Raw genomic sequence first — 52,175 nt, 5'->3', positions numbered from 1 at the left:
TATGTCTGCCAATCTGTCCACTATGTCTGCTAATCTGTCCACTATGTCTTCTAATCTGTCCACTATGTCTTCTAATCTGTCCACTATGTCTTCTAATCTCTCCACTATGTCTTCTAATCTGTCCACTATGTCTTCTAATCTGTCCACTATGTCTGCTAATCTGTCCACTATGTCTTCTAATCTGTCCACTATATCTTCTAATCTGTCCACTATATCTTCTAATCTGTCCACTATGTCTGCTAATCTGTCCACTATGTCTGCTAATCTGTCACTGTCTGCTAATCTGTCCACTATGTCTGCCAATCTGTCCACTATGTCTGCTAATCTGTCCACTATGTCTGCTAATCTGTCCACTATGTCTTCTAATCTGTCCACTATGTCTTCTAATCTGTCCACTATGTCTTCTAATCTGTCCACTATGTCTTCTAATCTGTCCACTATGTCTGCTAATCTGTCCACTATGTCTGTTAATCTGTCCACTATGTCTTCTAATCTGTCCACTATATCTTCTAATCTGTCCACTATGTCTGTTAATCTGTCCACTATGTCTTCTAATCTGTCCACTATGTCTTCTAATCTGTCCACTATGTCTTCTAATCTGTCCACTATGTCTTCTAATCTGTCCACTATGTCTGTTAATCTGTCCACTATGTCTGCCAATCTGTCCACTATGTCTGCTAATCTGTCCACTATGTCTTCTAATCTGTCCACTATATCTTCTAATCTGTCCACTATATCTTCTAATCTGTCCACTATGTCTGCTAATCTGTCCACTATGTCTGCCAATCTGTCCACTATGTCTGCTAATCTGTCCACTATGTCTTCTAATCTGTCCACTATGTCTTCTAATCTGTCCACTATGTCTTCTAATCTCTCCACTATGTCTTCTAATCTGTCCACTATGTCTTCTAATCTGTCCACTATGTCTTCTAATCTGTCCACTATGTCTTCTAATCTCTCCACTATGTCTTCTAATCTGTCCACTATGTCTTCTAATCTGTCCACTATATCTTCTAATCTGTCCACTATATCTTCTAATCTGTCCACTATGTCTGCTAATCTGTCCACTATGTCTGCTAATCTGTCCACTATGTCTGCCAATCTGTCCACTATGTCTGCCAATCTGTCCACTATGTCTGCTAATCTGTCCACTATGTCTGCTAATCTGTCCATTGCCTTGGTCTGTGAACGTCTTCTTGCATAATAATAAGTTTTTACCAAACCTCTTAGAAGCCTTCAGAGTGGAATGAGCAGTTGTTGAAGCAAACATGGTTGATGTCGCTGTAAACAGCCTCATTCATGTCTATCCGGCCTCTGTGGCTCTTGTCCAGTTGATGTTGAATCTTGTGCCGCTGTGTTTACCATTCCTGCTAAATAGAACCTCAGAACCCTGACGTCTGTTTGTTGATGTGTTTCCTGCAGCCTGTACGGCTTTAAGATCCACCCCATGGCCTACCAGCTGCAGCTGCAAGCCGCCTCCAGCTTCAAGAGCCCCGTCAAAGCTATCCGCTAGGAGCGTGGAAGCAGGTGGAACGAGGAGGAATGTGGTGAAAGGAAAGTCAGGAATGAAACGTATGGAGAGGGGTCACCTGAATTTTCCACAGCTCCCCAGATGCCCCCTCCCCATCATGAAGACTGTATTATTTTTGAGTTAGATTAGCCCATATGGGGGAAAAAGGGTAAAGATTTAGGTGTGAGCGAGACAGAAGAATAAAACACACACAGCCATGATTATGGTGAGAGACACACACACACACACACACACACTGAAAGAGCCACAAGCTTTAGGTGTACCATACCGAACTCATCCGTGCCAAAAAGAGAAGGTCAGAGGAAGCTGAGGAACCAGACGGGCCGTTTGGCACTACAGTTTATTTTCCTTGTTATATTCAGTTGATTGATGGACAGAAAGTTTAAAAAGTGCAATGTGTAAGCCAGCTTTCAGCCCTGGCTCTCTGCTGGTTCTGTATTTGATGAAAGGTGGTAAACCCTTCTTGGTAAGCTTCCTCTCCCCTTCGAGCTCAGGCTGACGCTCGGAAACACAGTTTGGATGCTGCTGGCGGGTGGTTTTTCTTCATCACTCATTTAAACTGAAAAAATTAGGATATTTCTGGGGCAGGCGTATGGGACTTTGAGTTAAATTTGCCTTAAGGTACAGAAAAAAATTGATTGTTTAGGAAAAAGAGACAAATCTGACTTTCTGAATCGTCAAGCAATTGTAATTTCTGACCCTGTGTAAATTCTCCTGCTGTCTGTGCATTTGTGTAAGCAGCCGTCTGTATTCGTATCAATAAAAACGCCTCCTTCCTCATGCCCCAGCAGCAGATTTATAGTCAGATTCCTTCCCTGCAGAAATAGTTTGACGTCTGAAGAGCGAATCGGACTCATGTACCCCTAACACCCTTTGTGTTTAATCCATCCAGAAAGTGAACATGTAAAGGTGAAATGGTTTCTAGGTCGTCCTGTTTCCATCTATGATGAAACAGTTTATATGTTTATAAGACATTAAGCAGGTTTTTTCCCCAACGTCTAACAATAACGGGTCTAAAGTGGATATTATTAATTGCATCCCAGTTTGAGACAGTAAAACTGGGTCCCTGACAGTTGATTCACTCATTTTCAAAGATAAGTTTGGAAAGAAGACTGTTTTTTTTCCTGGATCGATGATGGTTTGGTTGCTCGAGTTACCGAGAGCAAACCCACCATTAAACGTGTAATCAATGAAGAAAAAGGTTCATTTTGCAGTTTTTTTCTTTGGCTGGTAGCTCTTCTCACAGTGTCTTCATGTGAATGTGTAGTCCTTCATCTGGGTCTGGATCAGAACACAAAATGTTTTTGGGGAGTTTTATGAACCAAAAACATCAAAGATGACAAACTGATTGAAATAACCGGTAGGATACTCCACTTATGAGTTGTACAAACCTTAATATTCCCGATGTTGGAGTTGATCTGTCGTGTAAATTCCAGAGAAAGGTCCTTTTCACCCACTAATGAAGCGGATGTTCACTTGTTTAATGAACTTGTGGAAAAGGCAGACAATAAAATGCTCAGAAGGTTACAAAAACTGATGAAAATGTAGTGAAAGATGTTATAGATGCTAAATTTTGTGGAATTCCTGCTGGAATGCTGATATGAGTTCAAATGAACAACCTAAATGATTTGTGGGGTTTCAGGAGTTTTTGGGTCAGGCGCCATTACAGTTTATTTTAGGTGGTAGTATCTGGTCCCTTCTTATCATCATAACGCCCAAATCTCACTAATAATCCATTTGTATGTTCATCAAAGGGTTTATAGTACAAACCTTTCCTATTGATTATGGTTCGGATCCATGTTTGGACCAGTTAACGGTAGATTATAGCCCACAATCAAACCTAAAAGTGACCTGTTTTAAGCTGGTAATGTGTGGGTTTTGCTTCTTAGGTTGTACTTTCATAACAGAAACAATGTGGTGCCACATTAACAAACTACATGAAGGCATTCGGATCTCCTTGAGGATCTTGGGAGAAAAAATGTTTTTCCTTCAAAACTATTTAGTTTTTGTGTCATAAGTTGGTTTTTGTTACATTCACAGCCAGGCTTTCACTCACTAGTTGCCTACATAACAGTGGTAGATTACGTCTCATAAACAATGTAACAAAATGTCAAACTATTTCTGAGGAGTTGGACAGTCTGAACCCTTCCGCTCGCTCCTCTGCTGCACTGATCCGATTCTAGTTTCTCCTCTGCGTTTATTTATGTTCAGCTGCAGAGACGGACTCCATCACCTGACTGCGTTTAGTTGTTTTTGTTTTTTTTTTTTGGCTTTTATTCCAGTTTTGATAGACACTCAACAGGCCTCCCCCTTTTTTTTTGTGTGACTGCAACAGATTTTCCTTTGTGAGGCTTCATGAACAGGAGAAACTGTATTTATGTCTGGATTTTAACTGATGTTTGTGCTGTGTTTGTGCGACTGTGGAAGGTGAGCAGGATTCGGAAACTCAATAAACTTCTATTTTCTTTTCAAGCCTTTTGTCTTCTCTGATGAAATTCACCCTTTGTGCCAGCAGGTGTCAGTATAGCGATGGCTCAGATTCTTCCCGGCCTACCTGGGTTCCTGGACGCTTATTTAGTTATTTACAGTTTAGCGTTTTATTTTTTCCTAACTTTGTCCTTGTTGATTCAAACTGAAGAAAAGTTGGCCAGGTTCTGTATTCTGGATCAGATTTTATTTGGTTGCTTTTTAAATGCTATTTAAATTATATAGAGCATCCCTTCAGCATTTTTATTTGACTATTATTGCAATTGGATTATTATTTTTTTCTTTAAAATCCCTTTTGCCCTGCGATGGACTGGCGACCTGTCCAGGGTGTACCCCGCCTCTCGCCCATAGACTACTGGAGATAGGCACCAGCTTCCCCGCGACCCACTATGGAATAAGCGGTAGAAAATGACTGACTGACTCTTTAAAATCCCCTTATTTGTTGTATCCAACAATTTAAATACATTTTCATGTACTGTAAATCTGACATTTGGAATGAAAAAAATCAACTTGTGGTTTCTTTTTCTTAAAGTAACATCAATTTTAATTGCTAGAAGTGACATTTACGGGTTCCAGCTACATATGATTCCAGATTTTTTATTTAAATTGATGACTGGAGTTAATAATGGCATTCATAAAAAATACTTGTTTTTTTTTTTTTATACATAATATTTCTATGGAAGTCTTAAAAAAGCAGTTTTTGGGTCCAAGGGACACGGATGGAGCTATTTATGTAAAAATGACTTATTTGTGAGAAATGAGAAAGATTTGTCTGAATCAGTGTTGCTGCTGATTTTAGACACTCCCAGGCTTGGATAATACTTCCACAGAAAGCAGTTTGTGTAGAAAGGATGGAAGGAACAAACTGCCAAAACAGGGATTTAAAGGGTTAAAAATCCGTTCATATTTGTTGTGTGTGGTGAGGACTGAAGTTAATGGCACCCAAAAATAAAACTGGGAAGTATGTTTCTGCATAATACAGATTTGATCAAAAAAATATGGACACCCCATTAACTCATTCAGTTTTTAAAGAAATCTTCACATACTGATGTTTAATCTCATTTTTCGTTAATTATGGATTCTATGATGGTGTGTTGGTCAAGTCCTGCTGTAGCAAAGCATCCTCGGATGGTCATGAGGTTGTTTTCCAGGAATTTACTCTATGGAAATATTAAATTGTGTTTGGACCCTGACTAACAGGGGCCCCAAAGGATGGGTCAAGATTAATAAACATGTTAATGATGTCTTTGGTTTTACTTGTTTTTGGTGGTAAAAAGGTAAATGAGCCATGAAATCAGATTTTCAAAAAAGGAAAGAGAAAAACTACAAAGACTTGAATGAATTTGCCTGCAAGGGGGCTGCCACTGGGCTCTTTGGGTTTGGGTTTCTTTGTTCTTATCTGGTTAAAAAATCTGCTGTTTTCACTATTTTAGGATGATGATCTAAATATATTTTAATTTATTTTGATTTAAAAGTTATGCAAAGTTAAACATACATTTCTAAATGTTTTACAGGTAAAAAATGTATATTTAACATTGTTTTTTTTATTCTTTCCATGTTTCTTTTTGAAATTGTGCCTTAAGCACATTTTTAATGGCTGCTTTAAATCTTGTATGCAATCTTGCATATTGTATGCAGACTGTTTGGAATGTTTTCCACTGGTAGGCTGTTTTTGGTCCAGTGGACCGGCTGATATTAGGTTCTTTTGAGACCTTGTTAAACCTCTCACCAGGGCCCGTATTCACAGAGAGCTCCTAACCTAGCCTGAAACTTCCTCCCAAGGACTCCCAGCTCCAGAGTGATTCAATTCGCTGCTGAACCTTATTTACATGGTCATAATTATTTTGATTTGCATTAAGAGTATTAAAAAGTATATTGCAGTGGCATGATAAAGGACAGTAAAAAAAAAGTAAAGTTGGACTACAAACTAAAATGTATGAAGTTTAATATTTTAGGGCTGAAAGAGCCCAAGTCGAATATCTAATGTTTTAAGCCATTCATTGATGCACTTGGTCACTTGTAAACACACTTATTGTCCAGTTTTTTCCCAATGTTTATTTTTGAAACCATTTTACAGTCTAAATATTATTTATATTCTTTTGTACTATATTATTTGTAATTTTTATTTCACTTTTTATTCAAGGTTTTTCTTTATTCTTTACAATTTATTTTTCCTTGCTTGCTAGAGGTGCGACTTTAACCCGTCCGGCTGCTGAAAATATTTAATTTCCCCCTAGAGGGATGACAAAGTTAATCTTATCTATGTATTAATAGTTGTGTGATTGTTATAAAAGTTTATGTGCTCATTTATTCGACTGTTTAGGGGGGATCCTTGCACACCCCTGTGATGGTAGCATTTTATTAATTCACTGTTGTTCATCGTAGGAGAATATCTCTCCTTTCTTTCTCCCTTTCCTCCGTCTTCCCTGTGCCTAGACACATAAGCTGCTATAATCCTCCTTTAGGAGGCCTTAGGCAGATCTTTGTAACGTAAAAGGGTGTTCACTCACTTCAACAAGTAGGAGCACACCTGAATTAATGTCTGAGGCTTAAATAGGGCAAACCTTCAAAATGCTAAGAAACAATCTTCTAATCATGTGGACCTGATGAGATACACCTATATGTAAGTTTAGTAATTGCAGTATGAAGTATTTGGTTATGCTACTTGATTTTCTTTTTTTGTTTTGTATTGTCATCATTGCATTTTGTGTGTCCAAGGAACACAGGTGGAGCAATTTATGTACAAATGTCTTTACACCAAAAAATAAAATCAATCACAATCAATGCTGAAAATTTCTGTTGCACTCCTGGTCAGATAATGCCTTCAAAATTATTCACATATGGGATGAACAAGAACATGCTTACAAGGATGGATTTTATTTTGTTGTGAATCAAAGAACAAACAGGATAAAATAACAGAAAATGTCAGTGTGCATAACTGTTCACACCCCTCCCTCTTACATACCGTACCTTGTAGAACCACCTTTTGCAGCAATTACAGCTTCAAGTCACTTTGCATTCGTTTCTTTGAGCTTGCCACATCTTGCCACTTGGCTTTTTGCCCATTCCTCAGGACAAAACCGCTCCAGCTGTTTCATGCTGGATGGATTTTGCCTGTAAACAGCAATCTTTAAGTTACACCACTGTGTTTTACTGTGGGGATGGTGTTCTTAGGGTAATGGAATGTGTTGGGTTACCGCCAGACATAGTATTTGAAGCATGAAGCCCATCTCTATAGCGTGTATGGCTTATTGTGGTACCTATGGACATATACTCCAGTCTCTTCTGTGGAACTTTGCAGCTCCTCCAGGGTTACCTTTGGTCTCTGTGCTGCTTCTGTGATGAATGCTGTCCTTGCCTGGTCTGTTAGTTTTGGTGGGTGGCCTTTCAGACCCTGTCAAGCCCTTTCAGATTATGTGACGCTTATGTTGGACGGTGATGGACTTTATTTCAGTAATTATGTGACCTTTGAAGCTAATTGGTTGCACCAGAAAGTTTTAGGGGCTTGATAGCAAAGAGGGTGGACACTTATGCACATGCCAGCCTTTTTCTTAATTCTTTCAATTCAATTCAAAAATACTTTATTAATCCCAAAGGTAAATTAAATGTTGTTGTAGCTCATAATATGAAGGTTTCCTCAAAGAGCCGTTGTAGATGCTGATGGCTGTGGGCAGGAAGGATCTCCTGTAGCGCTCCGTCTTACAGCAGATCTGAAGAAGCCTCTGACTGAAGACACTCTGTTGTTGTAGGACAGTCTCATGAAGAGGATGCTCAGGGTTCTCCATAATGTTCTTCATTTTATGAAGAATCTGTCTTTCCACAATGATCTCCAGAGGTTCCAGAGGAGTCCCCAGAACAGAAGCAGCCATTTTTATCAGCTTGTTGAACTTTTTTAAGTCCCTGGTTCTGATGCTGCTTCCCCAGCAGATGATGGCAGAAGAGATCAGACTTTCCACAACAGACTTATAGAAGATATGCAGCATCTTGCTGCAAACACCAAAGGACCTAAGCTTCCTCAAGAAGTACAGTCTGCTCTGTCCCTTCTTGTTGATGGTTTCACAGATGCATCTCCACTCTAGTCTGTTGTCCAGGTGAACACCGAGGTATTTATACTCCTCCACCACCTCCACTTCTTCTCCCATGATAGAAATAGTTTTTGACTTATTCCTGTTTCTCTTAAAATCTACAATCATCTCCTTTGTTTTAGTCACGTTCAACATGAGATGATTGTTTCCACACCATGCCACAAAGTGGTCCACCACCTTCCTGTACTCAGCTTCTTGTCCATCTCTGATCCACCCCACAACTGCAGAATCATCCGAGTATTTCTGCAGATGACAGGAGTCTGTCTTGTACTGGAAGTCTGAGGTGTACAGAGTGAAAAGGAATGGTGAGAGTACAGTCCCCTGTGGTGCTCCTGTGCTGCTGACTACCTGGTTAGACTCACAACCCTTCAGTCTCACAAACTGTGGTCTGTTTGTCAGGTAGTCTTTGATCCAGGAGATTGTTGAGGCCTCCACCTGAGTCTTCTGGAGTTTCTGACAAAGCAAATCAGGTTGGATTGTATTAAATGTTCTGGAGAAATCAAAGAACATGATCCTCACAGTGCTGCTGGCTATGTCCAGATGACAGTGGGTTTGTTGAAGCAGGTGTATGATGGCATCTTCAACTCCAACTCCACAGTGATAAGCAAACTGAAGGGGGTCCTGATGGTTTACTGTTTGCTTACTCAGATGGGCCAACAGGAGTCTTTCTAGGACCTTCATGATGTGGGATGTCAGGGCAACAGCTCTATAGTCATTGAGGACTGATGGGTGAGTTTTCTTTGGTACCGGAACAAGACAGGAGGTCTTCCACAACACCAGAACCTTCTTCTGGGCCAGGCTAAGGTTGAAGAGGTGCTGCAGAATCCCACAGAGCTGCTCTGCACAGACCTTCAGGACTCTAGGGCTGACATGATCTGGACCTGCAGCCTTATTCTTGTTCAGTCTCTCCAGTTTTCTCTTCACCTGACTTCTTGAGGCACACAGGTGGAAGGGGGAAGCAAAGGAAGCATCAGCATCTTCTGATATGGTTGAAGGCAAACATGTAGAAGCAGAAGGGTCTAGGGCTGAGGTGGAAGATAAAAAATAAATATATATATATATATATATATATATATATATATATTTCTCATTTCACTTCACCAACTTAGACTATTTTGTGCAGATCCATCACATAAAATAAGATGAAAAACTTTTAAATTAGATGTTAGAATGTAACAAATGGCCACAGGGGTTGAATACTTTTGCAAGGCACTGTATTTCTGAATTCCTAACCCAATCCTGGAAAATATACTGTAGTGAAGAAAGGGTGTTTTCTTGTTTTGGGGTGTGCCTGCAGTGACATTTCACATGGCAAACAGCAGTAAGTGGGCAAGCTTCCACACCAATAACACAGTCATGTTGCTATAATTATATTTATCTTCTAGATGCCCCTTATTCACCCACCGATGACTTGAGACACTAGCTTATGGTATCTGTAAGTCTGACTGTATCAAAGCGGTCATTGTCAAAATGACTGGAACGTCTGGGTTTTCCTCATGTAGCTGCTAAATGTTTCCAGCTGGAGAAGAGGAGGAGTTTTCCTCATGACTCAGGGTAAACTCAAACCGCATTTTGGGACCTTCCCTTCTTCTCTGCCTCCTCTTTTATGAAATGTTTAAAAGCTCCAGTGAAGAGTCACCTACTTTTTCATATATAATGAGCCTAATGGACAGTACCAAGTATGTTTCTTAACATTTTGTGTCTAAAAATATGTTGTTGTTTTTTTTTTACTTTCATGTCTAGCAATGTTTGAATAAGATGTTACAGTTGTGAAATTGGCAGCTTTTGCTCTGCCCCACCCAGATGCAACAATTTTCAGATGCCACTGGTAAGAAAACATCTAAATTAAACCATGTGGAGGCTGCACCCCTGTAAATTAGAATACCACTAAAACAGGCATATAAAAGGATTTTAATACAGAAATGGCTTGCAAAATCATGGGGAAGATGGCTGTCCAGCACACAGTCCCTGAGGTCCCCCACTGGGAGGGTAAGACACAAAAATGACGTTGCTAAAGAAGCTCCCTGTTCACAGAGTCACATTCAAGAAATTAGACTATTATTGAAAAGTTATTTTATTTAGACAGAAAATGTTTTCAAAAGTGAAACACATTGTATAGAATAATTACACACAGACAGTTTTTCAAGCCTTAATTTCTTGTTATTATGATCATTTTTTACTTACAATTAATAAAACATGACCTTTAAGATTGGAATATTACATCAGACCAACAAACAACATAAATAAAAAGTAAGATTGATACCTGCCTAAAGGTTGGTATTTTCAAAAGGTATTTTTAATCCGACAAGCCTCATCAAAATACATATTCTATTTTATTCAATATCACTGTAAATAGTAAGTTGAGTGGAAGGAAGAAATTTTGTATAAAAGGGTTTCAAACCGGCATGGATCACCACAGGTTTATCCAGGGCATGGGCTTTAACTGTCACATTCCTCGTGTCAAGCCACTGTCAAGCAACCAGAGACATCAGAAGCGTCTTACCTGGACTAAGGAAAAAAGGACTGGACTGTTGCTCAGTGGTCCTCTTTTAACTTTTCAGATGGCACTAAAATTTATCCAAAAATGAATTTGGAAATCAAGACTCTGGAAGAAGAGTGGAGAGGCAGCTGGACCTCAAGCTGCTAGAGGTGTCATCTACTTGGATTGGTCCATTGTGTTTTATTAAGTCGCGGAGCAGCAAGCCTGTCTTATCATGAAACTTTAAAATACTTTATGCTTCCCTCTGCTGACAAGCATTGTTGATATGCTGATTTTATTTTCCAACAGCGCAGGAAACCGCCCACACTGCTAAGAGGACCATGGCATCATTGTAAATCATTGGCGGTATATTCTAGAATCTATGGGGTTATTTTTGTCTATTAAAGCAACTTTGGCTTCCTTGACACCTCAGCAGTGCCATGGCCTAATCAAGATGAAATTGGACCTAATTCCTGTTTAAAATTAAAATCCAAGACTTTCAGTTTACACACGTTTTTTTTTACAATTTTTCTTGGGTACTGCAAAGATTTTTGTTAGATTTAAAAAATGTTTCTAATTCTGCCTTCTGGTTGTTGAATGCGACCATGAGAATTACCCTCAAGAAGAGGAGTTGTCACAAGGGACTGATCAGCCAATCAGAAGGAGTCTTGTATTCACATTTTACAGCCAATAAAAAGGGGACTCTAAGAAACCTTTTTAAATGTCAGAGACTAAAAATGGCAACCATCTTTCATTATACACATATCTAAACGTGTAATCATTCCATTTAATTAAACAACTTCTCATTCAAGGTATTACCAAACAATATTCAAAACCATAACAAGTCATTAGATATTTCAAAGCCTTCTGAATTTCTAAATGATCAAAATAAGATTATCAATATTAATGAAACTTTTTAGTCCTATTTCTAAGGATCCTTAACAGTTGATCATAACACCCTGACTGACAAAGCTGAAAAGTGGGAAGGGTTGTTGGGTACTGTGCTAAACTGGTTCTGATCATATTTAGTGGACCAGGACTACTTTGTTTTTTTGTTTTAGTAATTATTACATGTGGGATTCCTTAATGCTCCATTCTTGAGCCACTTTTATTCAACATCTGCCCGATCCTCCCAAGCTCAGGTTATGGAGCACAACTTCATATTTCTGTGTTACCACCATAGTCCAGTACGGTTACTGAGTTATTGTATCCAAAATATCCATGAACGGTGAGTCAGAATTTCCTCTACCTTAATGTAGAAAACAAAAATATTTGTTTTTTGTATCCAAAAATGCAAGGTTAGAAATCAGACCTCAACTAGAGAGATAGAGACCTCAGAGCAAGCAAAAAACCCTGAAAACATAAACCTTTACTGCAGCTTACCCATAATGCTCAAACACTGCTTTATCAATTAATTACTATCATGTCTTAGCTTTTTATTTGCCTAAATTAGCATCTTAAGATTTATTTTAGTTGCGCCATTTTGGTTTTTAACATGTCTTATCTCTTCGTTTTGTTTCCCGGCACGACTAAGAAGTTGATTGACTACATCTGTGGTACTACGAGATATACTGAAGTGACCTGGAGAAAAACAAAGTAGGTTAGAGTTTAAATCAGAAGAAAAGACGCCCCACTACAATGCAATAAGCAACAAAGGTGATTTTCTTTTTTTTTTTTTACATTTATTTGGTAGAAAACAATCTGTGCAGGATATCGGTTTCACTAAGTATTTGACTCTTCAGATATTTTAGTTTTTTCTTTAGCTCTTTGTTTTCTCTGACACACTTTGGTTATTTCTGCAACTAATGAATAAGGATCAGTTTGTTTGCCACACGCCCTCTTTCTAAGTGTCAAAGTGTTGACACTTAGACTGTTTGCCCACACAGGATCTGTGTGGGCAAACAGAGCAGCATTTCCCTGAGCCCAGACTCTCTCCTCCCTCTCTGTGAGGCATTTCAGCATCTTAATGTTCCACACAGAGATAATCGTTAAACTGCTCACATAGTAACGACCAAACACACACAGTGATACATTTTAAACATTCATCTCTGGAAATTTTGATTATTATGACTTACAGCTAATAAAAACCCAAAACTCTGTTTCTCAGAAAATAAGAAAGTTAAATTTATATTTTAAAAAAGAAATGTTATGTTGTGGTCATGTTTTGGCCTATCCAAAGCATGTGTAGGACTGCTTACTTGACAGTTGACCATCAAACAGTGGCAGATCCCACCGGGGGGGTAAGCCACAGAAGATCAATGATGATTAAGCTAGCGGCGAACCGTCTAGTGCCTCGTGTTGACTGGCGATGGAACTTAACCCCAAGTTGCCTACAGATCCATGTGCAGGTGTGTGTGTGATTGGGTGGATTTGTAAAGCGTTTTCAGAGGTTGGTATGACTAGAAAGCTTTTAATAAACTATATGAACTCGGTTAATTTACCATAATACTTGAAAGTTTAATAGAAGGAAAAAGTGAGGTAGAAAGGCCTTAAAATGTTTGTGAGGCATTCAAGAGTTTGGGGGAGATTCACAAAGCTTGGACCACAGCTGGAGTCTTGGAGGTTGGAACCTTTCAACCTCAGAATGGTCCTAAAGGCAAAAAGACAGCAAAAAATTACTTAAGGACATCTGTATTTTAACCTTCAAGTCACTGCTGTGTGTTTAAAACATAAATGTTAAAGGAATAACTGTTTATTTGCACAATGATGCAGGCACACATAATACTGTGCAATCCCTGTTTTTTTGTCCCCTTATTGTTAATATTAGTTAGTAAGTTAGTATTGGCTTGTGTCGCCAATATCTTGCAACAAGAAATTGCTTCTTGAATGCGACGTTATTCCCAGATCCTAGAAAAGTGTTGTTACCACATAGAGAATCTTTTTCTTGAACACCATAGTTTGAATTTTCACATCATGTTGATTTTTCTGGGTAGATACACCTTCCTCCTCGATAAGGTGGTGCCATCGTGGCCTCCTACTCGTCCCACAGCACTCACAGGTGACCTGGTCCTCATAGTCCCACCCAGTTACTGTTGGAACAGATGTCCACCCCACCCTATCCAAACTGCAAATGATTCATGCATTCTCAAAATTGTACCTCTTATTCTTACTAAAAAATGTCTAATAACCTACACATGCAAATAATGAATATATAAACGAACGACAGAATAAATTCAAAAATTTTCCAAAGAAGAACATTAAGTCTGTTGGGCTTTTTGTGAGAATTTCTTAAATTCAATTAAACAATGAATCTATTATATGCCGCTTAGAAGCAGCTAAGAACCACAGAGACTGAGCAGAACCTGGACCTTCCCTACCTGTTCTCTGTAAGGTGCCCTCCGCCTCCACTCCCCCCAGCTACCTGTGTTAACCCCACAGCAGTCATCGTGAATGGGCCTGAAGTACGCCCCTGATTGGATAAGGGTGACGTCTGGGAGTAGTAGGAGGGTTATAAATGCAGCCATGTCGGAAAAAGTTTGCTGTTCCACAAACATTATAACGGTCTGAGGTTCCCACAAGTCAGGCTCTTCTCTCCGTGCAGTCAGTCGCCATCTTCTCGACTTTTCCTCAAAGATGAACAGAATTGCTCTGATCCTCGCTGTCGGACTCTGCTTTACAGTCGGTAAGGAGGGTTAATTAATTAATTCAATTAATAGAGCGCATATCTACTGTCATATTCTATTTAGAAACGAGAACTTTTCAACTTTTGAATTATTATTTTTACTAATACTTCAACGCCGTTATTTCTAACTAACATTTTCCCCAGTACAAGTTTGGAGATTTTAAAAGGAGCTATGTTTGTTCTAAGGTCGCATCATTAAATAATAGCCTTTAAGCAAATTATTGCATTATTTCATCTTGTTTTGTTTCTACCTAAAGGTCGGTTGAGATTTAATCTGACTGATTTTGTTCAAAATCATAACTTTGTTTTGGCTGTTTGGGACACTTTGCACCTTCAGGTTTGCAGGCTGTCGCATGTTAAAAGAACGCAGAGCTTCACGCTGCAGGTTCACTGGGTGTGTCTTCCTCTTTTTTGAGACAGAAAAGAGGGAACGATTAAAAAATAATATGACAATGTAGCCAGTAATTTAAATATGAAGCTATGTCTTTGCAAGCTTGTTTTTAATATAATACGTTAAAGATTCAATCTGGGTGTGGTCATTTCACACACAGATAACTGGATTTGGTTTTTAATTGTTTAAAACATGAATTTATTTAACTGTTGCAAATAAAAGTGGTTGTGAAGAATATTAAACACAGTCTGATGAAGATGGCATGGCTTTCATTAAGTCCCATAAGGGTTTATAAAAGAAAAAAGACAAGTCTTTTTTGGTGTGTTTGGAACCAAAGAAATGGTATATGTATAACCACTGACCAAAACCAGGAAGGATTCATGCTTCTTGTTATTTCCACCATATTCTCATCCTAAAGTCTTAATTTTGCAGCTAAAAAAATAGACTAATTGGACCAGGCAACACTTTTCTAACTCTTTGTAGTCTTAATTTCCTGTTCCAAGTTGACAGGAGGGTCACCAGGTGTGGGCTTTGCTGCTTTAACCCATCTGCTTCAATGTTCAACATGTCGCTCTCTAGCTGTTTTATCAATTTTGGACTATTCTTTGTAAACCCAAGAGATGGTTTTGGGTGACAATCAGGAGTACCTAATAAAGTACATGATTTTGCATTCAAATTAAGGCAAATTTCTATGATTCATGGGTGTAGCTGGTGATTTGGTAGCCTCATTGCCTGAGGAGTGAAACGGATGAGCATTCTAGCTGACTCTGAGTGTTGGTGAAATACTTTTCCAGTTCACAGGGTAATAAACAACAACAGGAAGGGGTGGGGGAAATTTTCATTGATTCTTCTTGCATCATAAAAATTAAGCTGGAGTCTTGAGTTGTAGTTTTGCATAACAAGGAAAATTATAAATGTGTGACATTAGCTTACCAAAAATTGGTCAAATGGACAATAAATAAATAGCCAGAAGATGAATTGCTATTAAACTGGGAGAAGGCAAAAATAAACTATTGGTTTGTTAAGTTTTGCTAAATAGGTAACATCATCTGCTCTAAGTCACGGAGAGCAGGGAAAAATAGGCATGTTTTTAAAGATTTTTCTGTGGTACTTTGTTTGCTATGCAGTCATGTTACTCTTGGTGAAACTGACTAAATGGGATCACAAATGTATTGGTTTTAATGACTGGAAAAGTCCATATTTAGATGGCAGGGTTGTTTGTCTACCTAAACATGTGACTGTTACACAAAAGCCAAGTTCAGCCTCTCTGTGACCTAGTGTTTTAGTTGCTTTTGGCAACATAAACAAAGTAGGTAGAAGATCCCCAGATAAAGCCAATATTGCATAGAGTGTGGGTTGTCTAGATATAGCCATCCAAAAAGACAAATGCCCCCTCATTCCACACACCAATGAGGAATGAGTGCAGACTGATGTATATGTGGTGTAAAATACTTGCTAACACCATATTCAAACCATAAACCTTACAGGAGATAAAAACATTTAGCATAAATTGGGTGAAAAGATGCCTATAGTTCAAGGAACTCTTTTATGTTTTGATTGGGCCTTTGCTTTTTTGTTAAGTTAGCCACTTTTGTTGACTTCAACTAGAAATCGTCAGGATCTTACCACTGTTATGTGGATCAAAAGCTAAAAAGTTTGTAAAAGATGGATCAAAATCATAAAAATGTGCTAATCTATCATTACTTTCCATTTTTGACACTGAGCGACATCCACTTGTAGGCATTAAAGAAAGTTTTCAGATAATGCAATGCAGTTATCATGACTAATACAAAAGAAATAAAAAATAAAGGAAATACTGTTGGTTAGCTAGCTAACTGGTTGAGATCTGCTAGCACAAATGGAAATTTTACTTTAAAAATGGGCTAAGGTAAACTGTTGAATTAAGGTACACAATTGAAATTATGTTGTAAAGTGTTAGGGAACGTTTTATAAAGGTATACAGTTTATGTGGATAAGATCACAAAATAAAGTATATACGTAAATTCATTTAGCATGCTAAAACTAGCAAGCTGTTGCAGAACCTTCCGGTAAATACAATAGAATAAAATGTTTATGGCTAATACACAGCAAAGGATAAATGGAAAAAAATAATGCTGACTAGCATGAATTGAATGAATTGGGTTTTGCAGCTTCTACCCATTCCCTCACATTAAACTATATATTGCTTGCCTTTACTTGGCTATTTAACAGTAAAAGCACTAGATTTACCAAAGCTGAAATAAGGTCTCCCAATGTTGATATTCAAATGAAAATAATATGCATATAAAATGGAAAATTTGGAAATTTCACAATATTTTGATTGTGAAATTAAATAAAACCATATTAGCCTAATTCACAGTTCTGTTTTACAAAACACATTAAATAAAGGTCAAGGGGATGAAAGCTAAAGTTTAACAGCTGACTGTTTGCCCCTTTACCTGGCAGGTAACAGCTAAATGCTGTTGAGATTGATGGTTAACTGGTTAAAGAGCTAAAGTAGCTAAAAAAAAGTAGAACATGGCTGAAGTCTTAGTAAACCAAAATGCTTGACAAAATTTTATGAGAACATGAGTGAAGGAATTCTCTGAAAGCTAAGGCAAGGCAAGGCAGGTTTATTTGTAAAGCACATTTCAGCAACAAGACAATTCAAAGTGCTTTACATGATGAAAAAAATACATTGCAGTGGCATGATCAAGGAAAGCATAGAGAAGTAAATAAAAATTGGACTACAGGCTGAGGTTTCAGTTAATAGGTGTGTCTCATCTGTGTAGTTATGATAACTTATCTTGTTGTTTGTAATACTCTGAGCTAGGGGGAGCATGTAGATATTGAATAGGAGGGGCCCCAGGATGGAACCTTGGGGAACCCCACATGTGAATTTTGTCAGCTTCGATGTAAAGTTATCTATTCTCACAAAGAAGTCCCAGTCTTTCAGTAAAACTCAAACCTACCAAGTGCTGTAACAGCAAGACCAACCCAGTTCTCCAGTTGCTTCAGTAATATATAGTAATGTTGAAACACAGCCTTTAAACATTTGTTAATCCAAAGTTCTATACAATACATTTATGTACAAAACTACACATATAACTAATTTGTAATTTTTTACTTCAGAGATGGTAATTCATGAAAAATCTGTTTAACTCTATATATTTCTTTGACTATTAAACAGACTGAGTAACCAGTTGACCAAACATGGTGTTTACTACCTGTGTTTTGCTGGCTTTACTTTAATGCCGTTATTGCAGGTCGGGTGAAGCAGGGCATTTGTTTTCTGAGGCCAGTTGTAGTTTTTTTCCACATTCTTTAAAAAGACTGAATCATGTCTCAACTTGCTATCTCTAGCCCGAGTAATTCTGCACCTTGTAAAAATTGTCTTTTCAATGGTTTCAAATTATACACACATCGAGGCACTTCAAACTGGGTCATTTGTCCTCTGTCTTGTGATTTGAGACCTGCTATTCCTTTGTCATTGGGATTTCTTCAACCATGTAGATTGGTACTCCTACATCAGACCGCACCCTAAGAAATGGTAATTATATCACTATCATTTCTGCCAGCTGATAACATGACCTCATTCCCACATTGCTTAGCCTAAATATATATTTTGACAGAAGATTGAATCGCAAATGCAGATAATGATATATGAGGTGACAGAAGTGATCAGGAGGGATCAGTGTGTTTAGAAGGTGGATGATTTCAGAGGTTGGTCTAGTTCGCTATAGAAACTAACATGGCCCAGGCTACTGAGAGCTTTCCCCAAGCAATAACTGCCAGAAAACATAAACACAAAGTTTCACCTCCACTTTTAAGCTGTTATGTAACTGCTTTTCCAGAGTAGGAAAAAGGAAACAAGGTGGCTGTTGATCTAGTAACTGATTTTTGGAAGCCTTGGCTGTACTTGTCAAAACAATAATTTAATTACTTGTTACTTGTTTTTAATATGAAATGATTTACACTGCTCAAAAAAATAAAGGGAACACTTAAACAACACAGTATAACTCCAAGTAAATCAAACTTCTGTGAAATCAAACTGTCCACTTAGGAAGCAACACTGATTGACAATCAATTTCACATCTTGTTGTGCAAATGGAAAAGACAACAGGGGGAAATCTTTGGTGATTAGCAAGACACTCAATAAAGGAGTGGTTCTGCAGGTGGGGACCACAGACCACTTCTCAGTACCGATGCTTTCTGGCTGATGTTTTGGTCACTTTTGAATGTTGGTGGTGCTTTCACACTCGTGGTAGCATGAGACGGACTCTACAACCCACACAAGTGGCTCAGGTAGTGCAGCTCATCCAGGATGGCACATCAATGGAAGCTGTGGCAAGAAGGTTTGCTGTGTCTGTCAGCGTAGTGTCCAGAACCTGGAGGCGCTACCAGGAGACAGGCCAGTACACCAGGAGACGTGGAGGAGGCCGTAGGAGGGCAACAACCCAGCAGCAGGACCGCTACCTCCACCTTTGTGCAAGGAGGAACAGGAGGAGCACTGCCAGAGCCCTGCAAAATGACCTCCAGCAGGCCACAAATGTGCATGTGTCTGCACAAACGGTTAGAAACCGACTCCATGAGGATGGTATGAGGGCCCGATGTCCACAAATGGGGATTGTGCTCACAGCCCAACATCGTGCAGGACGCTTGGCATTTGCCAGAGAACACCAGGATTGGCAAATTCACCACTGGCGCCCTGTGCTCTTCACAGATGAAAGCAGGTTCACACTGAACACATGTGACAGACGTGACAGAGTCTGGAGACACCGTGGAGAGAGATCTGCTGCCTGCAACATCCTTCAGCATGACCGGTTTGGCAGTGGGTCAGTAATGGTGTGGGGTGGCATTTCTTTGGAGGGCCGTGTGGCCGTCCATGTGCTCACCAGAGGTAGCCTGACTGTCATTAGGTACCGAGATGAGATCCTCAGACCCCTTGTGAGACCATATGCTGGTGTGGTTGGTCCTGGGTTCCTCCTAATGCAGGACAATGCTAGACCTCATGTGGCTGGAGTGTGTCAGCAGCTCCTGCAAGATGAAGACATTGAAGCTATGGACTGGCCTGCCCGTTCCCCAGACCTGAATCTGATTGAGCACATCTGGGACATCATGTCTCCATCCACCAACGTCACGTTGCACCACAGACTGTCCAGGAGTTGGCGGATGCTTTAGTCCAGGTCTGGGAGGAGATCCCTCAGGAGACCATCCACCGTCTCATCAGGAGCATGACCAGGTGTTGTAGGGGGGTCATACAGACACATGGAGGCCACACACAATACTGAGCCTCATTTTGACTTGTTTTAAGGACATTACATCAAAGTTGGATCAGCCTGTAGTGTTTTTTTCCTCTTTAAATTTGTGTGTGACTCCAAATCCAGGCCTCCATTGGTTAATACATTTGATTTCCATTGATGATTTTTGTGTGATTTTGTTGTCAGCACATTCAACTTTGTACAGAACAAAGTATTCAATGAGAATATTTCATTCATTCACATCTAGGATGTGTTATTTCAGTGTTCCCTTTATTTTTTGAGCAGTGTAGCTTGTTGCTGCTTTGTTGGTTGCAGTAAAATGTGTTTTTCTATCATAAAGCACCATACAGACCTATGTTAAAATTTCAGTGTTGTCTTAAATCATTAAAACCTTTTCAACTTCAAATATCCTGTACAAATTATCTCATAACAAACAAATCTAATAAATAGTTCACCAAATCTGTCAGATGTAATTCCTCTTCAGGTGAGCCCACAGATTTTCCAAGTTTCAAAAACTGACAGGTATTTGGAAATGCTGATATTTCTATCTACCTTGTCAAAAACCCCAGAGCATGATGCTGCCACTGCCATATTTTACCAAGGGCATGTTGTTGTTTTTGGGTGATGAGCAGGGCTCTTTCTGTGCTGGATATATGTCACATTAAATATTGAAATAGGTTGTCATCATTTATATTTCCTAAGCCTCAAAAGGCTTGCACTTTAAAGGGAGTGTGTACATGTTTGCACAGCAATCCCCAATTAACACTCCATTGACGCTTTTTCAAAGGATGCCTACATTTGAGTTCTATATGTACATCCTATTCAAATCAAATAAGGAAAAAAGTATTTTGATATATATACACTTATATATACATACCTTCTCCTTCACTGGTTTGTCTTAATCTTTATTGCTGCCTCGGGAACTCTTTCAAGACAGATGGGAAAAACATTTCTGGTGAAAAGTTTTTTTTACAATTTGTCCAGCTACATAATTCCAAATGTTTGAAAATGCAATGGACACATAACTATTTCCTCTTAATTGAAGCTTCGAAAACACAGTTTGTTCAGATACCTCATAAACATCTCACATCAGAAACTTGTTTGCATGGTGACTAGACCGCCAAGCTTCCCGTGCAATATATCTACACATGGACATATGACTCATGGGGTGACTCCCTGTCTTGGCAGGATTCTCTTGAATCCTTTGGCTCATTGTGGGAATACTTTTAGTTTATTTGTTTTTAATTTCATGGGAGGATCTGGTAACTTATTAATCCACTCTCAGATCCCTCTGGGTATCATTGGGATGTGCTCATGTCAAAGAAATGTTAATGCCCACAACCATACTTGTCTCAACTGGAAACAAAAAATTTTAAGCACATGAAAACACCAATGCCCTTCGGGATTAACTGACATCTTCTTATCCTTTTCAAAACTCTTTTTAAATTAATTTCAGTTCAGTTTTATTTATATAGCGCCAATTCACAGCACATGTTGTCTCAAGGCACTTCACAAAAGTCAGGTACACACAGGGGTTGGACAATGAAACTGAAACACCTGGTTTTAGACCACAATAATTTATTAGTATGGTGTAGGGCCTCCTTTTGCAGCCAATACAGCATCAATTCATCTTGGGAATGACATATACAAGTCCTGCACAGTGGTCAGAGGGATTTTAAGCCATTCTTCTTGCAGGATAGTGGCCAGGTCACTACGTGATACTGGTGGAGGAAAACGTTTCCTGACACGCTCCTCCAAAACACCCCAAAGTGGCTCAATAATATTTAGATCTGGTGACTGTGCAGGCCATGGGAGATGTTCAACTTCACTTTCATGTTCATCAGACCAATCTTTCACCAGTCTTGCTGTGTGTATTGGTGCATTGTCATCCTGATACACGGCACCGCCTTCAGGATACAATGTTTGAACCATTGGATGCACATGGTCCTCAAGAATGGTTCGGTAGTCCTTGGCAGTGACGCGCCCATCTAGCACAAGTATTGGGCCAAGGGAATGCCATGATATGGCAGCCCAAACCATCACTGATCCACCCCCATGCTTCACTCTGGGCATGCAACAGTCTGGGTGGTATGCTTCTTTGGAGCTTCTCCACACCGTAACTCTCCCAGATGTGGGGAAAACAGTAAAGGTGGACTCATCAGAGAACAATACATGTTTCACATTGTCCACAGCCCAAGATTTGCGCTCCTTGCACCATTGAAACCGACGTTTGGCATTGGCATGAGTGACCAAAGGTTTGGCTATGCAGCCTGGCCGTGTATATTGACCCTGTGGAGCTCCCGACGGACAGTTCTGGTGGAAACAGGAGAGTTGAGGAGCACATTTAATTCTGCCGTGATTTGGGCAGCCGTGGTTTTATGTGTTTTGGATACAATCCGGGTTAGCACCCGAATATCCCTTTCAGACAGCTTCCTCTTGCGTCCACAGTTAATCCTGTTGGATGTGGTTCGTCCTTCTTGGTGGTATGCTGACATTACCCTGGATACCGTGGCTCTTGATACATCACAAAGACTTGCTGTCTTGGTCACAGATGCGCCAGCAAGACGTGCATCAACAATTTGTCCTCGTTTGAACTCTGGTATGTCACCCTTAATGTTGTGTGCATTTCAATATTTTGAGCAAAACTGTGCTCTTACCCTGCTAATTGAACCTTCACACTCTGCTCTTACTGGTGCAATGTGCAATAAATGAAGACTGGCTACCAGGCTGGTCCAATTTAGCCATGAAACCTCCCACACTAAAATGACAGGTGTTTCGGTTTCATTGTCCAACCCCTTTACATTCCAATTAATCCTAACTATTGAACAGTGCAGTCAGAGTTAGTTATTTATTCAAATTGGATAAAACATTTTTCTATCTAAGGAAACCCAGCAGATTGCATCCAGTCAGTGACTTGCAGCATTCCCTCCTCCTGGATGAGCATGTAGAGACAGTGGACAGTCACTGGCATTGACTTTGCAGCAATCCCTCATACTGAGCATGCATGTAGCGACAGTGGAGAGGAAAAACTCCCTTGTAACAGAAAGAAACCTCCAGCAGAACCAGAACCAGGCTCAGTGTGAGCGGCCATCTGCCACGACCAACTGGGGGTTTGAGAGAACAGAGCAGAGACACAAAGAGAACAAAGAAGCACTGATCCAGGAGTACTTTCTATGGGAAGGAAAAGTAAATGTTAATGGATGTAGCTCCTTTAGTTGTTTCATCTAGAAAGAAAGAACAGATAAACTCTGAGCCAGTTTTCAAGGTTAGAGTCTGAAAGAGAGCACATAGAGTTAGTCACAGTAGAAGCTCAGTCAATCGCCATGTCTAGGATAGAGAAAGGATTAAACACTGAAAGACAGGGTCATGTGGATCATCTGTAGAAGGTGAGCATTAAGTTGTTACCAGCAGAAGCTCGGACGATTCCCCTCTCCAGAAAGGTGTCACAGGCAGACACAGAGCCAGGCCAGGTGTAGCTTCTAGGAAGAGAAAAGAGAGAACAAAGTTAAAAGCTGAAATAACAGCAAATAATACAAAATTGGAGAGTAGTGTGAGAATGTAGCGAAGAGGGTGAAAGTGGTCATTATGTCCTCCAGCAGCCTAAGCCTATAGCAGCATAACTACACAGATAGTTTCAGTTCAGATTATTTAGTTAAACGGCGCTTATTTACAACAATGTCGTCTCAAGGAACCTCATAAAGGGTCCCACTGATGGTCATTGTTATACTAAAAACCACAAGGATTGGGATACCTCTCTCTGTCAAACTGATTATAACCATTGGAAAAGAGAAGAGGTCATACAGGTAGCAGAAATGGAGGGTGTGTTTGCACCTCAACCATAACTGAGCCGGTTTAGGCTAAACCTGACTCCCCCTTACTCCAACCAACTCAGGATAACCTAAGCCACTCAAACTATAAGCTTTATCAAAAAGGAAAGTTTTAAGCCTAGCCTTAAAAGTAGACAGGGTGTCTGCCTCACGGACTAAAACTGGGAGCTGGTTCCACAGGAGAGGAGCCTGATAACTAAAGGATCTGCCTCCCATTCTACTTCTAGAGACTCTAGGAACCACCAGTAAACCTGCAGTCTGAGAACAAAGTGCTCTGTTAGGAACGTATGGACCAATCAGATATCTGATGTATGATGGAGCTAGATCATTAAGGGCTTTATATGTGAGGAGGAGAATTTTAAATTCTATTCTGGATTTAACAGGGAGCCAATGAAGGAAAGCTAAAATAGGAGAAATATGATCTATCTTTTTAATTTTCATCAGAACTGTTGCTGCAGCATTTTGAATCAGCTGAAGGCTTTTAATTGCATTTTGTGGACATCCTGATAGTAAAGAATTACAATAGTCCAGCCTTGAAGCAACAAATGCATGGACTAGTTTTTCAGCATCACTCCTATATGGATATTTCTAATTTTGGCAGTGTTCTGGAGATGAAAGACTCCGGTCCAAAGACAACTTCTGTCTTGTCTGAATTTAGAAGCAGAAAATTTAAAGTCATCCAAGTTTTTATATCTTCAAGACATGCTTGTAGTCTATCTAACTGGTTGGGTTCATCAGGATTTATGGATAAGTAAAGCTGAGTATCATCAGTGTAACAGTGAAAATGTATCCCATGCTGCCTGATAATTTGACCTATTGGAAGCACATATATAGTAAAGAAAATTGGCCCAAGTACTGAACCCTGTGGTACTCCACAATTAACCCTGGAGTTTAAAGATGATTTATAATTTACATGAACAAACTGGAATCTGTCAGACAGATAAGATTTAAACCAGCCTAGCGCTGTTCTCCTGATCCCTACAACATATTCCAGCCTTTCTAAGAGAATATTATGGTCGACTGTATCAAATGCAGCACTGAGATCTAACAGAACCAGAACAGACACAAGTCCATTATCTGAGGCCATAAGAATATAATTAGTGACTTTCAGCAGAGCTGTTTCAGTGCTATGATGAGCTCTGAACCCTGACAGAAACTCTTCAAACAGATCATAGCTGTGTAAATGCTCACACATTTGATTAGCAACTATTTTCTCAAGAATTTTAGATAAGAATGGAAGATTGGATTTAGGTCTGTAATTTTTCAAGTCATCTCGATCAAGCGAAGGTTTCTTAAGTAAAGGTTTAATTACAGCTAACTTAAAAGCCTGTGGTTCTGATCCATTTACTAAAGATAGATTAATCATATCTAAAATGGGGCTGGTAATCAGAGGAAACACTTCCTTAAATAATTTGGTTGGGATTGGGTCTAACATACAAGTTGAAGGTTTAGATGAAGCTAATATTTCTGATAACTCAGGAAGCTCCACAGGATCAAAACAGTCCAAACACAAATCAGGTTCTGCAGTTATTTCCAATGTTGTCTCACTTGCTGAGGATGAAGTAATCATCTTCAGGAGTATGTCAAAGATTTTATTTTTAATAGAATCAATTTTATTTAAGAAGAATCCCATAAAGTCATGACTGCTGAGAGCTAAGGGAATGGATGGCTCAACAGAGCTATGACTGTGTGTAAGTTTAGCAACTGTACTAAAGAGAAACCTAGGATTATTCTTGTTCTCTTCTATTAATGATGAGAAATAAGCTGTTCTAGCTTGGTGAAGTGTCTTTTTATACAACAGTAGGCTATTTTTCCAGATTAAGTAGGAATTCTCTAGGTGTGTAGAGTGCCATTTTCTCTCCAATTTTCTAACATTGTGCTTTAAAGTATGCAGCTCTGAATTAAACCAAGGAGCCTCCTATGAATAATTACCTTCTTTTTCAAGGGGGCTGCATTGTCTAATGCACCACGCAATGATGAAGTAACACTATGAACAAAAGAATACATTTGTGAAGGGGAAGAAACAGAATTATTGCCCTCCACTGTGCTTTTCAGTGATAATGAGGAAATTAAAAGTGGAACAGATTCTTTAAAAGTATTAAGAAATTGTCAGACAGGACAGGGTTATGAGAAAATATTATGTCTTTACACTCAATGCCATATATCAGCACAAGGTCCCGTGCTGATGTGTCCCAAGAAGACATGCTGTCTAAATGTAGATTAAATTATCATCAAGATGAAAGCTGCAATTTTACCTAATCACCTTTATTATCCTCTTAGTTACTTGTCTTAGTTTTATCAAGAGTGAAGAAGGTAATCTGTCTCTGCGTTAATTTATTTAATTTAAGTGTCTTCTACAGATCCTTCGCTAAAGGTTTAATTTAAGTTTCGATGCATGGAGTTCTGTAGAAAGAGCAGTAGGGGGCAGTATAAGACCGAAAAAACCCCAAGGGGCTCTTTTGCTTGCTTGCTGCCACACCTGGTATAAAAAAAGTCTCCTTGTTCAAAACACTTGATGGAGGCAGAAGGAGAGTTCTCTCTATGCACAGCCCCGGCTAAAAGAAAGTACACCCTCTGCCAATTTTAGGGCTTTATTATATACATTTTCAGATTTTTACCAGGTTCTAAGATTATTTTAATCCAAACTTAAGTTTACAAAGGTACACTCCATCATCATCTGTTAAACAAACATGAAGCCATAATAGAGAAGTATCTGTGAAAAAACTAACTACACCCATGCTGCCTCCATAGGATTTACAATGTAAAGTTGCCAGGTGCTGCTAATCAAATGTACCTGATCATCAGTAAGTGTGACCACCTTTATAAAAGCAGAAGTTTTCAGTCTGCTGGTAGAAAGCCTGTTGGTGATTGTTAACATAATGCCGACAGAGAAGCAACCCATGGATCTGGACGGTGTTATAACATAGTTTGTTGTTTTCTGAGAGAAAGATTATCTACCAGTGGAAAACTGTTGTTTAGCTTTTACAGAGAAACTCCTCTACTGGAAATGTGAGGGAAACCTGCTGAGCCAAGGCCAGAAACACCAGCCAGGTTACTTGTGGAGATGTATATATGGCTGTCGTACTCTCGATTTAGTGTTTAAGGAACTGCAAGCTAAAAAAAAGATACACTTAACAGAAACACTATATGTAAATTTAAATGGGGACAACATGAAGAATGACTTGTCATTGAGCAGCGTAAAAACAGTTAATGAGGATGGTTCAATTCTCTGCTGGTTCTATAATCATGTGTGGAATATTTACAGGCCCTTCTCAAAATATTAGCATTTTGTGATAAAGTTCATTATTTTCCATAATGTCATGATGAAAATTTAACATTCATATATTTTAGATTCATTGCACACTAACTGAAATATTTCAGGTCTTTTATTGTCTTAATACGGATGATTTTGGCATACAGCTCATGAAAACCCAAAATTCCTATCTCACAAAATTAGCATATTTCATCCGACCAATAAAAGAAAAGTGTTTTTAATACAAAAAACGTCAACCTTCAAATAATCATGTACAGTTATGCACTCAATACTTGGTCGGGAATCCTTTGGCAGAAATGACTGCTTCAATGCGGCGTGGCATGGAGGCAATCAGCCTGTGGCACTGCTGAGGTCTTATGGAGGCCCAGGATGCTTCGATAGCGGCCTTTAGCTCATCCAGAGTGTTGGGTCTTGAGTCTCTCAACGTTCTCTTCACAATATCCCACAGATTCTCTATGGGGTTCAGGTCAGGAGAGTTGGCAGGCCAATTGAGCACAGTGATACCATGGTCAGTAAACCATTTACCAGTGGTTTTGGCACTGTGAGCAGGTGTCAGGTCGTGCTGAAAAATGAAATCTTCAACTCCATAAAGCTTTTCAGTAGATGGAAGCATGAAGTGCTCCAAAATCTCCTGATAGCTAGCTGCATTGACCCTGCCCTTGATAAAACACAGTGGACCAACACCAGCAGCTGACACGGCACCCCAGACCATCACTGACTGTGGGTACTTGAAACTGGACTTCTGGCATTTTGGCATTTCCTTCTCCCCAGTCTTCCTCCGGACTCTGGCACCTTGATTTCAGAATGACATGCAGAATTTGCTTTCATCCGAAAAAAGTACTTTGGACCACTGAGCAACAGTCCAGTGCTGCTTCTCTGTAGCCCAGGTCAGGCGCTTCTGCCGCTGTTTCTGGTTCAAAAGTGGCTTGACCTGGGGAATGCGGCACCTGTAGCCCATTTCCTGCACACGCCTGTGCACGGTGGCTCTGGATGTTTCTACTCCAGACTCAGTCCACTGCTTCCGCAGGTCCCCCAAGGTCTGGAATCGGCCCTTCTCCACAATCTTCCTCAGGGTCCGGTCACCTCTTCTCGTTGTGCAGCGTTTTCTGCCACACTTTTTCCTTCCCACAGACTTCCCACTGAGGTGCCTTGATACAGCACTCTGGGAACAGCCTATTCGTTCAGAAATGTCTTTCTGTGTCTTACCCTCTTGCTTGAGGGTGTCAATAGTGGCCTTCTGGACAGCAGTCAGGTCGGCAGTCTTACCCATGATTGGGGTTTTGAGTGATGAACCAGGCTGGGAGTTTTAAAGGCCTCAGGAATCTTTTGAAGGTGTTTAGAGTTAACTCGTTGATTCAGATGATTAGGTTCATAGCTCGTTTAGAGACCCTTTTAATAATATGCTAATTTTGTGAGATAGGAATTTTGGGTTTTCATGAGCTGTATGCCAAAATCATCCGTATTAAGACAATAAAATACCTGAAATATTTCAGTTAGTGTGCAATGAATCTAAAATATATGAATGTTAAATTTTCATCATGACATTATGGAAAATAATGAACTTTATCACAATATGCTAATATTTTGAGAATGACCTGTATGAGTTATTACGTGGGCAGATTCAGGCCTGTCAATGTTATGAAACTTATGTTTACAACTTATAAAACACAAACAATATGTACCAGAAAAAACTCTAGCTGCCTTAAAGTAAGGGTTATTAGCTGCTTTGTTTTGTCAAGATGCAGTTTTTAAAAAAGCCTTTGGGCAAAAAAAACTCAAAACAAAACCGAAGTGTAGATGAGAATTTGTCCAACCCCCTTTGCTAATTTAGGACATCTTTATCTATGGGAATGTCTCTTCCTGCACATGGAGATAAGATGATGCTGGAAGTGACGTAGGAATTTTCCAGTAATGTCTAAAGATAATTAAATCTTCTTTGCAGCTACGTCAGTGCTCTACAGGAGGTGAGGAGGATTTTGAAAAATAGATATAATAGACAGGGCTGTTTTCAGGTGTTTTCATCAGTTAATGTTTTAAATAGACAGAACTGCGTCTTACTTGCTGTCCTACCATCTCAGTGCGAGTATAGGTTTCCAGTAAAGGTTATAAACGTCAGTAATATATGTTCAGATACTTCCTGCTCTGTTGTTCTTTAAGGAAACGTGGAGGTACCTGTCTCTGCTGCAATCTAACCTGTAAAAACCAGGTAAAGACCACCAGTTATGTGGTGACACACTTTGCCTGCAGGAAACAAACAAGCTGATACAAGATACCATTTTTATCTTTCCTCTAATTTCAGCTTGAAGCCACTCCATGCTAAATATGTACCCCATACTAAGGTGTGATTGAAAAAAGTCTAAAAAGGAACAAACCCTTTTTGCGTCAGAGCATGCTTGTACTCATCCAAATGACACAAAGGCATGGATCAGGTCTGACTGGATTTTAGGCAACGGTAGACTGAGGGTGAGGCATGCCGACCGTCTGACTGCATTGCAAAGCGGTGAGGTATTGGGTTTTTAGGCATGGCAGCAACGAGAAAACACCTGACACTTTGTCAGCAACAAGAATACACCTGACACTTTGTTTTTCTACAACTTTCTTTAACTCCTTAGGTCACAGGGGTTTTTCTCTTTGAATTTCAGACAGAAAATAGAAATTATAAGGGCAACAATGACAAATGTAAATCTAAACTGAAAAGGTGTAGTCTCTTTACTAGGCCTGAAATAGAAGTTACATAGCACCAAATTATAATGAAGGTCATATCAGGGCATTTTACTAGGCAAATTCATATCCAGAAACAGAGCCTTTCGAAAGTATTAATATCCCTTTAACGTTTTTACAGTTTATTACCTTAAAACCATAAATTTCAGGATGTTTTATAGGGATTTTATGTAATAAACCGACACAAAGTAGCGGAGGGAAAATACTGAAATACATGGTTTTAAAATAATGTATGGCACAACCTGCCAAGACATGGCTATCAAGGAAACAACAAATCAACAAAAAGACCCCTGGTAACTCTGAGATCCACAGCTCAAGTAAGAGAGTCTGTTGACAGGACAACTTTCCACAAATCTGCCGTTTGTGCAGGTATGGCAAAAAAAAAAAAAAAAATAGAAACATTATTAAAAATGCTATGTGTGGCAGAGAACTAAGTCTGTACATCACCCTGAAAATATTGTCCCCTTAGTGGCAGCATCATGTAGTGGGGATGTTAGGAAAGGAAAGTGGAAACTGAAGACTTTCTCAAACATCTTTGCAAAATAGCTACATTTTTGCTCAATGGAAAGCATCTGTGAACATTAAATCTCAGAGTTTCAGTTGAGTTTAGATATGATCTTTGACAGGCCTCTATTTAGCTCCATCTATCTTCCCATAAACTCAAAGATCATATGTAAACTCAACTGAAACTCTTTGATGATTTGATGTTCACAGATGCTTTCCATCCAATTGAGCAAAAATTTAGCTATTTTGCAAAGACAATTGTGAAAAATCTTCAGTTTCCACATGTGAAAGGCCGATAGACACACCCCAAAACACCTCCAGCGAAGTACTGATTCAGGGAGGCCGAATATAAACCACACTTTTCAGATTTTTATTACTACAATAATATTGGAAAAACACACATCATTAGTCCTCCATTTCTCAATTATAAATGATTCACATTAAACCACATTTGGACTCAAAGGCATGCAGAGAAATACAATCCTAATTGTGGTAGAGTACAATGAAAGTAAAAATGAAAAGTTAGCTAACTGGAGTCACTAACTCTATAAAATATATTCTACTGTGTGGCGAAATCGTAACTTTTATAAGATCAGAATGTCTTCCATTTATAAATGTGAAGCATTTAGAAGCATTAGAAGGAGAAAGAGGAATCGGATGCAGAGACTGTCAAAAGCTTGGGAGTAACCGAAACTGGCAGGGCAAGGTGTGAATCAAATCCCTTTACAAAAGCATGGATGTACTTCAACTTTTAAATGCAAAGGATTTCAGTAACCCTCAGAAATTTGATCAAATTATCACAGAAGAAAAGAGGAAGATTTACTAGGTGGAAAAATGGCAACCATAAAAATGAAAGTATTTATTGGTCAGTGAGGTTTGATAGAAAACATCGTCCCAGGTGTCCCAGATCTTTATATTTGGCTTCCAAGGAGTCAGGTTTCCTGATCTTTCAAATTGATCCTGACCAACAGTTCAGCAAGTATTCAATCTATTTGATTGATCTGCTACTTCTTCACTCATTTCCTGTTCTGTACCTGACCATTTAAAGAGCATTTTCAGTTTTCTCTTTTTTTTTGCAGGTCAGGTGAAAGAACAGAACTAAAAACTAGTGAAAAATTAGCCAAGGTCCAAAGAAAAATTTTGAAAGTCCTCCAGAAAGGCTGAGGAACTGTTATTGATCAGGAACAGGTTAGAAGATGACAAAAAATTCTGGCTCAATGAAAGGAAAAAATACCAAAACTTGGAGTTGTTTAAAACTTTTTCTGCAGTAAGAGAATTTAATACAATGTATTTTAAGCCTACATTGTAACAGATAAAACCTCACTGATGTTTTGAACAGGATCTATTTTTGTATATATTGAGTTTGTCTCAGTTAATTTGTTCTTAGACCTTTTACATGTTTCAAAGACCTGACTCATTATGCCTGATGATAAAACACAGAACATAAGCTCCATCTTTTCAGGAATAAAACATTTCTATTTCTTACAGCTGTAAAACTGGCCCCTAAACTATGTGATAAATATCTAGGTGCCAAGTTCTTCACAAAAAAATTTACTTTTAATGTAGTTCCACTTAAAGTGCGTTATATCTTTGTCTCATCAGTGGTATGAAGTTGGACCAGCATCATACCAGACCTACATATTTATTTAAACAACCTTATCTAAAGTGTTAAGTATCACTTCACTATGTTTTACTTTCCAGTTGTTCCCATTAAGCACCAGGATCATGATGTGCTCAAACATTCATGTTTTTGGTGATCTCAGCTTATTAGTTTGCCAAAGCAGTTCATCTTACACCATTTAAATTCATCATACTAATTATTTGTTTCAAGTGCCACAGCTAGGAGCCTGAGCACCACAGTGGTATCAGTAAAGAAAGGTTATAACAGTGTTTCTAGACTAAATCAACTACCAAAGTATGACATCATTTTTCAGGTTGATATATGTTTATTTTTCTACAACTTTCTGAGTTGTTAATAAAAAAATATGGGTCACTGCAATCTGGAAGGTACTGGGAACATACCTTTATTTAAAAAATAAAAAACATTGGTATTTGCACAATGTATTTCCATTTACCATTCCTTATACAAGGGGTCTGGTGCCTTTACAAATCACAGAGTACGAACAAAATGTAAAACATCCTGTTACCTTTTTGTTTAATGACGTCTGTACTTTCCAAAACAGCTCTAACTAGATGGTCAGGTGAACACTGGGCCAACTGGTCGTAAAACCAGCAGTCAGTGCTTGCTGTGAGTCATGCACACAGTGCTTCAAACATGGCTGCAAACATAGTGACCAGTTTAAAATGGCTGCGAGTCTCAGTGAAAACAAACACTGAATAAAACAAACAAACCTGCCTGTAATAATGCTTTAATTTAGTTTGTAATTAAAGAGTTTCAGATTATATTGACAGTTTATTCAGCTGTTTTCTGATCTATATCACATGGTGGTGACTATCAAATATACAATTATTTTATTTAAAGTAAGTTAAGTAGCCCAAGCAAAAAGCTTTTTTTCATTCCATTTATAGTCTGGTTCTTTTTATTTTTTACAGTCAAACAACAAATTTAACCTTTTATCATTACAAAGATAGCATTGTGATTTTGCATCTGCATAGTCTGGACTCAAATGTGTAGAAGTGAGATAAAATTAGCTTGTATTGTCTTTACAAAGGCCATTGCATGAATCTGAAAGCAGCATCTGCAACCTTCTACCTACTTTTTCCTCGCAATAGAACCAGTTTAATCCATGTTAGCATAATATCTCATTGAGATGAACTTAAATTTATAATTCTGTCTAAATCTAAAACATTTAAGTAAAATCTCAAGGGAAAGTGAAACTAATCATAAATGTTATAACTTTTTAGCATGAAAAACACCCTTTTTTGTAAGAACATCAAGAGAAATTGTAATATAATGTCCCCAGTTACACAGACTTCATACATATAACAGTTTGCTTGTCATTAAAAAATAATCTGTAGCTACCTCAGTCTCCCATGATTCAACCACAAAATGATTTTTACAGTTGCATCTGTGAGACCATCTATTTTACCTCAGGGAGCAGGAATTAAGCAAACAAACAGTAAATGTGTCACTTTCAAACTAAAATAATGTCAAACGTTTGGATACACTGAAAATCAAGGTAGCTTTACCAAAACCTGGATCCAGATGAATTACTTCTCAATATATTCTGTGATTAAAAAAGTTTAATACTTTAGGGTGTAATATTTTTTTATATTCCAGCTTTTAGTGTATTTTAATGCTGGATAGTCTCATTGCTTCCTGTTTCTAAATCTGTCATCATTTGTAACAAATCCATCAAGGAAATGCATTCTCTTGGGAAATCCCAAACCAAGTATCACTCAGAGCTCATTAGTGCAGGTTTACATCTTTTATTTGCCAAATCTGGTCAACATACCTTTGATTTTTCAAGCAAAATCTCAAACTTCTTTTTAACCGTTTGCTGAGAAGTTAATTACTCTTCTCGTCTGTGTTTTTATTTATTTATTTTAAAAGGTCTAGAAATCTGTAACAGCGGATTTTATGTTGCGTGCGTGTAAGAAAATCCGTCCACAATTAAATTTTATTGTTAAAAAAAAAAACATTTCCATGATCCGGTTAGGTTACAGAGGCTTCAGTTTCTATATAAATCACTCTGACAGTGCTGATGTTGATCTCCAGTTACCTGGAGGATGAAACTCCTCCATGGAATGAAGAACAACCAGAATGTGAAGCAGCTTAATTCTTTAGGCAGACCGGCTGCTAAACATACAGTAATGTCCACCTTAACAAGAGAGAAAAGCTTCTTTTCAATAGAATCAATGGAAAGTTTGTTTGAAAGGTTTTTTAAAAAAATAAAAGAAGTCAGGTGTGCTTTTGTTTTCTGTCCCATTTTTTTCTGACACCTCTAAATAAGATCTGCTTCATCAAACTGCCTTAAGAAATCACCCAATTCATAATCAAAGACCCTCTGTATGTTATCTAATCTCCATATAAATGAAGCTGTTCTGTGGAGGCCTCAGGGGCCTGTTAGAGCACATTAGTGAACATACAGCACCACAAAGAAGAACGAACGTAGCGCACAGGTCGAGGACAAGGTTATGGAGCTCTCTGAAGCTGGGGTATGTTATAAAACAAGATCCCAAGCTTCCCAAAAAGATGTGGAAAACAGGTAGAAGAAGGTGCTCCAGTTGTTACAGACCAAGGTCACACTTTTTTGCTTACATTCAGAATGCTGTGTGTAGCATGGTGGTGGCAATATAATGCTGTGGGGATGGTTTTCTTCAGCATGGACAGGGAAGCTGGTCGGAGATGATAGGAAGATGAATGGAGCTAAAGAAAACATGTTAGAGGTTTAAAAATAGCATGTGAGACTGGGATGGACCATCTCAAGCAGGATAATGATCCTGAACACACAACCAGAGCTACAGTGGAAAGGTTTAGATAAAAGTGTGTTGTTGTTTATCACTGTTAATGATGAACTTAATGAAGACTCAAAGCTAATTGCTTGTTAGCTAGTTTTAAGTAGTGTCATCTTATGATGATATCTGTGTAGTTCATTATCACAGGCTTTGTTGTTGGTTTATACATAAGCTTTTTAACAGCTAGTACAAAGTGTTTGAATGTATAACAAAGACTAGTTAACGGTCTCTGCCTCCATTTCCATCATTCATTGTGTTTTGTTTTTTTCTACATGCTTCTGTTGATTTCCTGCACAATGCTGAACTGATCTAATTGTATTTTTGCATTCCGTTGCATAACCTGCTGTACATTCATTTACAGGAAATAATTTTTGTCTGTCTCTCTTTTTCCTCTTTTCTACTATTTCCCTGTATCTCCATCGTTGTTTCCTCAAACCTAATAGGTCAAGCGCTTCAGTGCTACAAATGTGATCTTGGCTTCTTTAGCCTGTGCATAACCTCAAAAACCACATGTGAAACCGATGACCACTGCTTCAATGGTGTTGGGGTATCAGGTGAGTCAGTCACATCAAAAACATCTCACCAGGAGATAATCTCTTTATTCAGGTCTGCATTCCTCCACTGAACCTTCATGGAGTCAGATGACTAGGGAAGGGTTAGGGTTTTTCTTTCTTAGCAAATGTGACGCAGTTTAAAGTAGAACTGAGACGCAGCTGAGGAATAACTACAAAAATAAATATGTCTGTTGCCGTACGGTGGAAGGTTTTCTTTCACACCTGGTTACAGTGCAGTGCCTTTAAAAAGCTGAATCATCCTCCAAATTAAGCTTACAGGTTTTTTCAGAAGTTTACCTACACTCATCATAACAAACTGGTTTTTTCCAGCCTAAATAGCACGTGATTTACACAAATTGGTTCTTGAGAGTGGTGCCGGTATGCCGCATCCTGTGTGTAGTCCTCAATACTTAACAGTTAAAATGAACTACAAAAGATTTAATTGCGTAAAAGAAGGCCCCTTATTAAACACTTCTTGTAGGTTAAAATTGATTGACTGATTAACAGTAGCTGTAGACACTAACATTTTTGGGTTTTGCTCTTTACAGGTCCCGTGAAAATCAAAATGAAGGGCTGTCTTAAAGTGTCAGAATGCAACAAGACTGAAGATATTAACTTTCCCAAAACCTCCAACACCACCATCTACTCCATGAATAAGACGTGCTGCAACACAGACCTGTGCAACGTGGCACCAGGCCTGCCCGGAGCTTCTGGGCTGAGCCTGGCCGCTGTCACTATTTCCTCTTTGCTTGCAGCCAACTTCATGATTTAATATACTGGCAAAAGTGCATACAACTGTGTTGTACTATTGTGCTTACTCTAGGACTATTCTTTTTTCTGCATGTTTCAAAGTGTACTGTAAATTAGTTTTTGTATCATTTACTGTAAGTCCGTCATGTATTTCTGCTTCCAGTTTAATTCAATTCATATGGGCTTTGCAACACACAAAATTTACAAGATGGGTGTTTTCGGCAATCGGTTTAAAGTTTTCTTGGCTGGTGATTGGCAATGAAAACAGCTATCTTGTTTCTTTCCATGTATAAAAAAGAACATATCAGTCAACATGCCACCTATATTCCAAGTGTTTTAAAAGGAAAGCTGGGTTTTTTGGAAACAAACAGAAAATGACATGATCAGCAGTTAACTTAGCTAACCGTGCTAAGCTAAGTAAAGCTAAGCTAAGCTAAATTAAGCTAAAGGCACCATCATATTTTCCATAAAGTGCTATATGTGTATCTGGCTAGTAGTTTTGAGTATAATAAGCTTTGGAAAGCATTTCCACTTCTGCTGATTTTAAAATCAAATTTTTGGTACAAGCCGTAGAACAAAAAAGGTTGGGTCTGCTCTTAAAACATTTCTTTTTGTATTTCTTGGTGTTTTTTGTCCAGGTCCATCAACTTTTTCGGCTTTCTTTAAAAAAACAACAACAAAAAACCCCCCCACATAACTCCATCAATTTTATTTAACTTCTTGATGTTTGTGTCAAATCTATATATTTACAACGCTTAACTGAAAAACATCAGAAACTGTGGGATGAAGTTGAGGTAGTTTTTTATTGCTGTGTACGGCACATTTGGGCTCGGTGTGATTTAAAGTGCACTACTTACAGATACTGAGGTATAATTGAGATTAATTTGTTATTTACCCTTCACGTAATCTTTTTTGTTTTGCATAAATGTTCGATACCTTCCCTTCTCTGGACGTTTCCTCAATATTTTCAAAACCAGAAATGTTTGTCTGACTTTAAGGTGAATTGTTTCTTTGTAAAATTGGTTTTGACAGAGATGAATAAAACTGGGAAATGGGAAAGAGTAACCTGTGTGGAATTACTGATGCTACTGGGTGTTTTCTGAACAACGTAACTTTGGTGCCGTTGTCAGATCAACCATTTCTTCTGGTGTGACTTAAATACATATCTATGTGGAATATGTACCTCAAATGAATATAAAATCCATCATTACTTAACACTATGATGGAAAATTGAGTCAGAACATAACCAGGCATAGAAAAAGAAGATTCTATATTAGAAAGTGGGTAAGTGATGTTTTGTCTCTAAAGAAATACTAAATAAAAACACAAAATCCACAGTCGTTTATGAACACACTATTAAATTATTTTGGAGTTTTTAGTTACTTTTCTGTGGTTTAGTCTGGTACAAAGAGCCAGAGTCTGTAGAAAGCCTATAGATGGAAATTCTCCTTAAAAAACTCTTAGAAACAGAGGATTTCTCTGGTATCACAGTTCACAACAACCACCAGAACATCTTACCCAGCACAAAAACAAAGTAAAATAAATCGATTTATTTAAAGATAGAGTCATTTTTTTCTACTTTGAAACAAATATGATGAAAAATATTATACTTGTCATTACTGAAATTTTCATGATCAAATTTAACAAATTTGGACAGAACACAGCATCTTGCTTTTTATTTGAAAGCGTTATATAACTTTGATGTTTGTTTCCTAACTTTACCTCTGAGTTTATTTCAACGTTTACTGGTAAGATGTAAAAAAAGAAAATCAACCCATCTCTTAGGATGAGAGGTGAAATGTCTTCAAAAAAGAAGAGAAGAAATCAAATTCCTTCTATTTGAGCACTTTGGATTATCCTGTCCTGAATGGGTGGGAATCTTTCCTTAGTTTTTTCACAGCAAATATTTTGTAACAAAAAACATAAATGCTTTTTGAAAACAGGCAAATGGCACTCTTTAGATTCCTTAGAAGTATTTTGGTAACTGCATACGTCTGTTTGTGAAGATCAACACCCCTTTAGCTGCTCCCTTATTAAAACACAAAGGACATTATCCTCCCACTCCCTCCCCTTTTACTACTACATAAATTGTTGCATTCACCAGCACTCTCATCAATTCTGATCTCCTGGAGCATCTGATCACCTTGGACACAAGGACCTTCCGGCCATAAGGGACAGGACCTTTTTCTTTAACTTTGAGCCAAAACAGAAAAACCAAATCAGCCGAGATGGGAAAGCTCTTTCTGGGTTTTGTTGTTGCTGTTGCATCCCTTGCTTTGGGTAAGAAGGATTTGTGACTGAGTGAACTGCAATATTCCCAATTAAATACATTTTACTGGCATAGGAGACAATATGAACTTTTATGATAATTGTTTTGAAAAGCATTTTCCAAATATCTTTGTTTTAAGTGATATGATTAATGTTTGAAAAATAGGAGTCTAATTTTCTTCAAAAGATAACAGTGATTGGTCCAATAAGCTGAGATGTTTGTTTTTGATGTGGACCGCAGAAAAGTTTGGCTCTATTACATCAGCTCAACCACGTTTCTGCTTGGGTAGCTGTTCAATGTACCTACAAACCATTTCTATTTTCAAAAGCTTAAAACTATAGCACATATATATTTAAAAAAAATACCCAACAGAGATTTTGTTTTCTAGGCAAAACATAATTTTTCAGATCATTTTTGTTTAATATGTAAAATGCAGGTGGAAACAAGTTTGGTGGGTATTAAATCCCATCTGATTGTTTCAGATGTATGAGGAAGAAAATCCATTTGGTGATACTAATTATATCCGCATTGTGTATTGGGTTGGTCCTAATACCTTTTTGGTTGCGTCAGAGTTCACTGTGTCACCCAGGTATTGCAACACAATGCTAACACCATTATGTTAGCATTGCAGCACACGTTCAGCCTACAAGGGAAAATATGTCTCATCTGTATGTATAATTAGCAATACAAATAGAAGGAAAGTTTATTTTTAAACCATTTCATCAGAGATTTTTAATCTTTTTGTTTTAAAACAAGCCCACTTCTGCTTTTTATTTAGCGGAGCTTGCAATTTATGGAAATATACAAAAATAAATTTGTATTTTGAAAAACTGGAATACCTTCAGAATAAATGAGCTATGTGTAGGGTGGTGCCTAACTAGCCTCGGCTGCACCTTAAATCAGGGTTTGGTCAATCTGATATTTTTAAAGCAACACTAATAACACTGCGACACAAGCCTAAAAAAGGTCTCATACACATATATTTCTACCAATTTCAAACCAGTGTAAACTATGGCTTATTTTTTGTCATTAAGTTACCAAAAAAAAAAAAAAAGCTTTCAGTGGATTAAAATCTTATCAAATGTGAAATATCATGAAAAAACCCTCCTCATGATCTGTTTTGTCTTGGTTGGAGCTTAACTAGTTTTTGCTGCACCTCAAAATCAGGGTAAGGCCAACAAGACAAGTATAATAGTTAACATCATTAATCTAATTTTTTCCTGGAAAAGTAGCAAACTAATTGTAAAGAATAAAAAGCTCATTTATTGCCACAAATATGGACTGTACCCAAGTTCCTCATTGCAAATCAGCATAATTTCCCATAACATTTCTTAAGGATAGAAACTGAAGCAGGCAAACTTCTCCAAGATAATGCAGGCAAAAAATATAGATTCATCTTGATTTTTCTCTCCTTGACACCACGTTTTTAATAGAACTGTCATACCTTGCTGTGTCTGTTTTAGTGGAGTCGTTGATCTGCAACAAGTGCTCTGTAAGTGTGTTTGGGTTCTGCATTAACAGCAGTAACGAGACCTGCGCTGGCAATGACTCTGTCTGTTACACTGGAAAAGCAGGTGAGTACCCTTCCTATCGCTCAAAAAATGTTTGGCTCACAATTATCAATAACTCAGCACTATTGGGTAAACTAAACTTAACCCTTTCTCTGCAGTTTTTCCTTCTGTCTCATCTTTCAATGGCTTCAGCAACCAGGGCTGCAGGCAAAACGACACATCATGCAATGGAAGCACCAATTCATCTCTGCTGGGCATCAGCTACACCACCACCATCAGCTGCTGCTCTTCAGACCGGTGCAACCCTGTCACGCTCAGTGGTGCCCCATCTACCAAAATGACCTTCACCGCTGCCGTTGCAGGAGCCATCCTGGCCTCTGTCCTCGGAAGCATGTTGTAGTCAAATCACAAATGCTGTCAGTTATGTTTAGCTTTGCCCCTCATAATCAAAACACTATCAAATATAAATCTTTGAGCAATAAAATTACTCATTTATATGTTCAGCCTACATTCTTGTGTTATGAAGTTCATAACAGAGCCCCAGATCATGGAAGTTGATCAATGGGATGTTTAAAAGAAACATTGAGCTCGTAAATCTTTCATGATCTTGGTTTGGTTAAAGTCTTTTTGAATTTAGAATTTTTGAAAATGTATTTCCTTCTAAATTGTTTGTGTCTTACTGTGCCTCAGAATGATGAAATAAACTCTATTGATAAATCTCAATGTCCAGCTTTCATAAATACTTACATTACTTTACTTAACTTGAACTCCACAGCAGGGATGATGGGGAGTTTATTTAAATATAAGAAACAGAAAACATTTTACCAACAATTAAATAGAACATCAACCCCATGCATATGAGAATAAAAATAAAATACCTTGTCTTTGTATAAATGTCCAAACAGGACTTCACAGTTGTCGTTTCTTTAGAGAATTTGTTTAGAAAATGTTTCCCGTCCTGGATTTACCCTCCCTACATTTTATTCAAAGTGTAGATTCTAGTTCATTTAACAAAATGCTTCAAAGTTGGATTAAGATGCCCTTTCACTAACTCCATGTGCTATCTAAAGGGATCCAGGTAGCAAGGGGGGGGGTTAAAGTCAACCCGCTGCCATCCCAGTGCAAACGGGAGTTACACATTGCTCCCACTGAGCAACATTGTACTTGATTTTAAGGCTAGGTAGACCACATTTAGACAGGAGTTAATGTTAAGTCTACCCATAACCCAGATTAAAAGTAGTTATATGATTTAGATTTAGACCACTTTTAGACAAAAGTCTGTTAAGCGTGAAGAAATGCCAGCAAGCCCAAACCGAAACATAAATAATTTCATATAAACACATTGTGTAAATATATGAATATGTGGAAAAAAAAACTTTTTTTTTTCTTTCGAAGCTTTAAATTTAGGAGATAATAGTAAATATAAAGACATATTTGTATATTTGTACTACACTGGCAAAGACCTTCTGCATTGATTTGGGAAAACATTTGTTTTGATTTCCCAAAAACAAAAATGTTTTTTAATTTTAAAGCGGAAGTACTTCACTATTATACAACGGCATCACTCTGTTTCTCCGTTATTCACAGAGTTGCCCTGTTTGCACAGATATGATTTGATCCTGCACATTACAGGATTTCCTAATTTTTTCTTCTTGCAAGATGTGTAACGAAAACACGGGAGCTCCACCTCTACTGCTGGAAACACACAATCCCCACCAATAAAGATTTCTAAAATCAAAAGAAATGGAGCATGCACAAAAATACAATTGTCAATTGTTTTTTATAGTTAATCTATGCTGCAAGAGGCAGCAGTTGTTACACACATGGACATCGCCTATGATGAAGTTAATTGGGGGCTTCCCAAACAAGAGTCCTACAAAGAGCAAACATAAAGAAAATCAAATGTCTAATAGTCATACAATATTGTAGCACTGTTGCCTGGCAGCGAGAAGATCCTCCGTTCCACTCCCGGCCTGGGACCTTTCTTCATTTGCATGTTCTCTCCGTGCATGTGTGGGTTTTCTCTGGGTACTCCGGCTTCCTCCTGTCAGAGTCTGAGTCTGTGTGTGTGTGTGTGTGTGTGTGTGTGTGTGTGTGTGTTGCGTGTGTATTGTGTACTTGTTTTCTAACCATTCAGTTTCCAGTTGGTGCTGGAGTTCTCAGGTGCACTGGATGACAGGTGTTTTCCATCTGCTGATTGCTTGGAGGAGTACTTAAGAGGGAGGCTGCCAGCACTTCAATCCCAGAATGTTTGCCTTAGTGGTAACAAGCTCAGCCACCACTGATTTTGTGCTTCGTTTTTTGAACTCAAGTAATCTTGCATTTTGTTCCCACGCAGGTTTCTACCTGAGGCTTTGTTTACCTTGCTGATTTTCGACTCCGTTCCAGAGTATCTCTGAGCATCTGGATTATTAACTACTGAGTTAAGGAACTACCTTCTTTTGGATTTCTCTTACTTCTGTCTGAACCTTTCGGACACGGACCAAGCTGGCGGATCCCCGTTTCCTACGACTCCAGGACCTAGGCATCAGCACACCCTGCTTCTTCCTCCTTCTTGAACATCGGCACCTAAGCTCCTTTTTGTTGGCCCCAAGCTCACAACAGAGAAAACAACTGGACAATCCTCCGTCGCAAGTTAAGACTCTGAATCTCTCTACCCCTGGCGGTTCTAGCTACAACAATTTACTAAGCCATTTCTCAGATCTAAGGAATCAGTTGCCTCATATCATTCGTTTGTTCACCAATCCATTCTGCTTCCTTCCCTTTCAGTTGGTGTTCCCGGTTCCCGTCCTAGACTACTTTATTGACAATAAAAACGGTAAAATCTGAAAGCACATGCTCTAGGCTCTTGTATTCCAGTTGGACCAGCAGCTTTCTGTTGCACCTCATTTTCCTCCATTCAGTTAAAAGGGAGAGGTGTAGTTTCCGCCTCAACCTGAGCAAAGAAGCAGCAGAGCTCCTCTGTTAATAAAGCAGTGATGTTAGCATCAGTCACAATGGACCCCTGTGGTAGCCTGATTTTACTTCTCAACTTCTAAACAGTGTAAATATGATTAAATGGTTCCAGAAGTATAACATCTAGATGTTTGGTATAGCTTCAGATTTTGGGGAAGGATCAAGGTTTCTGCACACTCTTGATTTTAAGTATTAAAAGATTTTCCTTCTTTCATTGCCAAATACATCTTCAAGTCTAACAAACAATGGCTGTACTCAGTTTCTACATACCCATTTATATTTGTTAGTTATCCAACAGCTAATAAACTGTGGAGTACCCAGTAATGTAGAGTTTTGGTCTTTTTAAAGCAGCCAGAGTACCTGGAGAAAACCCACACAGACATATGCTGGTGGTACCTGAGCACAAGATAATTTGTTGTTGCCTAGTTCAGAAATACATTGATTTACAGATTTATTTTTTTTAAATTGAAAAACAACTGAAACAATAAAATATTCTAAAAGGCCATGCTAAACAAAAAATGCCATCATACGTTTTGAGGGGATTTTCTCAGAACAAAATAATTATACCGTAATGAAAATGACAACGTTAGATAAGCTCATGTTTGACCAACAATTACCAATCAACAAGGTCTCAACTCATTTTCTCTTTATTGAGACTTATCATTTCTGATCTGCTGAGCATCTGCAGGCTCCTAAAAGGGCAAACAAATCCTAATTTTATGAACAATCACAATTTTATACCTTAAGAAGTCTCTAGTTGTACGGATTTTAAACACTAGGTGTTGAGTAACTTTTATTTATATTTATTTGATAATAGCACAATTGAGCCCAACATTAACACTTCATGACCACAGTCAAGGTTCATGAATGAGAATAAAAACTTGAGAAAGCCAGGAGTTTATTTCCATTGTGGTCCTAAAGATCCCCAACACAAACACAATCATACAACCAGTATAAAACCAGCAATATAGATAAAATGAAAAAAGAAAAACAAACACCCAGAATATTCCTAAATTTTTTTTACCAATCATAAAAATATTAAAATGACAAAATGCTTCTTTATAGTGAGAGCTCAGTTGTTACCACACCAACAGAGATTGGCTGGTTGATTGACTGGTCTGGTCACAACAGGTGTTGACTTCAGGACTTGGTATGGAAAAAATGCAAGTAAAAAGTTAATTAAAGGGGAATTTTGTTGGTTAGTTCTTCAACTGTTTTTCTTAACCGATTCAGAAAAGCAGTAAAAACCATCAAATCAACAACCAGAATCCCTCCTGGCAGTTCTGCTCTCAGCCCCCACTGCCCTCCCCACCTCTTCTAAGGTAAGGCAAAACTTAAAAAATCCTGAAAAACCCCTCTCGTCCATTTCATCCCCACCCTCACCTCATATAAACCTTTGTCCTCAACATCAGGCTCATCACTGCTGACTTGTTGATCCACTCACCTGGAAGAGAAGAAGCTTCAGGCCTTTGGGGGGAATTGGAGGATTTTTATTTAATTTTTGAGGAGAAACTAAAAGTTAAATCTACAAACCAGGATGGGAAAGTTTCTTTTTGCTGTTGTTGCAGCTGTTGCGTCTCTGGTCTTCGGTAAGGAAAGTTTACAATCAAATATATTCAGCTTTGCTAAATTGGATTAATTAAATGTAGTTGTATTATAATGATTAAAATGCAATAATATTAGATTAGTCCAACATTTGTTACCTCGGTGGTCATTTAAAAACACAGCCTTATTGATAAACATAATTGTCAGTCTAGTAGTAACTCTCCTCAACATGTTTCTATTCTTGTATAAAATACAAGAATAGAAACATGTTGAGGAGAGTTACAACATATAAATGACATAATATAAATAATTTTGAACAAGGGGGTTTCTCCTTTTTAGTACGGTTATGCTAATTTATTTGGATTTTTATTTTAAATTATGTGAGATCCCATAGAGATGACTACTGATAAGCCCAATTTTACATTTTTATCTCATTGAGAAACTTATAATAACTGTCTTCAGATATTTCTGATTCAGCAACATTGTTTATTGCTTGAGTTTAGCAGGTTTTGTAAATCAGGTCGGGATGTGATTGACAGGAAATCTCTTCAGAAAGTCTATAATTACGCAAAAAGAATGCAAATTATTTGGATGAAGAAAAACCCTGGGATATTGCAACCAAAATAAGATACATCATATCAACATGTTGAAAGATTTCTGCGAAAGCATGAAGTAGAAAATATTCCTGCATAGTTTATCCCAGCTGAGTCATAGTTTGCTGCACTTTTCTGATCTTTGTTTCAGTGGAGTCCATAAACTGCAACAAGTGCTCCTTCAGTTTGTTGGGCAAGTGCTTGAACACCGTAAATGAGACCTGCCCATCCAACTCCAGTGTCTGTTACACTGGAAGAGCCAGTAAGTACACTTTCATTGCCTTTCGCAGTCAAACATTAACCAACAGCTTTTGGAAGTCAATGAATCTAAATTGTTGCCATCGCTAATAGTTGCTGCAGAAGTATCCTAGTCTATTTTGTGTAAACTATCCCTTTGAGCCAAATGGAGTGGAAAAGTTGGTTGTAAATGAAGACTTTCCAGTTTGGAGGCCCTTAAGGTCAACAAAACAGGTTAGGGAGGAGAAAAGCATTTTTTGTCACCAATAAGGTGCAAGTGAATGATCAATGCAGGTTAAAAATGTTTTTTTTTTTTAACCCACTAATTAAATTCATCTGTTTCTCTGCAGCTTTCCCATCCCTGCCAGACTTTGTGGGCTTCAACATTCAGGGCTGCAGGGAAAACACCACCAGCTGTGATAAAACCACCCCAGAAACCCTGCTGGGAGTCACCTATAACACCAAGATCACGTGCTGCACCTGCAACTGCTGCAACCCTATCACGCTCAGCTCCGCTGCGTCCACCAAGATGACCTTCAGCGCTGCCGTCGGTGGAGCCGTCCTGGCCTCCTTACTGGGAAGCGTTTTGTAATTAAATGTAAAAGGTGTTCTATCTGTGCTCGCTGTGTTTACTGAAGGTGTATGTTTACATAATCAAAAGGTACATCTGAATTTAATCAATAAATGTACTCTAAGAGCCAGAGACAGATCTACTCAGACCACGATTTAGTTGTTTGTAGATGTCCAAGTCATGAAAGTTGATCAATGGGATGTTTCAGAGAAACATTGAGGTTGTTAATCTTTCTTGATGATGAGTTGCTTTTTTCTTTTTACATTATTTCAGTCAAAATGTAACGTCTGTCATAATAAACTAAACAACTTCTATCGTTGAAGACTTTTTTGCAACGGTCTCCTGTCTGGGTCAGCTGTTATAGCCACATTAAAGTTTAATTACATTTTAAAGCCCTCAGCAAGTATTGTAAAAAAAAAAACAGCAACTACAGATTCAATAATTATTTTCACATAAAAAACTGTAAATATGCAACATTGTTTTGTCAAAGAGGATATAACTGTGTAAACTGTGCTGCTTGGATCAAAAAAAGGATGGAAGGTTAATCCACTTCATTAGCCAAAAGTCAATTTAGGTCAAATATTTAAAGGCAAGATGTAGAAAAAACACTTGTTAAGATGTTAAGTCCAAAAGGGAATAATAAAGCTAATGCCTATTTTTTTTCAGATTTCTCAGTTTCTATTTCAGGTAATTTTTAAACTTATTTAAAGATGTTTCAGTGAAATAAAGTGTCAGATGCACATAGACACATCATCTGTGATGTGCGCTGTTTTTAACGCTTTCACCTAGCCTCTCCCCTCAGCGATCAGTTTCATAGCTTTATGCTAACTTTGCCCTCTTGTGTTGCCCCAGCTGAAGGACTGACCTGTAAATCCTCTGTATCCAACCTCAGTGGGTTCACACCTAGCTAACTACCTGTTCCCCTTGTGTTCCTTCACCAGCTCACCACCTTTTGTTCTTATTTTTTGTTCGCTTCCTCCAACTGGTCTTCCCAGAACTTGGTGAGTCCCTGCAGGATTTGTACACCTCAGAAACCCGCAGTTTGTCTGGTCTCAATACTCATACAGCACTTGAAGACACCTTGTTGTCTGCTGTTGATGGCGTCTCCCTTGCTCTGATAAAGAGTGATGGTCTTCCTCTCTATGTGCAGAAATTCTTACACTAGCTGATGCCACTTTCAATGGCATTTCCAACGACCTTTAAGACATGATTGTGGTGCATGGAATATTGATCCTCAAACAGGCCTTTTGGACAGAAAATAGGGATGTGCTTGACTGTTTCCACTGGCTGACTTTGCCCATGAATGCGATTTGGACCCAGCAGGTCGATTGTAGAAAGGACCTATGGACCTGTAATTGCCTGTGTGATTGTGTGATGGCTGCTATTACTACTTGTCTCAAAAAATTGCCCTTCAAGGACCGACAGAAGTAAAGTCTAAAGTCTAAAAGAAAAGTATTGTACTAGTATCCCTGCATGTCCTCCCATGGGCAAATGTTCCCACCGCTGCCCAGTGCTAGAGCCATGCTACTCCAGCTCTTCACTTCAAATCTATGCCTGACTCCAGTGCCAGCCTTGAAACCTTTTGGATCACTGGACTGCTGGTACTACAGCAACTCCCTTAGCCATTCAAGCCTGAACTCCTCTTCCAATGTACTGAACAGAGGTTTCAGTTCATTGCTCCTGCACAATGAGATGCTGCTCAGGCTTTAAAATACCGTAGACAATTTTTGGAGAAAACTCACTCACACCTTTGCTCAAAGGGTGCTACATTGGAGACCCTGCAGATCAAGAGGTGCTAAAGGCTCCAGGCATTTTGCCTTTGCTGGTAAGAAGCTGAAGCGAGTCCATGTGTTCATGATTAAGCTGCCATGGAAACTGATGTTACCGTTAGAACAAAGAATATTGAACTTTTTCATGATATTCTAATATTTAGAGATGAACCTGCCAGATAGAAAGAGTGATATTTGGGTGGAGTTCAATGTGGCTTTCTAAATAAGTAGAACAAACCTGAAACTCTTTCGGTATGGCTGAACAAAATCAAGGAGGAGGGTCTGTGATTTCACGTTTAGAAGATGTAAAAAAATATATCTTTAACACCTGAGGTTAGAGTGGTTAATACCAAATAATAACTGATCTGAAAACGTAGCTTTATTTTTTGTTGTCACATTTCTGAAAGTGAGATTTCAAGTCCTACCACCTCAACTGAAGTTATACTTTGGTGAGAGTATAAACAAGAAAAAAATAACTCAAACAGTGCAGTTTTTTACAGCCTAACATCATTTTTCTGGGCTTGTGTGAAATAGTGTTTCAGGTCTCTAGAAGAAATGGTGCTGATTGGAGCTGGAGGTGGTTGGCCAGCCTCTTCAAATGAGAATATGAAATCCACCTCTCCTAGGAGTCACCCCTCGCCTCACTGCTTGCCAGCCACTTAGTTTTTTTTGAGTTTGTGTTAGTTTTTTGTTAAATAAATTAAACAAATAATTTAAATTTGAGGTCTGCTGAAAGATCAACTGGTTCTGCAGCTTAGATTTTTCTCCAGCCCCTGAAGATTATTGTTTTGATACGTCAAGCGTTACAATCTATGATTATTTTAGTGTTTGGCACAGCAGCAGTTTGTTATGTAACCTTTTTGAGGAAATCAAAATTAGTAAATTGTAGCTTGAAAAATATCTGTGGCATCAAATACTTTCTCTTAATGGAGGAAAAGGACAAGCCACCAATTTTTACTTTTTTTTTTAGTTGCTGTTTAGTGATCCATGCCAGTTGCTTTGTTTGCTGTTGTCCCTTCACCCTACATGTAAATTAAACAGTGGCAACACCAAAGGGGGGACAGTGGGGGCAATGGCCACCCCAGTGTCAGGCAATCTTCTATCCATATCTTCTAAGCATGAATTCAAGAGAGGAAATGACAACCATCAATCAACTACATAGTTAATTTTTATTGAATTAGTTTTTATTTACAATAACATACTCTGTTTTTAATCTTTTATTGTGCCACATGAATAATATGAGCTATCGTATTTACAGGTACAGCTCAACAAATTTGAATATAATAAAAGTTCAATATATATTGTAACTGATTTCAAAAAGTGAAACTCGTATCTTCTATAAAATCATTACATATAGAGTGAAATATTTCAAGCTTTAATGTGTGGTAATTTTGTTGATTATGGCTAACAGATAATGACAACCCAAAAATGGCTATTGTCTCAGTGTAGAAAAATATTGTGGAACAATTGGTAGAATATTGATAGAAAGTTGAGTGGAAGGAAAAAGTTTGGTAAGAAAAGGTGCTGATGTCCGCTGATGTTGGTCCACTGTCAATGTAGCTATCTACTAGGACATGCTAGAGCACTTCATGCTTCTTCTACTGACAAGCTTCACAGAGATGCTGATTTTACAGAGATGCTGACTTGGTTCCCATCCACACTGCCAAAGGTACCAAAAGCTGGTTCAATGACAATGGTCCTACTGTGCTTGACTGACCTGAACCCCACAGAGAATCTATGAAGTATTGTCAAGAGGAAGATTAGAGACACCAAACCCAACAATGCAATACCTGATGGTTGCTATCAGAGCAACCTGGGCTTCCATCACACCTCAGCAGAACCATAGGCCTTCATGAAACGCTGCACTGATGCAATAATTCATGCAAAAAAAGAACCAACCAAGCACTGAATGCCTAGAAATGAACATACCTTTCAGAAGTATTCCTGTTCAAAACATTTTTTATTTATCTTATGTAATATTCCAATTTTTTGAGACACTGAATTTTGGATTTTCATTATCTATAAGTTTAATCATCAAAATGACAAGATGTAGAGTCTGGACATATTTTACTCTTTGTGTAATAAATCTATGTAATATATGAGTTTCACTCATATTTTATCACTCTGAAATGAGTGCCAAAAAATATTAAAGTTTTTCCAAGATAAAAAAAATAAAGTAGGAGAGTTAGAGTATTGGATCGTATTTATGCTGCAAATACATGTTAAAAGACATAAGAAACAGTACTTATCTACCAAAAAATATTCAAGTAAGAATCATTTTAGTTTGGGTCTGAGAATTAATGTCATCCCCAGTCTACTACACCTCACATATCTTTCTGGCGGCACACCTCAGTTTAAACCATCGGTCAAATTTTATTAAAAGTTTATTTTTTTAAGCAACACAACCAACCTGAAACAAACATGCCAATGTATTGTGTCTTTGGGAACCTACAATGACTAATTTTAAACCACTCGATGCTTATGTTTTCCAACCAGTATCAGTCCTGATAGTTTTGGTCTCTGTCTCCCACCCACCCAAACGTTCTGTTGTAAACAGAAACTCAAAAGACCTGAAAAACCCCTCTTGTTACTCTCATCCAAACCCCTTACCTCATATAAACCTCTGTCCTCACCAGGTCCATCACCTCCAATCTCTTGAAACATCTGACCACCTGGGAGAAGAAGCTGAGGCTTGTTTTGAGCTGATACCAAGATCCAAATTTACAAAGATGGGAAAGTTTCTTTTTGGTTTTTTTGCTGTTGCATCTCTGGTTTTGGGTAAGAAAACTTTACAATCATATTTATTGAATAAAGAAAAGAAATACATGAGAAAAGTATCATATTACTTGTCATAATATTGATTAATATTGGAGTATATATATATATCTTCAAAGAATAAATGTAAATTTTTTTAAATGCCTCTTAAAATATGTGGGTTTTAAATGTAACTTTTAATCTTTGGATAAAGGCCTTCTTTTTTTGTCTTTCCTCCATAATCACGTAAAAATAATGTGGAGGTTAATTCTCAGTCTGTTTGTTATCTCCTCGATTGATTGCTTATGTGCTCTGCAGTATGAGATCCATGAAACTGATGGGGACACCAATGAGCCAGAAATGCTAAATGTAAATAATCAAAATTAAAATCAAAAGAAAGTGATATGACTAAGTTTATTAACAGCAAATGCTAAAATGTTTTAAATTAACATAATTATTTTCCACTCAATGAGGAATCATTTTTAGAGTGCTTTGAGGCTAAGCAGTGACACTGAACCTCTGGACTACACGTCTGTAGTAAATGATCAGTATTAGAGCTAAGATACTCCTTACAGTTACAGTACAGTAGTCAATACAGTCAGGTAAAAGTAAATTATCCAATTTAATATCAAAACAAAGTGTTAAGGCAAAGTTTTCAAATAGCAAATGGTGAAAAATGTAAAATCAAGAGACTTCGAGCAAACCTACGATAGCCAAATGTGTAAAGTAAAGAAATGGCAATGCAGGTTCTTTTCCACGGATCAGTAGTTTAGATAGCTAGCATAAAGAAGGTAGGTCAAAGTAGATTATTATGTTTAAAACAAGAGATAGTGGTAGGGAAAATACCATTAAATAGTTGTAAAATCAACAGAGTTTTTTAATCAATGAAGAATATTTCCAGTGTGCTATGAGGCTAAGCAGTGACGGTAACCAATGAACTCCAAATGTCCATGGAAAAACAAGAGCTATGGGTTTTTTGAGGTTTGAGTAAAACTCTTGGGCTTCTTGTGTCTGTTTCAGTTGAGTCCCTGATCTGCAACAAGTGCTCTTTTGCTATGATTGGAATCTGCATGAATCTGGATAAGGAAAGCTGCCTTACCAACTCTAGTGTCTGTTACTCTGGAAAATCAGGTGAGTACTCATTTTCGGCCTAAAAACAGTCTAGTCAAACATAGTATATGGGGCTGTATATTACTGTCTATGACTGCTATCCTAGTATCATGGTTTATCTTAAATCCGGAGCAACGTAGGAATGGCTCAAACCTCTGTTTGAACTGTGGGTCCCATCCCCCCGTAAGATACATGAAGCTGGTTGTTAAATTGAGTTTAGAGGCTTCAGGTAAACAGAGGGGAAAATAGGTTACACGTGAAAGGGTTAGAGATGCATAAAACAGTAATTACAAATAAGGTACTCAACAACTGTAGATGTAAAACACAAACTCATCACAAACGTTTGAACTCACTAACCCAAGTTATCCATTTTTCCAAAGCTTTCCCATTGTTGCCGGACTCCATGGGCCTCAGAAGTCTGGGCTGCAGGGAAAACAACACAGACTGTGATGCCACCACCAATGGCACTCTGATGGGTTTTACCTATGAAACACACATTACTTGCTGTTCTACAGACAACTGCAACCCCATCACCCTCAACGGTGCCCCAACCACCAAGATGACCCTGACTCCTGCCACTGGCGGAGCCATCCTGGCCTCTGTATGGGGAAACATTTTTTGATCAAGTTACTAAAAAACTATCAGCTTCTTCTGAATACATTTTTGCAACGAATCATTGAGGGAAAAAAAGTTTCACATAATCAAAATCCTTTTCTAAATTAAACGTATTTTTTAAATTACGATATTATTTTAAATACTCTCCCTTCACATCAGAGGGAAGTTTGACAGTGATTGTCATTGATGTTTATCAATTAGATGTTTCAGTTAAACACTGAGTTCATAAATTTCTTATGGTGTTGATGGCTTTATTATTTGTTTATTTAAAATGAATCCATCATTGTTAATCTGTTTTTCCTTATTTAATATAACTTGCAATAACCAAATAAATACGATTAAAATCAATCTTCTTTGTGTCC

At 38.2% G+C, this 52,175-nt stretch overlaps 3 protein-coding genes across 3 annotated transcripts in view; all 3 read left to right on the top strand.

Moving 5' to 3' along the window:
- csnk2b (casein kinase 2, beta polypeptide) overlaps window positions 1-4,003 on the top strand; it is an 11,745-nt gene extending 7,742 nt beyond the window's left edge. Inside the window, exon 7 of the mRNA XM_047384501.1 lies at window positions 1,423-4,003. Within this exon, the coding sequence (XP_047240457.1) occupies window positions 1,423-1,513 (91 nt within the window). The 3' untranslated portion in view covers window positions 1,514-4,003. The remainder of the gene's footprint in view (window positions 1-1,422) is intronic.
- Window positions 4,004-14,051: 10,048 nt separating this feature from the next.
- LOC124878902 (lymphocyte antigen 6B-like) lies at window positions 14,052-36,949 on the top strand. Its single transcript, XM_047383085.1, has 3 exons — window positions 14,052-14,204; window positions 35,024-35,134; window positions 35,683-36,949. Exons 1-3 carry the CDS (start codon window positions 14,156-14,158, stop codon window positions 35,904-35,906), a joined length of 384 nt encoding a protein of 127 aa, XP_047239041.1. The 5' UTR covers window positions 14,052-14,155; the 3' UTR covers window positions 35,907-36,949.
- A 1,045-nt stretch (window positions 36,950-37,994) lies between these two features.
- Window positions 37,995-40,387, top strand: LOC124879505 (sperm acrosome membrane-associated protein 4-like). Its single transcript, XM_047384117.1, has 3 exons — window positions 37,995-38,164; window positions 39,617-39,727; window positions 39,823-40,387. Exons 1-3 carry the CDS (start codon window positions 38,113-38,115, stop codon window positions 40,062-40,064), a joined length of 405 nt encoding a protein of 134 aa, XP_047240073.1. The 5' UTR covers window positions 37,995-38,112; the 3' UTR covers window positions 40,065-40,387.
- The last annotated feature ends 11,788 nt before the right edge of the window (window positions 40,388-52,175 follow it).

The sequence above is a fragment of the Girardinichthys multiradiatus genome, chromosome 13, assembly GCF_021462225.1.
Source record: "Girardinichthys multiradiatus isolate DD_20200921_A chromosome 13, DD_fGirMul_XY1, whole genome shotgun sequence".
NCBI lineage: Eukaryota > Metazoa > Chordata > Actinopteri > Cyprinodontiformes > Goodeidae > Girardinichthys > Girardinichthys multiradiatus.
This window is presented reverse-complemented; position numbering and strand designations above follow the sequence as displayed.

Bases quoted from the DNA above. Each gene is read 5' to 3' on its own strand.
- LOC124878902 (XM_047383085.1), top strand. From the start codon at position 14,156: ATGAACAGAATTGCTCTGATCCTCGCTGTCGGACTCTGCTTTACAGTC. The intron at 14,205-35,023 runs GTAAGGAGGGTT...CAAACCTAATAG, and splicing joins CGGACTCTGCTTTACAGTCG to GTCAAGCGCTTCAGTGCTAC. The intron at 35,135-35,682 runs GTGAGTCAGTCA...TGCTCTTTACAG, and splicing joins CAATGGTGTTGGGGTATCAG to GTCCCGTGAAAATCAAAATG.
- LOC124879505 (XM_047384117.1), top strand. From the start codon at position 38,113: ATGGGAAAGCTCTTTCTGGGTTTTGTTGTTGCTGTTGCATCCCTTGCT. The intron at 38,165-39,616 runs GTAAGAAGGATT...TGTCTGTTTTAG, and splicing joins TGTTGCATCCCTTGCTTTGG to TGGAGTCGTTGATCTGCAAC. The intron at 39,728-39,822 runs GTGAGTACCCTT...CTTTCTCTGCAG, and splicing joins CTGTTACACTGGAAAAGCAG to TTTTTCCTTCTGTCTCATCT.